Source organism: Urocitellus parryii, chromosome 3 (assembly GCF_045843805.1).
Source record: "Urocitellus parryii isolate mUroPar1 chromosome 3, mUroPar1.hap1, whole genome shotgun sequence".
NCBI classification, from domain to species: Eukaryota; Metazoa; Chordata; class Mammalia; order Rodentia; family Sciuridae; genus Urocitellus; species Urocitellus parryii.
This window is the reverse complement of record NC_135533.1, coordinates 207,748,340-207,820,428: the sequence shown is the minus strand read 5'-3', so window position 1 is coordinate 207,820,428 and position 72,089 is coordinate 207,748,340. Positions and strand designations below refer to the sequence as shown.

Sequence of the window (72,089 nt, the reverse complement as noted above, 5' to 3'; positions counted from 1 at the left end):
TAATATCCAAGACCATGAAAACAAACTGGAACAAAAAACCCCAAACTGTATGACATTGAAGACAAGAGAGTAGTGTGAAGATGGCAAAAACAAAACACAAAGCAGTAGTTGGCCATTATGGGGTTGGATGCATGGAGATAAGAATAGGTGGAATAGAGAAGATTTTTAGGAGAGTCACACGATTTTGTAAGAGACTGTGGATGAGTGTCATTATACATTTGTCAGAAGTCATAGAATGTACAACTGAGAGAGTGGACTCTAATGCAAAGAATGCTCTTGAAATAATAATTATAATAGCAACAAGGAATCCAGGGTGGTGATGGGGATGAGCAGGAGGGTGACAGAGAAGATGAAGATGGTGACAGAGAAGGCTGAAGAACCAGGCTGCCCCGTTGTGTGGTAAGGACCTGAGGAGTCCCTCAGGCCAGGTGTTGTTGCATGTACCTTCCACTAAATTGGACACAAAGATGCCCTGTGGAATGAAATGTGGACCTCTATAACTCCATTTATCTTGAATTCTGTTTTGTGTAGTGTTAAGTCACCTTTTGGAGTATAATTTAGCCCAACCGTACAACCCACATACAACATAGCTTCCTGGGGCCATGTTAGTACCATGATATTCTCTTTTTGGTACTTTCTAATGTTAGAAAAAAATGGATACAAGGAAAGCTGTCAATATCAGACTGTCTTTCCTTTAGTAAGTGTATGAATTTTTTTTTAAAAAAGAATGTATTTATGGAACCCAGAATTTCTAGTTCACCAATCTCTTATTCATGTGTAAGCTTGGGGCTCCATTTGCTGTGGCCATTTTCTTTCCTGATTGCTAGAGAAAACATTTAAAAATTGTCAACAATAAACAGTGAGAGTGGAATTAATTGGATCTGATTGAAATAGGAAGGTCTAATAAGCTCAGTGATTCCCCAAGAGACTATAAGAGCAAAAGCTCCCTTGTTTCTGGAAGCATTCCAACTACAGCACAGCCCCTGGGTGGCCAGCCAAAGTCATAAAATAATGAAAACAAATCCATGCAAAAGATGGATTTGAAATAATGACATGTTTTTTAATAATGTCAGGACATTTGCAGATAGAAAATTACAGGATAAAGTAATAAACAAAGGAAATAAGTAAGAAATTAGGAACGATTTAATAATAAAAACAACACAAATTGGTCATTTGGTATATAAGAAAATATAAGATTGATATTTCTTTTGCTTATTATGTATTTATTTGAATGACTGGCTTTTATACACTCCAATAACAGACAAGCATGTCTCTGTCTCACTTTTTTTTGAGTTTCACATAATTTTCATGTCATCATATTATCTTTTTTATTCATGCATGTAATTATACAGGATGATGGGCTTTGTAGTATATTTGTATATACATTAAAATATAATTTATCTTTGCTGTTTGTGGCAATTTTTTCCTCTTTTTTTTGCAGGGGATGGGGGAGTTGGGGTTGATCTCCTTTTTGAGAAATCTAATGGGTATGCTTAATTTCTGTCTCTTGTCTTTTCCCAACATGCAGATACCTCTCCAGACCATATTCTGTAAGGTTCTTTGCCGACCATGATGATTGTATCCTTTCACATTGGATGGCATTTTTCATAAGATTTATCCCTGAAGACAGCAGCCCTAACACATTTATCTGGTCGTTTTCTCTATTCACCAGAATGATATCCACATGTCATCCACACTGACATCCTAAGGAGCAGGGATTTCACCTGCTTTGTTGGTCCTCACAATCTCATGGTAGTCTGTAAATGTATGTGCACTATGTAGATAAAATATAGGAAAAAAACTTAGCAATTAAAAGGATGTCAAGGAAATAAAACCAATTTAATATAGTGCTTTTGAAGTTCATTGGTAGATAAATAAATACAATGTAGTATATATTATACAATGGAATACCACGCAGCTGTCATTCTTTCACTTATAACAATATGAATGATATTAGAGCATGCCATGCTAAGAGAAGTATGACAGGCACATTCTGTAGATGCCTATGAGGTAAGAAAAACATTATCTTAAATCATTTGCCTTGGGGATAGATTGTTATGCAGCAATGGCTTACTGATACAGTGATCAATGCAAACAGAACTGAGATTATTGGTAATAATCAGTTGTTTCTTCAAATTATGGCATTTGTTCTGATATTTGAAGGCAGTGTTCCTAATGACTAGGATTTTCATGTTCATTTCAGATAATGGTATTAAAAAACAGAATACTATTGATTTTCCCTTTTAAGCATTTGGGAGTGATTAAAACAATATTTTAAAAAATTCATTTATTATTATTAGTACATTATAATTGTACATAAAGAGAGGTTTTTGTGTCATTCCCCAAAATGTTCCCTTCCCTACCAGAGCAGGTTTTTATTTTTCCCATAAGTACCCTGTAGGCAAAAGCAGAAGTCTCCATCCCCAGAGCCATAACTGGGCCTCTTATTAATGTCTTGCATGAGTCCTCCTTTGACCATGAGGATTTAAGAGAATTTAGAACATTAAAGATAAAGTGATGATAGCGATGCTCCTGTCACTCACTTGCACACTAATGTGGGTGGCAAAGTGTGTAAAGAGGGAGATATTTTATTAATGGCAATGGAGGGAGTCATATTAGTTGGCAGCACCAAAGAGTTTTAAGCAGAAACATGAGATGAAATAATATATAAAATTGTTTGAGGACTTTCTGTAGAGTGGAACCCCATGATGTGGACACCAAGTGTGTATACTTTGTGACTAGATGTGTGCATGGACCCAGCGTGACACAGCTGCAGCCATCTGGAATCTTAGCCTCCACAATTGTCCCAGAGTAACCCACGGTGGTGTTTCCTGCAGAGTTTCCAGAAAACTCTAGCAGACCAAGCCATCAGCCTGGTGTGTGCAGCTGCACAGCTGGACTGGCTCCAGGGACATCCCTGACTTGATATAAGCTTAAGGTAAGCCAGGTACATTCTGGCTCAGATAAAGTCAATTGTCCTAACCCATATATATATATATGCTCTTCCTTCTGACCCAAACTGCAGGGATCCACTTGGTCTCGCTGTGGTCCAGGACCAGGCTTCTGTCAGTCAGTGCCCAGTAAACAGTACTCTGCAATCAGGGTCCATCTGCCTCGCTTTCTTAAGCCCCCCCAGCAGGTTGGGGCTGGTTATCATACACCAGGCTCAGTTGCTCCAGAACCATGTACATCACCAAAAAGAAATCTTCCAGAATAAATCAAGTATGGTTGAACATTTTACTTCACATTCTTTTAGGTCATATCTGACTTTAAGTTAACCAAGACACTGAAATGTGTCTCTCTGTGTGTGTTACACTTCCAATATGTGTTGGATTCATGATTTTGGCCTATGCAGGGTAAACAGGATGCACTGAGGACCATACTGGAGAGAAACAAGACCATCATGGGGAGAACAAACACCTGTGACAGCTGGGAAACATACTAGTATGTTAAGGTCTGTGTTACCAGAGAGAGCAGTTAAGGGGAGACGAGCAAGGAATCAGGAATGCAGGTGTCAAAAACTATACTTTCAGATTGTCTCCTGCTATAAAGTTATACAAACCACCTCAGCTGCCTAATGTAGTTCATACCACATTAGTGCAAATAATAATCACATTGGACAGTGGGAAACTCAAAATATTTTCAAAAATTGGTAAACATTTTGATAAGGTAGAAAAATGACAAAAAGAGGGAAACATTGAATATCAGAAAGAGCAGAAGTATTGATAAGGGCTTATTTAAATTATATAAAGTTACTGAAGTTAAACAAGATGAAACTCAAAGAAAAATCAAATTGTACTTCCATGACCTGACCATGGAACTGCAATCCCTAGCTCTGAGGAGGACAGCCCTGCAGTCAGGGAGAGTTCTGGAAAACCACCACTACAGTTTCCCCCGAGGGTACCTTCTCAGAGCACTCTTGATGTCCTTATTCCTCAGACTGTAGATGTAGGGGTTCAGCATGGGGGTGACCACGCTGTACATCACTGAGGCTGTTGCACTTGAGTGTGAATTATGGGTTGCAGCAGCACTGAAGTACACTCCTAGGATTGTAAAATAGAACAAGGAGACCACGGAGAGGTGAGATGCACAGGTGGAAAAGGCTTTGTACTTCCCCTGAGCTGATGAGATTGCCCGGATGGAGGACACGATCTTGGAATAAGAGTAAAGGATGCCAGCGAGGGGGCCACCTCCCAGCAGCACAGATGTAAAGTACATCACCATGTCATTAGGAGAAGTGTCAGAACAGGCAAGTTGGACCACCTGATTCAGTTCACAGAAAAAGTGGGGGATTTCCAAGTCTGTGCAGAAGGACAGTCGCAGTACCATTAAGCTTTGTAACAGGGCATGCAGGACACTCAGGATCCAGCACACCACAACCATCAACATGCAGAGCCGGGGGTTCATGATGACTGTGTAGTGCAGGGGGTGACAGATGGCCACAAAGCGATCATAGGCCATCACGGCCAGAAGGAAGTTTTCCAGACTGGCAAAGACTATGAAAAAGTGCATCTGCATGATGCATCCTTCAAAGCTTATGGCCTTGCTCTGTGTCTGCATGTTCACCAGCATCTTTGGGACAGTGGTGGAGGTGATACAGATGTCAGAAGAAGACAGGTTGCTGAGGAACAAGTACATGGGTGTGTGCAGGTGGGAGTCCAAGGTGATGGCCAGGAGGATGAGCAGGTTTCCATACACAGTGATCAGGTACATGGAGAGGAAAAGCCCAAAGAGGAAGGGTTGCCATCCAGGTTGCTCTGAAAATCCCAGAAGATGGAATTCTGAAATGTGTGTACCATTCCCTTGTTCTATGTGGTCCATCTGATGAGAGAGAGAGAGAGAGAGAGAGAGAGAGAGAGAGAGAGAGAGAGAGAGAGAGAAACACATAGACAGGGAGAGAGAAACACATAGACAGGGAGAGACAACAACAACAACAATAATCAGACATGCATGACTAACCTTTCAGAAATGGTATCATTTATGTTACAGCCAAGAAATGATTTTTATGTTTCATATATGAATCTGGTCCTCTTTTAGGAATCACCCCAGCATTTACAATTAAGAATTCCTTTGCCATTCTCATTCTATCCCAAGAGATTATGTAATCTACTAAACTCAGTTTTTTTTTTTGCACTTAAAAAAATAAAAGTTAATATAAACCTTGAACCTGGGGTTTCTAGACAATGTGTCAACAATGCAGAAGAAAACAAGCATCCCTAAAATCTTATGATGTACAAAGAATTTAAGAAAAAACTTAAATTGCATAACACTTCAGATGATAACTGATGCTTAAAAGAAAAGAGTGGATGAAGGTGATTTCTTTTAAAAAACCAAAAGTCAATTCCAAAAAAAAGATGGTGACATCTGAAAAAAGATCTCACAGAATTTAGAAAGGATAATCATATAAGATGATGGAAATGATAGCTACTGTGATTTGGACAACATAAAATATACATGTTTCAAAATACCATACAGTATATCTCACACATATAGAAAATTATTATGTGCTGGTTAAAAAATTTTAAAGGTACAGAAGTTTCTCATTGTAATCACACCTGTACCATAATTGTTTCTTTTGTAGTTTATAAGATGTAACTATGTATTTAAGAAAGAGCCAGTAAGTGTAGCCCTTATGATTATAGGGCTGAGAGTAACCCTCTGGGCCCCCCAAATTCCAACATACTAATCAGTTTTGTGTTTCTATACACAGTAATAAATAAATGTTCTGAGTCTCAATTTTTTAAGTTGTAAAATGTGGTGATCATATTAACCAGTTTGTAAAGCTCTTGTAAGATTTAAATGAGATGATATATGACAAAATTTTAATTTGCTTGGTAGGAGGAGGGAGACTGTTAAGAGTCGGTTTTCCAAAGTGTTGAAGGTTGCTAGGTACATACTCACAGGAAGCAAAACGGAAGAGTGAATAGATCTCTGCATCCCACGTTTATTGTGGAACTGTTCATAATCCTTAAGATACAGAATCAGGCTAGGTGCCCATTCATGGATGAATGAAGAGAATGTGTACATAAGTACACAAGGGATATTATTCAGCCTTAAAAAGAATGAAACCTTGTCACTTCCAGGATCATGGAAAACTGGCGGACATTAAGTGAGTGAAATGCCAGGCCCAGAAAGACACACACTGCCTGTCCCCACCCATGTGTGGAAGCTAAAGATGAGGGATCTCATGGAAGACAAGGGTGGACTAATGGCCGATGGAGCTGGGAAGAGTAGGGCACAGGAGAGAGAAAGATTAGATTACAGTACCTAAACACAGTTAGAAAAGACAAAAGTGTTCTGCTCTTTTGTAACATAGTAGGGTAATTATACACTAACCAACCTGTCTTTCAAAAAAGCTGAAAAAGAAGGCTCCAAAGTTTCCCAAATAAACAGGAAAGACAAATACTCACAGAGGTGGAAGTGACAGTCCCCCTCAGTTCATCCCTACACATTGGACACATGTCAAGTTATCCTACTGAGTCCTGAAATATGTGCCAATGTTATGTTTCCACTGAAAGAATATGAAAAGTATAGAAGAAGGGGTCTCCTGCTGCCACCGAACCATCAGGACCAAAGGACTGCCTTGGCCCATTTTTTTGCATTTGCATTTCTTTAAGTTGTCTGAACAACTTTCCTTGAATTGAAGTGGATTCTCTTTTTACTCCGATCTATTGTCTTGAGTTCTGGGCTCTGGATGATGAATCCCCATTAGGAATACAAAATATCTTCCCTAATTTATTATTTTTATAACTTATATTATGGCCTAATTAACCTAGAACAAGTGGAAAATACTGAAAACTGAAAAAGCCCTGACTGCCTGTAACCTACTGGGCATCCCAGCTGGGCAACACAGTACCTGTAGCCTCAGTGCAGTTCTGAGACCTTGCAAGCCCTTGCAATGTTGAACTGACAGGGCACATGCTGTCTGTTCTCAGCCTCATGAGGGTATCACACAGCCTAACACCAGCCTGGAAAAGAACCTAAGTTTGAAATTCAATGTACAGTTTCTTCAGAATGCACATTGCTTTACACCATTGTAAAGTCAAGGAATAACAGGTAGAACCATCAAACCTTGGAGAGAGTCTGTCTACTATGCCCAGGTACCCCTCCTCTGAAACCTGCTCTCCTCCCTAAAGGTACACACAGCCACCCAACACACACAGCCCTGTACACACAGCACGAGTGATAACACAAGGCTCTTCTCACTCCCAGCCACACCATAAGAAAGAAATGGATTCGAGTTACTGATATCCGATTAACTTGCCTGAATGAATGTAGAATTGCTCCTCAGAAATGCTAGGCTGTCAGTTTTCAATCACAGGTTACATAGGAGTTCCCTTTTGCGATAGCCATTATCTGACCTGTGTTAAAATAAACAATCAAACAATATTCTCAATAAACAGAGGGGGTTGGCAAGTGGACCTGGAGGAAGAAGTTCTAATAAGCACAAGGAGGTCCCCAGGAGACGTTAAGGAAGGAACATTTTCCATTTGTCTCGTGGCATTCCAAGTCCCATTCTATCTCCTTGATGTCCTTGAGGTCAAAACCACATTAGCCAAGAGAAGAGAGTAAGGATAACATCAGAGTGTTGAAAAGCACATACATCAAACATCTAAATAGAAGAAACTGTTACCTAGAGAGTAAATCAACAACTCACCAAAGGAAATACACCAAGAACCACAAATTCTCTTTGTCCTGTTTTGTGAGACAGAATGGCCTTTCATGTGCTCACCCCCATTGATTTCCCACTGGTCTTCACAGGACTGGATGGCAGGTGAGGAGGGCCTCAATCTCATTTTCCTCAGGCAGCTCTTTTCCTGGGTCTTAGTCTTTGTTTTTAATTGTTCTAATGTTTACCACTGATGGATCATGATTGTTGATATTTGGGGTACAATGTGACATGTCAATACACATCCACACTGTGTAACCATCAGGTCAGGGTCGTGTGTGTATCCAGCACCTTGAACTTCCATGATTTCTTTATGTGGGAACAGTCACAAAGCCTCTCCACCAGCTGCTTTGAAACCCACAAGTATTGTCCACCACAGTTACCACGACATGGGAAGTTACTGCTCCAGGCTGTACCCATGGACCCTCCTCTCTCTCCACTATGTTCTCCCAGCCTCTGGCAACCACTGTTCAGCTCTCTGACGCACCAGATGGGCTCACCCTGGTCCTGTTCTGGACTTAATCCAACATTTGAGGGCCCCCTCCCCATACTCTACAAAATTGTGCTCCTGTGATGAGTACAACCTTTCACACACATGACACTCTCCATATGGTATATCTCTGAGGACACGATGCCACACACATTTATTTGGCTATACTCTGTGGCATTTTAATGCAAGAGACAAATGAGCAGGGACTTTCATCTTCTATTTTCACCTTTATGTTTTCACAATGATATGTGGACACATGTGCATTATTTAGAAAGTTTACAGCATGGGAGAAGTTTCTTAATGTTTTTGTTAGTATATTATAGTTATACATCATAATAGGGTTCATTTTGAAGAAGTTTTGAAATAAAAATATATTGCAAGGCAATAAAACCAGGTTAAATATCTTGGTTTCAAAATAACCATAATAAACAACATTTTAAAAATAATTAAACATAAAGTAATAAAGAAATTTTAGCGATTTAATTATATCAACATGGGTTCATAATAAAATTGGTACATAATTTGATATGTGTGTATACACACACACATATACACACATACATATATAGTTTTCCTATAATTATTTGTTGAATTAGGAATTATGTCTCAGCATATATGGAAATTTATTAAATGGCAAAATTACATTTGGTAAAGCTTAAAATGTTAAATAAAAGCTGGTGTAAGTGGCTGTGTGCTTTAGTCAGCTTTTTCACTGCTGAGATCAAAGGACCCAACAAGAATAATTTTAAGGAGGTAATGTTGATTTGGTGACTCACAGCTTCAGAGGTCTCAGTTCATTAGATGGCTGACTCCACTCCTTGGAGCTCAGGGTGAGGGAGAACACTGTGGTGGAGGAAAGCAGGTCAGGGCATGACAATCAGGAAGCACGGAGCTCCACTCAATATAATATAAATACAATATAAACCCAAATGGCCTGCCCCCAGGGACCTACCTCCTGCAGCCACACCCCACCTGCCTAGAGTCACCACTCAGTTAATCCCTATCAGGGGATTAATTCACGGACTGGCTTGAGGATCTCATAACCCTAATCATTTCGCTTCTAAACTTTCTTGCATTTTCTCACAAATGAGCTTTTGGAAAACAAATATCTAAGCCATAACACTGTGTATCTGGAGTAAAATAAAGATGGCCCCCTAGCTCACATATCATATGATACCAAAAGGTCAGAGGAGTTAAAGAATTTGGTGTAAACGTAATTAATACTTTTCAGATAAACATCCAGGAAGACTATATACAAAATCTATGAGTGGGAAATTTATCTTAAGACAAGAAAATCAGAAGTAAGAAGAGAGACACATATTTAACTAAATAAAATATTAAAGTTTTTACTGACAAAATATAGGAAAACCAGTTAAGAAACAATAATCTGAAATGCTCATTTGAAATGTTAACTGTAGATAATGAACTATAATAAAAATAGATTGAAATGGTGATTGGACATATAAATATTTGCTGAAAATTTTACACGGGAAAAACATGGATAGCTATTAAATCAATGGGGTTGGACGTTTTAAACAGGTGGGAAAAGGGATGCTCTGATTTTTCTGGAAATGGGAAGAGTCATGAGCCTGGGAGAAATATCTAAATGCAGCTGTCAATACTAAAAGTGCAGGTGATCCTAACTCGGCTTTCTCAGCCAAGGGACATTGACTTCCCAGGCTTCCTTGCTGTGCTGTCCTCTGCCTGGTGCGATGTTAGCAGGTCACCCCTCCTGGTGTCTCAGTCAAGGCCATCTCTAGCCATTTCCCAGTGTCCCTAAGGGGTCCTAAATAAACCTTGTCTACAACCATGGTTTTAAATAACCAATGCCCAAATACTTCTGTAGACATTATGGTTGATAGATTGTATTATATCGGTTTAATGAAGAACAATATCATAGACAGTCGGAAGTGTAAATGTTAAGCCATACCATAAAATATTTTTTGGTCAGTTAAATAATTAGTGTTTGCACTACTTGATAGGAGAGACTTTCTAAGATGCTGTTGAATAAGAGGTAATAAAAGAAACAGGATGTAACCAGATGATGCATTGGGTGAAACTAAATTAGTCGATTTTCACACTTTCCACCAAATACATTTAGAATAATAAATGAACAAGACAGCAAACATTAAAATTGGTTTTTAAAAAGTCCAATTCTTAATTTTGAAAGCATGTGTACCTCTGGACAGGGTGAAGCATTGGTGCACAGCCTGAAGGTACAGAAAACATATCAATTTCATGTTTAGGCTTGTGCCCATTCCCAAGGTCACTCATTATGCATGTGCAGATAATCCAAAATCAGAAAAAAATCCCAAACCTGCAACACTTTTGGTTTCACATATTTAGGATAAGGGTTACTCAGCTTCTACCATTTCCCCAACTAAATTAAAACACAACATCATCAACTATTAAATTTCTAGACGTATGGAGACTTCTGATTCATTCAACAAATAATGAGTATCTGGCAAGTTTCCAACATTCTAGAAAAATCCTGTATTTTTTTTTTAATCAGTCACTGTCAATTTATTTACTAACTTGTAAATTATTGATGTTTTGTATCTTGTTTCAGTTAATTTTAATGTTCTGTCAAATTTTGTTTACTATCAATTTTTTAAAAAATTAAAATTAATTTTTAATTGAAAAAATTATGTGTGTTTAGGGGTTACAGCATGACATCTTGATCTATGTATACATTTTACAAAGACTCAATCTAGTTAATAATTCTATTACCTCATCAGTGTATCATTTTATGTGGTGAGAACATGAAATGTCTATTTTATTTTATTAAGTATTATTACAAACATGTATTGATTGTATAATTTAATGGGATTCACTGTGATATTTCCACCCATGCACACATTGTACATTGATCATGTCCATCCATTCTTCCACCCCCTCCCACCCTCCCCCAGCCCTCTTCCCATGTGCCTGGAAATTCCTCTTCTACTTATAGGTCATCTTCATTTTTCTAGTTTCCACACATGAAAGGGCAGATGCATTACCTTTCTGTTTCTGACAATTCTCCAATTCTATTCATTCTGCTGCAAATGGCAGGATTTCCTTCATGTCTCAAAAATACTCCCTAGTGTAGATATACCATATTCTCTTTATCCACTCATCTGTTGATGGGCACTGAGACTGACCTCATGTTACAAGTTTATTTCAGGAATTTTAAAATATGAAACAAATTGTTATAAACTGTGGTCACCCTGCAGGGCAGTAGGTCACTAAAACTTATTCCTCCAGTCTGATTGAAACTGTGTGCTTTTCCATCTCTCTCCCAATACCTTCCTACCCTCTGGTAAGCAAGAGTTCATCATGACTCTGTTCCTGTTATGGTTTGATTTTGAAATGTTCCCCAAAAGTTCCAGTATTAATTTTCAGAGGTGAAATGATTAGAGTGGGATCTGTAACCTATTCAATGGATTGATCCATTTTTGTGGATTAATAATTTTAAAGAATCGCTCTCTGGGTGGCAACTGCAGGCAGTTGTGGCAGGGCTGGAGGAAGTGTGTGCCCTGGGGTGTGCCCTTGGGGATTAGGCATTGTGCCCCTGGATCCTCCCACCTTCTCTCTACTTCCTGGCTACCATGAGGTGAGCAGCTTCCTCCACAAATACTTCCTGCTATGATGTTCTATGTCACCTTGGGGCTAGAATAATGGAGTTGAATGACTGTGGACTGAACCTCAGAAACCATGGTGCTAAATGAACTTTCTTTTTCTCTAAGGTGTTCTTGTCTCTTATTTTGGTCACAGCAGAGAAAAGCTGATTAATATAGAAACTGGTACCAAGAAGTTCAGTCATTACTGTGACTAATCTTACCACATGGTTCAGAAGACATTGGAAATTATTTGCAGGAGAAATTTGAACAAGTTTGGAAACACAAATAGAGAAGTCTTAGAATGTTATAAGTGGGGCTTAAAGGATGATCTGGTGGGAGCTCAGAGACCAGAATGCAGATAAGAATACAGATAGTAAGAACAGTGCTCCAGAGTTTTCAAAGGGGAATGAGGACTCTATTGGCAATTGGACTAGAAGCCACTTATGTTACGTTCTGGAAAAGGATTTGTCAACATTTTCCCCATGTTCAGAGACTTTGTGGGAGGCTAAATTTAAAAGTTATGGACTAATTAATCTGGCAGAGAAAATTTTAAGGCAGCACAGCATTCAGGTAATGGCAGGGTATTGTTGGTCGCCTTTAGCCACATTTACTGTGAGATTCAGAAGTAAAAATCAGAGAGGCAAGATCTGGAAAATTGAAGTTTAGCCAGAAATGTGTGTGTGATGTTGGGGACAAGGAAGATGTGGTTGTTGAAGAGGTTACTGTCACTAAAGTGAAGCTATGTATTTTGCACAGAGACAATAGGAAATATACCTTGAAAGCATCTCAGAAATCAACAAGACCACATCCACTTCAGGATCAAGGGTATAAAATGAAAATTCTAGTGAAAAATCAAAACTATACCAACATTGCATCTCATTCCAGTGAGAATGGCAATTATCAAGAATTCAAGCAACAATAAATGTTGGTGAGGATGTGGAGGAAAAGATACATGCATATCTGGTGTAAAAAAGACACTATGAAATGTGTAGCTCAAAAATCACTGCTGCAAGTTTGCCAGCATTCCTTGTCTGGATCATTCTCATTAACAAGAAAACTAACCCATAGAGCAATGGCACAATATGGCCATAAGTGGGTTTGAGACATAAGACGTTGTGATACAACATTGTGGCTGGGCCTCAGAATCACAATGCAGAGACTCTCAGCTGATTAGGCCCAGGAGGCCAGGAGGGCTCAGGATGCCTTTCCATCTCCTCACAGTGGCATTGGAGGTAATTCTCTGGTTTCAGAATGGATGGATGTGCAGCAGTAGCCCCTGGGAGGATATATAGCATAGAACATATGTCAGTTATAATATTCTGCTGCTTCTTATTTTTAGCATTTCTTCGAATGTTTAAAAACAGTATTCATAATTGCTCTAATTTCCAAATTCACTTTGGGGAATTGTAAAAAGCGGCTAGACTGAAGTTCCTTTCATGGCAACCAGAGGAGGTTGAAAGGATGTGGAGATGGTGGAGGAGGACCTAGGACCCTGAATCACAGGACCAGGCAGGAATTGGACACAACTGCAAGTCATTCTGTGATTGGGAAGATGGAAATCCAAGCACAAGAAAGACCTGTGATAGCTGATATTGATACTGCCCATTCACTGCTCCTTTAATAGTTGTGATAAAATTTGGAAAAGAAGAGTATTTAATTTAGCACAATGGGAGGAGTGATATTTGTAGGCAACACTGGAAATTTCCAAGCAGAAACACTATGCTTGAAATAATTCAATAATTAAACATGAAAGATGTCACCGGTCCTTAACTCCAACGAATAACTGCCTTCCTCATGAACACCAAACATGCATACATTAAATGAGTTAATATACAGCATGAAAACAAAATATTTTACACGATAATACCATGCATGATTTGAAGTTCACTTTATCATATTTCAGGTTTTCTCCAACTGGAAATACACAGGCAGCTTTCGGATTTTGAACTGGTGAATATTCTAGATGTGTAGAAAAGCATGACACTGGGATCTCAGTCACACCACGTGGGATGCTGTGTGTGTAGGTGCAGGACCCAGAAGCCGCCAACCTGCTTGTGATTGGATGACTTTGTTCTCTGCTTTTCAGTTTTGCTGTTTCTTGTAATGCACACACTAATGCTTAAAAAATAAAGACTATTTTAAAGACCTGAAAAGAAATTCTCTTTCCACATAGACTCCAGGTGCAGACATATCTTTGATAATCACTTTTTATGAGTGATGATAGCACTGTGGAAAATAAGCTGAAAAAGGAACACAGGCCTCATGAGAATAAAACCTGAGACATTTACAAAGTGTGCTTGGATACTAAAGTCTATGTATCTGATAGAGTGGAAAACTAGAGAAATTCAAAGAAAGTTCAACACATTTACTACAGGATTGCCTAGACATCCTAAGTTACCCAAAGCAGTATTCTCCATAGGAGTAATACAACTCATAACTAAAATGACAATAACCACCAAAGAATTACTTGGTATGATATATATGTCATTGGTGAAAATATTATTTTTAGAAATATGGGTTGATCTGTTTTAGTTTTAGCAATAAAACTCATATCTAAAATTACAACAACAACCAAAGAATTACTTGGTATGATATATATATATATATATATATATATATATATATATATATATATATCATTGGTGAAAATATTATTTTTAGAAATATGGGTTGATCTGTTTTAGTCAGTGACCAAAAGACCTCACAAGAAAAATTTTAGAGGAGGAAAAGCTTATTTGGTGCTCACTGTTTCAGAAAGTTCATCCTACAGACAGCTGACTCCATTTCTCAAGTCTCCTCATGGCAGAAGGGTGTGTCAGAGGAAAGCAGCTCAGGACATTGGCACCAGGAAGGAGAGAGAGAGAGAGAGAGAGAGAGAGAGAGAGAGAGAGAGAGAGACTGCAGACATGGGAAAAATATACATATACACCAAAGAGACACCCCGTGGACCCGCCTACTCCAGCCACACCCTACTTGCCTACAGCTATCATCCATTAACCCATTCAGGCGAGTTAATGCACTGACTAGGTAAAGAATCTTATAGCCCAATTATTTGACTTCTAAACTTCCTTGCATGGTCTCACACCTGAGAGTTTGGGGGACACCTACTACCTAAACCATAACAACCTTTGCATAAAATGAAATTTCCAAATACATATGATTCCAAGTATGAAAACTTGAGAAGAAGAAAAATGATGAGAAAAATATATATCGGATTATCAGTGAGAGCCCAAAGCTTGGTGAAGAATATTTCTTAAATTGCATACAGAAGTTGCAGTCAAAGAAAAGGAGCAAGTTCAACTCCCACAATCTGATCAAAGTAGTCACAGTTCCTGGGTCTGAGTATTTGAGTTCTGAAATCATGAGAATTGATTCAATGACCCTTTTATAGTTTCCCTCCAAAAGACGATTTTTAGAGCGCTCTTGATGCCCTTATTCCTCAGACTGTAGATGTAGGGGTTCAGCATGGGGGTGACCACACTGTACATCACTGAAGCTATAGTACTTGAGTGTGAGTTTTGTGTCACAGAAGAACTGAGGTACACACCTATACTTGTGCAGTAAAATAAGGAGACCACAGAGAGGTGAGATGCACAGGTGGAGAAGGCTTTGTACTTGCCCTGAGCTGATGAGATTGCACGGATGGAGGGGACTGAGACGATCTTGGAGTAGGAGTAAAGGATACCAGTAAGGGGACCAACAGCCAGCAGCACAGCTGAAAAATACATCACCATGTCATTAAGAAAAGTGTCAGAACAGGCATGGTGGAGCACCTGGTTAAGTTCACAGAGAAAGTGGGGGATGTCCAGGTGTGTGCAGAAGGTTAGCCACAGCATCATCAAGCTGTGTAACAAGGAATGCAGGCCACTGATGATCCAGGATACCAGAACCATCAGCATGCAGAACCTGGGGTTCATGATGACTGTATAGTGCAGGGGGTGACAGATGGCCACATAACTGGTCATAGGCCATTATGGTCAGCAGAATGATGTCCAACCCTGCAAAGAGTAGGAAAAAATACATTTGGGTGATGGAGCCTGCATAGGTAATGGCCTTGCTCTGTGTCTGGATGTTCACCAGCATCTTGGGGATGGTGGTGGAGGTGAAGCAGATGTCCACAAAGGACAGGTTGGAGAGGAAGAAGTACATGGGCGTGTGCAGGTGGGAGTCTGAGATGGTGGCCAGGATGATGAGCAGGTTCCCCAGCACAGTGACCATGTACATGGACAGGAAAAGCCCAAAGAGGAGGGGCAACAGATCTGGGTCCTCTGAAAATCCCAGAAGAAGGAATTCTGAAATTTGTGTGTCATTCCTCAGTTCCATGTGGTTGATGTGACTATCACAGGAACATGAGAAAGAGAGAGAGAGAGAGAGAGAGAGAGAGAGAGAGAGAGAGAGAGAGGCATTACTAATCTTTTTAGAATTTCTATTTCACTGTTCAGAAATTACCTTTATATTTCATTTATGAATCTGATCACCTTTAATGCATCACCTTGCATCTCTGATTAGAAATTCCTTTCCAATTCTCCACCTTTCTTCAAGGAGTCATGTATTCTAAAATTGTATGAAGAAATTCTTTAAATAATGATGAAATCATGCCATTTGTTATCCAATGGGTGCATCTGGAGAGCATGATGCTAAGTGAAATAGGCAGGCTCAGATGTCCAGGGCCTGAAGTTGTCTCTCATATGAAAGCTAGAGAGAGAGAGGAATGTTTTAAAAGGGGTCGAACCCAGGAAAATAGAGGGTAGAGCAGTGGCGAAAAGGAAGGGCATCAGAGCAAGGAGAGGAAGGATCCATAAAGGGAGGAACTGCTGAAAATTTTTGACCCAAATATGCTATGTGTATGTGTGAATATGTCACAATGATTTCCACTTTCATACATCACTATAATACGCCAATTAAAAAAATAATAAAAGAAAACCAACAGAGGGTGAGGGGAAGGAAGGATGAAAGGGAGGAGGTAGTACCAGGGATTATGATGGAGCAATTTATGATATAGGCATCCATAACTATGTCCATATGAACCCGACAAGTAAGTAAAGGCCTCTACAAAATTCTGCACACCCCAAGACAGTCATGTCCTTTCACATTGAATAATACTCTGCATAACACGTTCCTAGGGACACTGTGTCATGACCAAATTTATTTGATTATGATCTGTTTGCCATTATATTGCAGGTTACAAATGAGCAGTAGATTTCACGTTATTTATTCAGCATTGTATTCTCAGAGAAGTATATGAACCAGTATGCATTGTGTAAAAATGCATTTAAAGGAAAGGAAAGTATTAAAACAAAAAGAATGGCAAGGAACAGAACCAGGTTAAATAGAACGGTTTAAAAAAAAACTCTATTAAACAAAAATTGAATGAAGCATTGACCATGAACTGAAACAGATATAACATAGGAATTCTTTAATGATATCAATGTGGACTCCTAATTAAAATGGTAAGTATTTAGAAATAAAATAAAATAATGTTACTAGAATGTTCTAGAACATACAAATGTTATTATTTGTTAGTGAGTCAGAAATTAAGTCTCAGTATACTTGAAAAGATTGTATTTCACTTGAGCTGGAAAAGGTTTAGTAGTCCCATAAAAGCTGACATAAATGACTGCCTACACAGAGGAGAATGAGGTTGGTCCCAATGTCACGCCTTCTTTTTAAAAAATCAGAGAAAGACTGAGTAAGAAAATAAAGAGTGTGTTTTCTTGGAACATCAAGAAACCATCATGAAAAGCTCATAGATGGGCAAAATCAATTTGAATAGGCAAGAAACTCAGACATGAAAAAACGTATTGAAATGCAATTTAAAACTTTTTATGGACAAAAAGTATTCTTCAAAAATGAATTGAATAAAATAACCTATAAAAATACCTGAAAATGCTGATGAATGTTGAAAAGCAGGCACAGATTGATAACAGAAAAATTGAAATGGTGATTGGGATTAAGAATATTTGCTCAAACTTACTAGTAATTGAAGGAAGTGGTAGTAGTAAACCTTTTTCAAACCTATCTATGTGGGGAAATTTTAACCTGTCACATTATGAGGTCCAAGGTTTAAACAGGAGCAGAAATAGAAGTGTTATATTAATTTGGGACAATATCTACAGGCGACGATAAGTATGAAAAATTCAGATAATTTTCAACTCAAATTTTCTAAGTTAAGGGAATATGGACATTCTGGGTGAGATGATCAACGGTGGTCATGTCTGTCCTGTACCCTGTAGGATGTTTAACAGAACATTCTGGTCCACTCACCCTTTTCAGTGTCAGTCAAAATCATCTCCAGCTAGTTCTCAATGTCCCCTGGGGGGGGAAGTATATCTTATTGAGAGCCACAGTTTTAAATAAACAATCTCCAAATATCTTTGTATAAATCATGATAGATCATATCAATTTAATGAGGAAAAATACCAAAGGTCATCGAAAGAATAAATGTTGCTGTATACCATGACATTGTACATAGTCTATTAAATAAATTGCATTGCACTTGATGGGAGAAACTTCCTTAAGGTACCACTGAACAAGGCAGCAAGGCAGATGCACAGTAGAGAAGCAGGCTGCCCTAAACACAAGCAGGGTGCATGATGTGTGTAGAGGGCTGATTATTCATTGGTAGGAAAAGTGCAGGAGTTGAGCGAGTGTGTGACAACAAAGAATCTGTAAACTTTCACACATTCCCTCCAAGTACAATTTTACTACATTGTGGAACAAAGTGGCAAACCCTAAGTTGGTGAAAACTCCTATCCTTAAGTTTGAATAAGTGCAATTAAAAAAAAAAAACAGGAATGAAACCTTTTTGTACCTTCCACACCAAACAAAGTGTTCCCACAGAAATTTTCAAATACAGAAAAAAAAAAACTAACAAACTCAAGATATATTTAACATAATGCTTTGGGAAATACTTGCAATCAAAACTAGTAAGTGTGGTCCCTTTCTCCTACAAAATAACTTTTTAAATGTGAACATGAAAGAAGATACTGCAATATGATTGACACATGACTGTTGTTGCCAGGTAAGATTCGCAAGTCATCCATTGGTCTAATCTTATCAGTATACTCATATATGAAGGTATACTCATATATGCTCCATCTTAGAAATAAAATCGAAATGCCCTCATTTAAATGTTTCCATCTGTAGCAAAGGCCCTATTTCTCTATTCCCCTTAATTGCAAAGATCCTCGGGGGGAAAAATTATCTACTTTTACTGAAATGACAGTACCCCTCCCATACCCTCTTCAAATTGTGCTTTGATTACCTTCATTGCCAGTGATGACCCTGCAATACTGAGTTCATCTGACACTTCCCTCTTAGCATCATAAATATGTAGATTAATTAACTCAATAAATCAAGTGGGCAAACAGCCCTGATGACTGCCCTGTCTCAGTTCAGGGTGAGTCAGGTTTGGCTCAGAGGACCTCAGATGAGCACCCTTGGCATCCATTCTATGAACCTCTCCTGCCAGACTGGCTACATCTTGTACTGACCCGGATGAACACTCTGAGCAGAAGGGCTCTGTGTGGAAATCCGGATTCCTCTCTGAACACTTGCAGATGAAGATTGGAGACCCAGAAAAGACAGGAGGAATGAGTCAAGCATTGGTCTCAGAGCCAGACTTTAGACCTCAGAAAGAACAATCACATCCTGCCCTGCCCAAGGTCAAGTATTCTGAGAGAGCACAGCAGAGGAGATATACACAGCTCCTGAGACTTCTCATTAGACCTTTCTATTGCAACTCCAACCCAGGGGCACCTCATTCCTCTGTGGGACTTGATTCTACGCAAAAAAGATTTCTCTCCCCTGCAGATTCTCTGTTCCCAAGAGACCAGGTGAAAATCCAGGGGAATCCATTATTTTTACTTCTTCTCCATTAGCTTTTCTGCCTTCCAGAGCTCTAACCTCCTAACATCTAATCCCAGCCCTTATTTAAAGTTTTCTTCCAAGCCTGACGCTGAGGTACCTGCTTTAATGAGGCCTCTTGGATCCCCAGAGCCCTGTATGTGTTGGGGACACAGATGCATACTTACAATACATACTTACAATGTAAAGAACAATTATTTACTCCTTGATTTAGAAAATATTTAGCAATTTTAAGTAATACACTCGAATCTTTTTATGCATGTTGCCCTGAGATTAGTATCTTACATATATTCTCATTTGTTTTTCACATTTTGTGAAAACCTCCAGACACATGCACCTGTTGTCTACATGCACCTCACATCTGACCTCCAGTGGTCAAATGTTGGGTTGGTACCTCAGTATCTGCAAATAGTAGCTTACAAGTACCTGAAGATCCCACCTGCTGTATGAAGCTGATATGAGGAGCAAGTTATGTTTTAGAGTTCACAGAGAGTCACATGGTACAATAAGATCATCTCCATATCAAATCCATATCAGTTCCACATCAGCTATTGAGAATATATTCCACATTTACTAAGCTCCTTATGATACCAGGTAAGTCTCTTGGGGAGTTAAGTGGGTCCAGAAATGCCCTGCTCCTGGGAGTCAGCAAATTGTGATCATACAAGTTGACACACTTGGGGTGCAGCACTGTGGGCCCCTACCTGCAGGAGACTTTTACTACAGATTCCACATTTCACTCATTAGTGGTCTGTTCAGAGATTCTATTAATGATGGTTCAATATCTGAAGGTGGCATATATCCAGGTTGTACATGTCCAGGTATTTATCCATTTCTTCCTGATTTTCCAATTTGTGAGGGTTTAGTTATTTTTATAGCCTCTGATGATCCTTTGGGTTTTTGTGGACACAATTGGCAGGGTCCACATGGCTGGAAATAGCAGGTGCTCAATAGACATTCAGGTTCCACGCATAAAGAAACAATACATGTTTAAGGAGACTGGAATACCAATAACCCTGATTTGATTATTGATAAATTCCTTTCAAATTATTACGGTATCCCATAAAGATATGCAATTATTCGTCCAACAAAAAAATGAACTTTAAAACACTATGTCATCTGCTGATGGGTTATTTGACTTCTTGCTTTCTAACTTAGATACTATTTCTCTTGTCTAAATTGCTCTTGATAGAACTTCCTGCACCCAAACAAAACACACATTGGGTTTCCTATCTCAATGACTTGAAGGTAATAAAATATTGTTCTTTTTAGTTGTTAATAAGTGGAAAGAATCAAACACACACAGCAGCCCTTATAATTAAACTGTTTGACAGAATGTATTGACAGCTCTAAAAATATCCACATTCTGGTATTGAGGAAAAAGCCAAGATTAGACAGAAACTGGAAAGGCAATTTAGCTGTGTTTTCATCGAGAAAAACTGGGCAAGACTATTTTATGTTACAGGAAGTAAAAGGGAAATTTTGACTTGCTTTTTATTATGTACCAAAAAACATTGTTTTCAAAACATGGTAAAATTAGCCTAAATCTAAATTAACATCTCAGCAAAGCCGAATTATTACAAAATCTTCAATCAAATTAAAAAGTATTATATAATGAACATCAAAAATCCATGGGGAAGAGAAGGATTTTGAAATGAGTGGTGCTTGGATGATTTGTTGAAATAAAGTTTGATTTGTTAACATAAATAACCATAATCAATTGAATTTGGAGTACAGAGTCCAAGAGGATACACATTTTGAAGAAATGGAGGAAATATAGGAGTAGAACTGAGAACATGTTCAATGGTCTCAATTGCCCTGAAGTCATGCACATTCCCAGGATATTATTTTTCATGAAGTACGGTTCATGCAGACAGACAAATTCTGCATCTTGTTTCTCATATGCAGTTTTTTTAAAGGTAATTGAAATGTGTACTAGTGATTGGGAATATGTACAGAGGTTGGGAAATGGTTCAGTGGGAGTTTAGAGAGCCAGCACCCAGAGATGTCGACACAATGAAATAAGTTGTATTTTTCAACAGCCTGAAAGGGTGATTATCCTAGAAAGTAACCCATTGTAGTTGTGAACAATGAGAAAAGAGGATCTCAAAATCTCCAAACAGAATGATGGAAATAGGATCATTTGATTCACACTTATTTACATGTATTGGAAACAATACACTGTTTCCCATAACTATGTAGAATTATTAAATTAATCAAATAAAATTTTAAACTTTTAAAAATAAATATGTGTTGGGGTTTGAGTGTGCAGAGTTTAGCTCCCTCAGGCCTGACATTTTGCAAGAGTTGTGGCTGTGATTTAGGTCAGCTGAGGCAAACCTCAGTTAGGAGGAGGAAAAGTTCTCTTCCCCTTATCGCAAGTCACGAGTTCTGCATGGTTTGGCCAAGAGGAAGAAGCTTCCTGCATACTTGTCCTGGGAACAGTACATTCCAAAGAAACAAATGCATCCTCAGGGGATTAGATAATGTCTACAAAGAACTTTGGGGGGTGCTTATCAAATGAACAGGAACGATCTGAGTTTAGCTCTGTGTACCCACTGAGGCGTGGTGTTTGGGCAATGCGGGTAAAGTGTTATTGAAGAATTGCTTGCTTTGTTAGAAGAAGAATATAAAAGGAACTTGCAAATAAACCTCAGCATGCAGTCGCAACTGCTGCCTTTGCTCTGCATCCCCTGTGTCCTGGTTATTTCGCACGACCCTTACCCAGGGACCCGAATGCTCTAGACGTTCACAAATATGAATGATAATTATCCTGGTTTGATCATTATACAGTATATATATATATACATTATATATACAGTATATATATATATATATATATATATATATATACACGTATATATAATCAAATTATAGCCCCATATTTTTGTATAATTAAGATATTTTCAAAAATATTTTTAAAAATGTTCATGTTGAAAATATTGTTAAGATACAAAGCCTTAGAGTACAATATGTAATATATTGTATATTAAGGAAAAGTGACTTGCTTTGGTAACATTTTGCTATCTATGTAAATCCCATAATACCATGTTATAAACCTCAAATATACACGAGAATATTTAATTCAAATATAAACAATATTAAGTTAAATTCAAAATAGCAAACAGGCATATGCAAATTATTTCAAACCAATTAGAATTTTAAAAACACAGAATGGTCTAATAAGTTTGTGACCCAGTGATTTAGAAGAATAAATTCAAGTGGCTCATAAATGTGAAAAGTGCTCAATTTCATGAATGTACAAAGAAAATCACCTTAAGCTATCAAAAGTATAAAAGCAAACTTTGGTGTTTGCTTTACACCTAAGACTGCAACATCCTGAGATGGAGCACTTCTTTCTTGGGGAGAAATCCAGAAGCAGGAGTTTGTAATACGTAATTGAGTTATATGGAGAAACTGAAATCAAAGAAAGTAAAACTACAGCAGTAAAGTAGAAAGAGCAAGTTCTCCTTCCACCTTCTGGTAGGACCCCAGTTTCTGGCTCTGAGGCTCTGAGCCCTGCAATCATGGGCACTTCTTCAGACTCAGCACAACTGATGCTTTCAGTTTCTCTTTCTCACAGAGTCTTCTCAGAGCACTCTTGATGTAGTTATTCCTCAGACTGTAGATGAAGGGGTTCAGCATGGGGGTGACCACGCTGTACATCACTGAGGCTGTTGCAATAGAGTGTGAATTTTGTGTAACAGCAGAACTGAGGTACACACCCAGGCCTGTGCCATAAAATAAGGAGACCACAGAGAGGTGAGATGCACAGGTGGAGAAGGCTTTGTACTTGCCCTGAGCTGATGAGATTGCACGGATGGAGGAGACTATCTTGGAGTAGGAGTACAGAATACCAGCAACAGGACAACCAGCCAGTAGCACAGTTGCAAAGTATATCACGACATCATTTAGAAAAGTGTCAGAGCAGGCACGGTGGACCACCTGGTTAAGTTCACAGAAAAAATGGGGGATATCCAAATCTGTGCAGAAAGACAGTCGCAACATCATTAAGCTTTGCAACAATGCATGTGACATACTCACAACCCAGGACACCAGAACCAGCCACACACAGAACCAGGGCTTCATAATGACTGTGTAGTGCAGGGGGTGACAGATGGCCACAAAGCGGTCATAAGCCATTATGGTCAGCAGAAAGATGTCTACCACTGAAAAGAGCAAGAAGAAATGCATTTGGGTGATGCAGCTTTTATACCCGATGACTTTGCTCTGTGTCTGGATGTTCACCAGCATCTTGGGGATAGTGGTAGAAGTGAAGCACATGTCCACAAAGGACAGGTTGGAGAGGAAGAAGTACATGGGCGTGTGCAGGTGGGAGTCTGAGATGGTGGCCACGATGATGAGCAGGTTCCCTAGCACAGTGACCAGGTACATGGGGAGGAAAAGTCCAAATATTAGGGGCTGCTGTTCTGGGTCCTCTGAAAACCCCAGCAGAAGGAATTCTGAAATTCTTGTGTCATTTTCTGTCCCCATGTATTTAATGTAACTGGGGAGAGAGAGAGAAAGAAAAGAGACATGAAGCAACTATGCAATGCTAACCTGATGGGAATGCAGTCATTTCTATTATGCAGTTAGGACACCAATGTCTCAGTTCTGGTGTGACTCTCCTTTTCTTCAGGGATCCCTCTGTCATCTCTGATCTGGAATACCTGTCTTACTCTTAGCCTTTCCCCCAAGTATTGGGGATTTGACCTTTTCCCATGTATTTGAGGCATATCATTTAGTGACCATCATGTTCCAGGCATGGTCTAGGCAGTGATTGGTCAATGCTAAAAGACAAATGTTCCTTTATCTAATGATGGAGGAAGAGTACACACAAATGTCAAGAAATGATCCTGTGGCATGCCAGAAGTTAACAGGTTCTCTGAAGAACAAAGGGCAGATGTGAAGGAGATTGCGGAGAGAAAGTCTTCTTCTCTGCTGAGTGTTCAGGAAAGACAGGCAGAGGCTGGCACTGGAAAAGAGACCCAGGAAGAGTCAGGAGGATCCATGGAGTCATCTGTAAAAGAGTGTGTCTGGAAAGGAGAAAGCTAGTGCAAAGGTCCCAAGGGAGGTGCCTGTTTCAGATGTCCAGGGTCAGCAAGGACTGTGTGACCAGTGGAATAAGAAAGGGGGAGAGGGATGTGAGCTGGTGTTAGAGGATAATGAAGCTCACAGTGACCTCATTGCTGCTGAGTGCTCAGCCCCAAGGAGACTGTGGGCACATATTGCATTTGCATTTTAAGTTGGTTGCCAGGATGCCTTCTGAATAAAAATTCATCCCTTCGTTATTTCCATCTGTTGTTTTATCTTCTGGTATTTGGGTTATGGGTTATGTTTTGCAATATATTGAGCCTAGAAACTAAAGACACACACACACACACACACACACACACACACACACACATGATATGGTCTTCTAGGGCAATGTTAAGAGTGGCTTCCTGTCATGCCCAGGGCACTCTTAGGAAGGAGTAAACACCAGGAAATCTGTTGATATTAACTTATCTTTATCAGGTTGGACAAATAGTACCCATAAATTCCTGTTATTAAATATTCCATACACATGTCATCCTGGAGTTCTTTTTGGCTTTGGCCATTTTCTGCCCTGAGTACAAGGAAACATCAGACAGGTTGGGCATGTAGCTCTGTGATAGCCCACCTGGCTGTCATGTGCAAAGCCCTGGGTTCCAGCCCCAGCACAGGAAAAATAAAGAAAAAGAAAGAGGAAGGGAAGGAGGATTGACCCTGGGTTTCATCCCCAGCACAGCATTACAAGAAAAGCAAAACCCAGGAAATATAAAAACTCTTCAAAATAAGCAGAGAGCCAATGAAATGGCTTAAATGGGGGAAAAGCTCTAATAAGCTTGGGTGGACTTGGAGAGAAAGTAAGAAAGAAATAAAATTCCTCATCTATGGCTGCATCCCAAGTCATTGTATCTGTTAAGGATCTGGGGTAGGGAGGGGGAGCATGGAGGAATAGATGAATTCTAGATAGGGAAGAGGGGTGGGAGGGAAAGAGAGTGGGCAGGGGGTTAGCAAGGATGGTGGATGTGATGGACATCATTATCCAAAGTACATGTATGAAGACACAAACTGGTGTCAACATACTTTATATACAACCAGATATATGAAAAAGTGTACTGTAAATGTGTAATAAGAATTGTGATACATTCTGCTGTCATTTATTTTTTAAATCAATTTAAAAAACACAAAATTCTCAAAAACAAACGTAATAATAATATTTTTTGTGCCAATATAGTTGAAGATTGATATACCTGGGGAAAAAGCAAATAATAACTTATCTTTATCAGAGGAAAGAAAAAAGAAAAATTCAAAACAGGAAAACAAAATTTGTACATTTTATATAAAATATAAAGAGATGTTTTCCTGTGCCATTTAAAACTGATTTGTCTAATTGGGATTTATGTTTAATTTCATTTTAATTGACACACATAATGGTACATATTTAAGAGTATAATGTGGATTTCAGGACATGTATACATTGTGCAATGATCAAATCAGGGTAATTAACATATCCATTACCCCAAATATTAATCATTGCATTGTGCTGAGGATATTCAAAACTCCTGCTCCTGGTGATTTTGAAATATATGATTCCTATTTGTTAACCACAGACACACTACTGTGAAAATGATTACCAAAGTTGACGCAGCTGCCTAACTGGGAATTTGTGCTCATTTATCAACTCTTCTCCACTTCTGTTCCCCTTCCTCTCCACACTCTCTGGTAGCCACTGTTCTCTCCACTTCTGTGAGATTAACGTTCTTTGGATTCCACAGTGAAAACCAATTGGTATTTGCCATTGTATGAAGTAAGCCAGATGCTAAAAGACAAATACCAACTGGTGACTATGGACAGTAGTGGTTAAGATGGACCCCTCTCCACGGACTCGCATGGTGTCTTTCTGTGTTATTCCTGGGCTTTCTGTTTGGAACTCCGGGGACAAACCCAGTGGGCACCCTCTAGTTCACAGGTTGTAGTGCTCAGTCAACAGGAAAAGGACTCCTAACAGCATATTCTATAAACTCCTGCACACATCATGACAGGACCGTCTTTCACAATGAATAAAATCCTGCATGTGGCCTATCCCCGAGGCCATCACAGCACACACTTAACACAAGGTACAACTGTCTTTGGCCTCATGAGGCAAGATCCAAAGAGCTGACTTCACCTGTGTGGTTCGCCTTCCTGTTTTCACAATGGCATGTGCACACATTATCTAGAGTCAAATTAAAGTAAAGGAAGGTTGTCTAACCAAAAGAATGGCAGGGAAATAAAACTGGGCTAAACTGAAAGGTTTTAAAAAACTGTTAAATAAAATGGAATGGAGCATCAAGCAGTATGTGAATGAAGATATATAATAAAAAATAGTTTGATGTGATCAAATGGATTTGTAATTAAATCAGCAGAGACTTAGACATAAAAGATTATAATCAAAGATTTTCCTCAGATTGTGCGGCTGGTTAGTTACTATTTGTTAGATGAATCAGGAATTCAGCCTCGGGATATACAGACACTGAAAATAAGACAGGGTTGTATTTCTATTTAATAGAAGGAACATTGAAAGGTTCTTAAAAGACTGACATAAATGGCTACCTGCCCAGAAATATTGAAGGAGGCCCCCTTGCTCACGTCTCACAACAAATCTGAAGAACTTAAAGACTCAGTATGAAAATAAACAATACATTCTAGAGGAACATTGGGGAAATGACATATAAAACTTATGAGTGGGCAAAATCATCTAAAATAAGGCAAGAAACTCAAAAGTAATAAGATACACATATTTTACTAAATAGAATCTAAAATTTTTGGTGGTCAAAATAATCATTCCCAACGTTAATAAAGAAAAATAAACTGGCAAATTCCACCCATCATAATACTGATAAATGTCGAAAATGGGCACCTGATAATAACAAGAAAATTGAATGTGGAAGCAAGACAAAAATAAGGAAAAAGGGGGCATTGTGTGAAAATAGAAGAGCAATCAGGGAGCAGAAGAAGGGATTGAGGGGGAGGGAGGAGGGATGGGGAAATGGAGAAACTGTGGTTGAATCTGACCTCAATTTCCTGTGTACCTATGTGAATGTACCAGGGAGTTTACCATCATGGAGATCCACAAAACTCTAATTAAAAATAAATAGAAGAGGAAAGGGAACAGGTGGAGGAATGAAGGAGGGAAAAGGGAATTCCTGGGCACTGAATTGGAGCTAATTGTAATTCATGCTTGTATAATTACATCCAAATTAATGCTAATGCTATGTAGAACTAAAACAACCTAATAAAAAAATGAGCAGATAAAAATGCTGCTCCATCTCGGAAATTAAAAAATGCCTCCTTTCATTTGGGTCCCTCTACAAATAATGCACATTTCTCTTTTCCATACAATTGTTTGACACATGCTCTGCTTACACTGAAACCACTCCCTCTTCTGATGGGGCTGCTTTTTCCCTCACCCCATGGTCATCAAGGACCTGCCTGGCATTGCTGAGCTCACTGTTCACTCCTGTTTTTAGCATAGTAAATACATGCATCACAGTATAATCAAATAATTGAGCAAACAACCATAGCAATCTATGGCTCTGGGCGAGGCTGGATTGGCTCCCAAGTGACCTTAGGGCCATGTTCTTGGCTTCCAGCCTGCTCTCTGATGCCTTCCTGCAGCACCTGCTGGGCTCTCAGACTCACCTGGGCAGGTTCTGAATGAAGGGTCTCATGGAACCAAATTCTTCCCTGGATGTGCGATGATGGAGACTGAAGCAATGTTCTCCAACTAGCCAGCAGGAAGGGGTCACACATCAGTCCCTGAGCCAGATGCCAGGCTCCTAAGTAAAAAAAGCTGTGTCTCATGCAATTCAAGTTTTAGGCAGCAACGGAAAAGGGCAGGGAGCTACCTCCAGCTCTGTGAGTCTGCTCATTAGGCATCATGTTCCTCTGGGACTTTGCTTTGCACTGGAAGCATTTTTTTTTTCTTGCTGATTTCTGCTCCCAAGACACCAAATTAAATTCCAAGGGAATCACTCTTTGTTTCTTCTTCTCCGTGTAATCTTCTGGCCTCCAGAGAGCTGAATTCCTAACACCTGACCCAACCCTGACTGAAAGTCTTCTCCAACACCTTGGATGGATGAACCTGTCTTGGCCAGGTCCTCAGGATCCACAAAACCTTAGCTTGTGTTGGGGACATAGCACCTGATATTTTGAGAAAATGGATTATTTTCTATGATCCTTGCATATGTAACACTTTTCAATACTTAAAAAATACCATGTTTGTAACCCATGTGGAGAGCGGTCATTGAGTCCTGTTTCTATAAATATTTTGATCATTCAAAGAGGTAGTTGGCTATTTTTATGGATGTAATCCTGAGGTTAGCAACTTATACGAACTCTTTGTTAGTTTTTACAAGAAGTTCATTCTTTGTGTTCTGTACCACCATGACCTCACTCTACATTCATACAAATCACGCTCAGGGTGGTTATGGGACCTACACAGTTGTGCCCAGTAGGAGTTAGACTCTCAACATGGAACAGAATGGAAACACCCTGAGGACAGGGTCTGCCTACTCTTTGCCACAGTGCTCAATAGACATTTGGGCTCCACACACAAAGAAAGAAATAATAAATGTTTAAGGAGATGAACATGCTAATAACCCTCATTTGATCATTGCATAGGGTATGCACAATTCAAATAATTCCTGTGCCCCATAATTATCTATAATTATGTGTCAATGGGAAATATGTAAAAAATCATGTCTTTTGCAAATGAGTAATTTGATTTCCTCTTTCCCAAATTTAGGTGGCCTCTTTCTTTCTCTTACCTACTTGCTCTGGCTGGAACTTCCAGTACTATGATGAGTACTACTGATGGTGGGCATGCTGCTCTTGTACCGGTCCTAGAGAAAAAGCTGAAAGCTTTTCAGTATGATGTAAGCTGTGGGTGTGTCACTGGTAGCCTTTATTGTGCTTAGGACCATTCCTTCTACACCTAATTTGTTGAGAGCTTTTCTGTAAAGTGATATTGAATTTTACCAAGTAGCTCTTTCTATACCTATTGAGATGATCAGATAGTTTTTGTTCTTCATTCTGTTGCTGTAATGTACCAAGAATGACTTATGTCCTTTTGTGCTTCAGATAGATGTTACTTGATAAGGGTGTCGTCATTTTAATGTGCTGTTGGATTTGGTTTGTCAGTATTTTATTGAGGGTTTATGCATTGATCTTCATCAGGGACACTTCCCTATAATCTTCTGTGTCCTTGTCTGGAGTTGGTATTAGGGTAGTGATCTCCTTATAGAAGGAGCTGGGAAGAGTTCCCATCTCTTTAATTTTGGAGGGAGGTTTAAGAAGCCTGCTGTTAGGTCTTCACCTGTTAGGTAGAACTCAGCAGCGATGCCATCAGGTCCTGGGTCTGGTTCATTCTCTCCACTCCTATCAGGCTGTTCAGATTTTTCATTTGTTCCTGATTCAGTCATGGTACATTTTCTGTGTCCAGAGATTGTTTTTTTTTCTCTTGGTGTTCCCATATACTGGCATATTTTCATGGTACTTTTTTGATTCTTTGTATTGCTATGGTGACAGCTGTCATTTCTCCACTTTCATTTGGTTTCACTTAATTCAGTGTTTTATATTTTTTAGTTGAAAGTGATTTTGTTCAGAAAAAAATCAAGTTAGTTTTTTGTTGATCTTTTTATTGTTTTGCTAGTCTCTATTTCATTGATTTCTCTTCAACTATACATATATATATGTATATGTATATGTATATTTTTTCTTTCTTCCTTCTGTTAACATTCATCTTTGGATACCAAATTAGGTTCTGTGTCTGGGTTTTCCAGACAGTGGGGGCTACAAAGGGAATTTGATTGCACTAAGAAGCCCAATTTGGCCATCACTAGAGAAGGAACCACAAAGCTAATGCCTCCTCTCCTTGGAACACCGAGTCCAAGCCCCAGGCAGCCAGGCTCTGGAGATGGCTGCAGACTCCTCACTTCCCCGACTGCTGCCTCTCCCCTGGAGACATTTGCTTTACATGGAACCAGAAAAAAACACTCTGGGACTTCAATATTTCTCCTCCAGGGACTTTCTGAGAAACCAGAGATTCAGTCGGTTCTCTCTGGGCAGTTCCTGTCCTTGTACCTGGTGACTATCTTTGGCAACCTGCTCATCATCCTGGCTGTCATATCAGACCCCCACCTGCACATGTCCATGTACTTCTTCCTCTCCAACCTGTCCTTTGTGGACATCTGCTTCAACTCCAGCACCATCCCCAAGATGCTGGTGAACATCCAGACACAGAGCAAGGCTGCATCACCCAGATGTACTTCTTCACTGTTTGGACTGCTGGACAACAGACTTCTTACTGTGATGGCCTAGGACCACTTCATGGCCATCTGCCGGCCCCTGCACTACACAGTCCTCATGAGCCCCAAGCTCTATGCTCAGTTCTCCTGAGCTGGCTCATCAGTGTGCTGGGAGCCCTTCCTGAGAGTGTGAGTGTACCGAGGCTCTCCTTCTGCACAGACGTGGAAATCCCACACTGTTTCTGTGAATTCCCTGAGGTCCTTAAGCTCACCTGCTCATACCTTCATCAGTAGCGACATATTGTACATAGTGACAGGCATTATGATTTATTTTTCCACCTCTTGCTGGGATTTTTTTTTTCTTATTCTAAAAATGTGGCTTCTGTCCTGTGGCTCTCCACAGCAGAGGGAAATACAAGGTCTTTTCTGCCTTCGGTTCTCACCTCTCAGTTGTCTCCCTGTTCTGCAGAACCTACCTGGGGGTCTACCTCAGCTCCACATAGACACACAACTCCTGTAAAGGGTGTTTGCCTCTACCCTGCACACTCTGGTCACCCCCATGGTGAACCCCTTCATCTACAGCCTGAGGGACAGGGACATGAAAAGGGCCCTGAGAACACGTCTGTGCAGACTGCTGACCTCATGATGACAGTGATACTGACCCTGTGCCTGGACAATTATCACCAAGGATGATGGAACAGGTGCTTCATAGTTTGAGTACCAAGTCACCTTGACTCTACTAAAATATAGATGCTTTGCTTATTGTGTTTATTGACAATTTATAAATATTCTGTTACAAAGGGTGTCTTTAATCCATTGCCATTTTGTATTTATTACTTTTCAATTTGTAGGAGAAATTAAATTCTTTGTTGGATGTACATGTGTGTTTCTAAACAATGCCTTCCTTTTACACTTTATTCATTGGGTCCTTTAATAAGCAATCTTATACATTTTACATTTTTTTTTTTGGTACCAGGAATTAAACCCAGGGGTGCTTAACCCCTGAGCCACATCCATAGCCCCTTTTATTTTATTTTTTGTTTTGTAACAAGATTCTGCCCATGTCCTGTGTGGGGAAGGAGTAGGTAACGGACACAAGTGTGGGCCAGCTGGAAATAAAAGCTAGAAAAGTAATATTAAAAAATAAAGACAAGAATTATATATTCAAAAGCGGGAACATTTACAGGGTTAGACAGACTTGTTGGGTCTGATCCTAACAAAGAGAAAATGCTTTATTCATAGCAGTATACACCAAAAGGACTCAGTAAGGAGCTTCTTTAGGAAAACAGGATAAGAGTGGGGGAAGCAGGTAGTTTCGTGCTTGGCAGGTTATGCCCATCTGTCCGGAGCTGTGTTTGAACCTGGGGCTGTGAGCTAAGGCAGGGTGCCATCATGATCTGGCATTTCTCAAACTGGGGAATTTCATCCAGGACTTCCCAGAAAAGGCCTTCCTGCCTGATGATGGCTCAAACAGACCCATAATTCACACACAGCTTCTGAAGGCTAAGTTGCTAGGGCCTCACTAAGTTGCAGGGGCTCTCTTTTAACTTGAGATCACCCTGCCTCAGCCTCCTGTGCCAGCAGGATTACTGGCTCCAGCCACGGTGCCAGCAATCTTATACAATCTTAATGAAGTTCAATTTTGTTCTTTTCAAAAATTCCCCTTCCTTTCTGTAGATCACAATTTGGATCATAAAAACTATTAGAGCTCAAAAGTAAACCATCCCAATTGTCTCCAACTTACCAGTTTTGGACTTTAAGATGATGTGAAGGTAATAGACGTTCAGTAGAAATCCTACTTTGCATTCTTTTATATCTTTTCCCAGGCTAGTGATATGTGACATAAAGCTGAACAGGAAAGAGCAACCCACAGCTCCCAGTCATCCACACCATCAGATGAAAACGTAATGAATAACTTGATGAACTAAGAAACATCATCTTCATAGATACTCTCAAGAGCTGACCATACTAAAACAGATTAAGAGTCCAAAATCCTGACTGTGGCTGCTTAAAGCCACCATGAGTGGATCAGAGATAGCATCCATGAGTCCAACACAGCACAGGGAGGTGGACTCAGGCCCTGAGCTGCCTGCCTGGGTCCTAGAAGGACGTCCACTCCACCACCCTCCCTGCCTCCCAAGAACAGCTGGACTCACTTCCTGTGCCAGGAAACCCTTGTGATGTCACAGTGACCTGAGCCAATGAGGAGCAAGGTGGTGGTCACCATGGCAGCTATCTGTGGAGCATCTGCTCTGAGCAGGTCATTTCCTGTGAGGTTTAACCTACAACTTAGTTCACAGAGAAACTGAAGAAGGAGGAATCTACCAAGTATATAAGGAGCCAAAGTCTATAAGTTTGATTTCCTGTCATAAAGGATGTATACAAGGGCAAGTGTCAACTTGTCTAGGCAGAAGATGAGCTACTGAGTCCACATCTGACCACCTAAGATCAGAACTGAGGTGGGTGGAGGCCTTCATGATGGAGAAGGCTTCAGAATGCCTGCACTTCACTCTGATGCTGGACCACAGCATCAATAATGGAATCACCGAAACTACATCTATATATACCCTTTATAATTATCAAGTGTTTCATTAATTGTTTCATTAATTCACATTTCTTGTTTTTTAAATTTGTTTTCTTAGTTGTAGTTGGACACAATATCTTTATTTTATTTATTTATTTTATGTGGCACTGTGGATTGAACCTAGCACCTTGCACACACTAGGTGAGTGCTCTACCGCTGAGCCACAACCCCAGCCCAGATGTTTCTTAACTTGTGTTCCAAGCATGACCATCCTTACATGTTCTGTAAAAAGCCTCATGAAGCAAAAGGGTAACTTCCCATGGTATTATTAATAAATGAATGCAGTCCTCTTCTTTGATGAAGGGGGAATAGCCATTTTCTGAAGATAATAATAGATGTGTTCCCTCTACAGCCAGTGCTTTGGGTTCCCAAAGACTAAGAGTCGGGTACCTCAGACTTAATACATCAAAAGTTATAGGGAGGTTAGAGGGCAGGAGACTTCATGGAGAAGGAGCATCAGAGACTGGATCCACCCGATTTCTAACCAGATGTCTTGGGACTATAAAAAGAGCAGGAAAAAGTTCCTTTCTGCTCTGACCAGTGTCCCATAGGGATATCAAGTGATCAGGGACTGAAGTAACTAGAGGAAATGTACCTAATGAGCAGACACAGGGAGGTATAATAGACACTCTGATGTCAATCAGAGGATACAGCCTTGGATCGAACAAGACATGGTCATTTCTTTTGAATCCTGAGTCAGGCTAGGCTCCAATGCTTCACTCCTTCATATCATCTCATATGGGCACAGGATTTCACTCTCCATCATCAACCAGCCAGGGAGGAATCCAGACTTTTACTGGGAGGCTGCTTTTCAGAGACAACATCCAGGTGAGTCTGAGAGCCCAGCAGGTACTGTAAAAAGGTTCAGCAAGAAGAGAAGGAGGCTGAGGCCACCTGAGAACTGAGCCAGCCCAGTCCAGAGCTGAAAGTCACTGTGTGCTTTCATCTCTAACTCATCTGCAATTTATTGGAAGTGTTTTAAAGGGTGTATTTCTGAGACTTGGAAGTGTGTAGATCATTGCTGACAGAAATGGAACTGCAGTTGGATGGGTCTGAATGAGGAAGTGGTGCATGGTATTATTGGGAAATATCCATGGAGGTTCACCATTAAGGAGTAATAAAATTGTGTACTAGGCATGGTGGGATATTCATGAAGCTAGGGTCTTTTCCTCTGTAGTTTTATCATGAAGTTTATTTAAGCCTGTTTTTCTCTTCATTACGAAGACCAGACTAATACTCTGCATGAAAAAAAAAAAAAAACTTCTTTGTAGTAAAAGTTCATGAGACACTTCAGAATACCTTCTCTCATGCAGGGTGTCACATTAAAAACAAATAAATTTTGTTTGGTAGGTAAAGAGACAACTAAGGGCTACAAAGTGAAATTCTTTCTCTACTGTTGATGCTGAATATATTTTGAAATTTGTTAGTTTTTTTCCTTCTCTTCGTGATTCCAAATTGTTTATGTAAGCTCTATGTTTTCATGGGGTCTGTTTTATCTTTTAAATCTCAAAGGAAGTACTGGAAGTTTTTTCCCACTGAATTTTCTGCTTGCCATCTGGTTCTCTTGTACACGTACAAGACGTGTTTTGGAAAAAGGGTATGTGAGACTTCATGAATCTTGTGTGACCAAATCTGCCAGTCACCTTGAGTCCTCGTCATCGAGTCACCTTTAAATTCAGAGAGTTCTTTTGCATCCTGATATCTGTAAAGTACCGTGTATACCTGTTGCCTTCTGATTTCATATCAGCTTTTCCTTAATATGAAAGTTTTGCCTTTTATGACTGCTTGTCTTTTATAAATAACCACCATCTCCTAACGTCTTGTGGAACATATTATTTTACACTTAACTAAGGATTGCCTACATCTTTTTAAAATAAGCATGCCTTTATACATACAAATATCAGTATATTTGGGGGATTCCCTTTTTCTAAAAAAAACATAAAAATTGGTTTCTTGAGGTTCTTGTGAGAAATAAGGAAGATCATGCATGTAATGAGTCCAGCTCACCCAGAGGGTAAGAACTCATGAAGGGAGCAATGGTGATATTTCAATCACTGTTATTAATTTCTTTCCTGTTGCCACTGTGTTCTGTGTCACAAGCACATTTCACTTCATTTATATGTAAGATGAAATTATAACCTTAGATATTGTTTCTTCCTTGCTCCTAAAAGATCTATTTTTATTATCTTATTTCTACATCTTTATCAATTAGATCTTGACTTGGAGATCCAGGTTGATGTGGTCAAATGATGGCTATTTTAATCGTTTTGATGAGAATTTATTTTAGGTTATTGCTGAATTTTATTTCATGCAGTTGTTTTAAGTGCATTTTACTAGCCTGATCCTTCTGTTTATTGTACAAACTTTTAAATTCTTACGTATTTTTCTATATAAATGCCCACCTTCATGAAAACACAAAAATGTGAACAAAGCAGGTAAGATATCTGCTCAATTGGATTTTACATTTTACTACCAAATGCTGCAGACAACAATGAAATAAATGCACCTATGTTATAACACCCTTGGGGATAAATCCTATGTGGAAGAGGATAGGTTGTTGTGACAGATGCAGGATTCTATAGATTGCTACAGAGTAAGCAGTCCTCAGAGCAGCTGCACTTGAACTCTTATGTTCAAAAGTAGGAATAATATTTCTATTTATTTTTTTATTTCTTATTGATTCATTTCTGTTACATACAACAGTGGGATACATTTTGACATAAGCACAAAAGCAAGGAATTTAATTTGCTCTAATTCAGTTCCGAGCACTTCCCTCCTCCCTCTCCCAAACTTTCCTATGTACATACATGAATATACCAGTGAATTCAACATAAGACACATTAAAAAAAGTATAAATACATCTCACAAAGTTTAGTAAAGGAAGGAAGCAGGGGGAGAGAATCATGCTTCTAACTGCTATTGAATTTGGTATTACTATGAATTTGAGGAGCATTTTGGCAACTATGTTTATCAGGAATATTGACCTGGAAGGATCTTTCCTTACAGAGCCCTTCTCTGTCCAAATTGTGACTCTCACAGTACAGACAACTGATCCTAACCCACAGAGAGAACTCAGGAGGGATTCAATTGGATTAACCAGATGCTTTTGAAATCAAAATAATGGGGGCTGAGGTTATGGCTCAGTTGGTAGAGTGCTTACCTCACATGCACAAGGCCCTGGGTTCAATCCCCAGCACCAACAAAAGAACAGTTGGCTTTAAATAAACTTTAAAAGAAAATCAAAATAATGCAAAATTGCACTTAAATGACTAAAATAGTCAAACTTTTGGATGCCGGAATATGATGGTGGTGATGGGGTAGTGGAGGACGGACACATGAGTTATTTTAATGGTTATAAAGTTAGACTTATATATGATGATGGGTTTCTAGATGCTTGCTCTGTGACTTACTGTCAAACACTAACTGTATGATATTGTGCATGTATGAAATTATTGTTAGGGTAAGTCTTATGTTAAATGCTCTTAGCCCAGGAAAAATGAAATAAAAACCAGAAGTGACACAAGGACACTCTGGGAATCAGTAGTTGTGTCTAAAACATGGGATGTGTGATGAGGTCACTAGGGTTTGCATATATCTAAATACATCCAACCATGCACACTGCACACGTGCAGTTCTTCATATATCAACTGCACCTCAACAAAGCTGCTTAAAACAAAGCAAAAGAGACAACGAGTGGTCCAAAGACCCTCTGCTTATTGAGAAACTTAATACCTCTGCAGAAGCAGCCAGGAGGCCAGCTCCTTCCTCGACATTCAGACACAATCTCTCCACCTCCCTCTTACTATCCTGGGTGCCTCTATGGCTCCCTTTGGAACTGGGGTGTATGCAGCGAGCCCCATCCTCAGGGCTGCGGCTCTGTTCACACCTCCAGGTGGGATCCTGCAGGCAAGCACAGGTTTCTGCAGACAAACACATGGGTCCCCTCCTCCTTGAAGACCCTTCAAGTGCCAACTTCTTTACCTGTATTTCCTGCACCCCTATAAAAAGTCACCCTTCCACCTACTCTCCCTATCACCTGTCATGTTTGATCCAGGGAAGTTGCACTGTGTATGTTGAACGATCACTGCTGCTTTTGTTTTTAACTCATACATGTTTATGAGATGCCATGAGCTGTTTCCATGTATGGATACATTCTATAATGTTTAAAAGTCTCTTTCTCTAAACATGTACCCTTTCATTATGGTGTAAACATTATAAAAATCTCATTCTAGCTCTGTTATTTGAACTAATTAACCTATTAATATTTCTTCTTCAGGATTGCATTGTAAGTGATTTTATATTGAAGGTATCACTGCCTAGACAGTTCCAGGAACATCATTTTAAAGCAGTTTACATTCCTCAGAAGCATGAAAGAATTGCTCCTGAAAACTCTAGAATATGCAATATATTGAGGACAAGGCAGAGAGGAACAGAAACTCCTAATCAGAGATGGCACAGAAGATGTTCTAAAAAGATCTGATACCAAAAAATAGTTGTATTTTTCTCTTTCTAGTGTTCACCTATAGCACATGGAACCACAAAACGACACACAGATTTTGGAATTCCTTCTTCTGGGATTTTCAGAGGACCCAGAACTGCAGCCCCTCATCTTTGGCCTTTTCCTGTCCATGTACCTGGTCACTGTGCTGGGAAACCTGCTCATCATCCTGGCCACCATCTCAGACTCCCACCTGCACACGCCCATGTACTTCTTCCTCTCCAACCTGTCCTTTGTGGACATCTGCTTCACCTCCACCACCATCCCCAAGATGCTGGTGAACATCCAGGCACAGAAAAAGGCCATAATGTATGAAGGCTGCATCATACAAATTTATTTTTTCACATTACTTGTAGGGTTGGACAACTTCCTTTTGACCGTGATGGCCTATGACAGGTATGTGGCCATCTGTCACCCCCTGCACTACATGATCATCATGAAGCCCCAGTTCTGTGTGTTGCTGGTTCTGGCATCCTGGGTCACAAGTGCCCTGAATTCTTTACTACAGAGCTTAATGGTGTTGCGACTGTCCTTCTGCACAGACATGGAAATCCCCCACTTTTTCTGTGAACCTAATCAGTTGGTTCACCTTGCCTGTTCTGACACTTTCTTAAATAATATGATGCTCTATTTTGTAGCTGGGCTGCTGGGTGGTGGATCTCTTGCTGGTATCCTTTACTCTTACGCTAAGATAGTGTCCTCCATCCGTGCAATCTCATCAGCTCAAGGCAGGTTCAAAGCCTTCTCCACCTGTGCATCTCACCTCTCCGTGGTCTCCTTATTTTATTGCACACTCCTAGGAGTGTACCTCAGTTCTGCTGTGACCCAGAATGCACACTCTAGTGCAACAGCCTCAGTGATGTACAGTGTGGTCACCCCCATGCTGAACCCCTTCATCTACAGTCTGAGGAATAAAGACATCAAGAGCGCTCTGAAAACACTCTTTGAGAGAGAAACTATAAAAACTCTTGCATCTTAAAAATTCCTGTTGATTGCAGGACTTGAAAGCTCAAAGCCAGAAATTAAATGATTTTGATCCAACTTTGTAGAAGTGCCACTTGGTCCTTCTATTTATTTTCTAGAGGTTTTGTTTCCTTGATTTCAACTTCTCTACAAGTTATTTAATTCTCCTTGCTAAGCTTTGTGCTGTCTCTGGCATCTAAACCTCTCTGACATCTCCTCTATCATTTCTGTATTTCCTCAAAGTTATCTTCAAAACTGGATTGGAAATATGGTAATTCCCATTTATCTCAGGTGTTAACATGGATTTCTGGAGAATAATTTCTGCTCAAGTGACATGAATCACAAGTTATTTATTTCTTGTTGACATTAGAAGCCATAATGTATCATTGTACTCCTTCCACAAAGAAATCACACTTGACCACCAAGGCCTCTTGTGTAATTTTTTAAAAAATATTATGTAGTTGTCAATGAACCTTTATTTTTGTTATTTATATGTGGTGCTGAGAATCAAACCAGTGCCTCATGCATGCTGGGCAAGCGCCCTACCCATGGGCTATGACCCCAGCCCTCTAGAGGAAATCCTGGGACCACCGTTTTGCCCTTGTGGATCGCCTGCCTGCAGACATCACCATCTCAACTGCCCTTCCTGATGATGTGGACTTTAACACAGCAGTGAGCTTTGTGACTGAGCCTTGGCTTTTCTTGTCATTGTCAGGATTCTGTTTTCTTACCCAGCTTGGTGTCCACAGTGTCTACCACCATCACTGGCAAAAGAGAGAGAGAGGGAGAGAGAGAGAGAGAGAGAGAGAGAGAGAGAGAGAGAGAGAGAGAGAGATTAGCTAATAAATATCTCCAAGTGAAGTCCACATGGAAAGTTTCTAACAGACTAACTCCACATAGGGACATTACCCTGGATTATCTGATGAAGCCAAAGCAAACAAATGCCTTAAATATGGAAGAAACTGTAGAAAAGTCATTGTGAAGATAATGCACTGAAAGCAAGACCCCACCTGCCCTAGCAGGCCTGCTTTGGTCATTATGAGCCCTACACAAGCATCAGCTTGTCACACCACACCTCACGAATATTGTTAAACAAAAAACAAATGAAAATCTAGGGGAAATGTATAATATATTGCATATTACAGAAACCAACATTTTAGTAACCATTTTTATAATTAAGTTAAATCCAAAATAGCAAATTAGACATAAATAAATTATTTGAAACAAACTAGAATTTATAGAAAAAAACTTTAAAAAATGGTTTGAATATATGAACCTGTGATTTAGAATGATAAATATAGTTAACTTATAAATGTAAAAAGGTGCTCATTTTCATGACTATACCAAGAAATTTACATTAAAACATTAAGGGACTCTTAAGAATTCTTACTTTGGAGTTTATTTCTGTGATTACAACCTCTGGTTACAGAGCTTTTCTTTTTTGGGGAGAATAACTGAAGTAGGAGTTTATATAGGAAGTTTTCTATTTTATTTGAGCTTCAGCTACTTCTATTATAACACTTCTCTAGAAACCACTTAACATTAGGCCTCAGTGTCCTGATTTACACAGCCTCTTAAAGAACTGTGCTAGACATTGCAGTTGCAAACACAGGTAAGTTATAGACTGGATTTCAAGGAAACCCTATTAGGCTTGAGAAGAAAAATTCAGTAACTTGGGTAGGACTGAAAGGAGAGAGAATCAAATAAAATGGAAGGAAATCTTTGACTCTGAATTCATTTATATTTCCTCAGAACAAATATTTGTAAATAAACTTTCAAGGTAACATTTCCAAAGAAGCACAAATAACATTACTTCCAAAGATATAAATTTAAATAGGTAAGATTCAATTTGATTAAAAAATTAAAAAGAAATAATGACGGTAGATAACTGAAAAATTGGGTGGCTGCCCTAATGAAAAGTTAAAATTACTCTATTGTTTAATTTAGTTGGTGCTTGGTACAAATACATAAGTGTGGGAAATTCGCTGTGGTATGTTCACATGTGTACATAGCATAATTTGGTCAATTTATTCAAACCTGTAAAAGAAGGGAAAGATGGACAGGGAGACCTGCCACCCTGACCCTCCCTGATCATAATCTGCATTCACACAAATCCCCAAGTGATTCATATTCATATTGACCCTGGAAAAATTCTGGTGTTTCTCCAATTCCCCACGTTGTCCATGAAGGGAAATTCATGGACAAGGAGTAATAAAGACCAGATTCACCTGATTTCTAACTGGTCACTTGGGAATAGAGAATGAGCAGGAAATGTTTTCTTTCTGCTCAGACCAATATCCCACAGGGACATCAGGTACTACTCAGGGGTTGGAATTAACAAGAGGAACTGCACTTCCTCAGAAGAGAAGGGGAGCTATAAATAGAGCCTGGGGTGCTGTCCCTCAGAGAGGTGCTGAATAGAACAATGCGGCTTCTTTTGTTGTTTGAGGTCTGTTTAGGGGACCAGGGCATCAGTCTCTCTGCTGTCTTGTCTGGGGACAGAGCTTCAGTCTCCATCATCACCAACCAGGGAGGAATCCAGACTTCCACACAGAGTCCTGCGAACCAGACACCCCGTCCAGGTGATCCTGAGACACAGGTACTGCAGGAAAGGGTCAGCAAGGATGGAACCTGACACTATGGACCAGAGGTCACCTGAGAACCAAGCCAGCTCAGCCCAGAGCTCAGAGACCTCTATGTTTCTTTACTGGACTAGTTTCAATTCATTCACTGTGTTAACAAGAGAAGTGTCTTTTAGACTCTGCGGTGCATAAAGCCTGTGGACAACAACGTGGGGGGCATGGAAGACCAGTGGGGTGAGACTCATGAATGACAGGCAGAAAGCATTCCCATAAAATCAGATTACATTCAAGGAGATTTTCTATTAGGGAGCATGAAAAGGGAGTTAGCATTAGGGTTAGGGGATGTAGAGTGAAGAGAGGGTGTTCTTTCTTTATTTTTTTTTAACATGGAGTGTATTTGTGCCTATTTTCTTACCCTTTACAAATATCTGACTAGTGTTTTTCTTACAAATATTACTTTACAACAGCAGCTGGAGACTTGCATTTCCTGGATCTTCTCTTCATACTTAACATTCACATAAAAAGCTTTACTTGATAGGTCAAAAGAACAGAAGGAACTTTACCTTGTATCTTTTTTTATTATTATTTTATTGCTTAAATTGAATATATGTTTGAGTTTGTTGGCCTTTCCTTCCTCTGCAATTCTGAATTGTTCATGCAAAATGTTTGTTTGTAAGGAAATTAATTTCATCTGTTTTCTTAAAATGATTCTTTCAATGAAAGAACTGGAGATTTTTCTCTAAGTTTGCTGCTTGCCATTTCTTTTACATAAGAATACAAATATTTGGGGGAAAGGGTATGAACGTATATCAACTTTGGGGAAATCTATCAGCTAAGCATATTGCAGACTCATTCCCTCTTTAGCTTTCTAAATACAGAAAGTTCCTCTGCATGATTAGTAGTTATTAATTACTTCTTGTGCCTTTAGCAATTTTCTTGCCTATGTTTTTCCTGATCACTGTCTTTCTGGTTGGTGTGATTGGTTCTATTTGGACGAGCAGCAATTATCTTCTGCCACCAGGTGGAACATATATTATGCATTCAACAAAAGCTTACTCACATCTTTCTCATAGCTTACATTTCACACATAAAAGCTTCATTATATTTATAGTTTCCATTTATGTATCGTGGGCATAAATATTATTATAGGTGAGGAATAAATGAGATAATACATGTAATGGATGTACCTCACAATAATGGCAAGACTCCTAAAAGAAGATCTGAGAGTATTTTGATCACAGAGATGACATAATTTCTTTAGTTCTGCAATTGTGTCTAGTGTCATAAGCGTATCTGAATAAATTTGTGTTTATACAGGATGAGATTATAACTTTAGATTCTATTTCTTCCAATGGTCCTAAAGAAGTATCTATTATTATTATTTTATTTCCAGGTGTTTGCCAATGTAATGTTGACTCATGCTGATGGAATTACATTATTGCTACATTAGGTCTCTTCCTTGAGAATTTATTTTAAACTTTAATTTCATTTTACTTAATGCAGTTAGTTTTGCATTAAATAAATGTTTTGCAGTCATTTATTCACCTGGCGTTCTTTTTATTGTACAAACCATTAATTTTATTTTTTATGCATTCTAATTTTTTTCCTTTGTGAAAATGCATAAGTGAGGAAAGCAGGTAAGATCTATGCTCGAGTGCATCTTATAATGGCAAAGGAAGAGTGCAGGGGAATAAGTGCATCTATGGTAGAACGTCCACAAGAGTATACCACAGGAAGAGGAGGACGGAGGGCCATGGCAGGTGCGGACTTTTATAGAGATTCATATACAGTGAGCAGACCTCAGAGCCAGGGCCCTTGAGCTCATCTATTCCAAACTGGGAATAATCTTCCTACATGCTGATGAGTTCATTTTGCTCGTATTTTGTTGGGTATTTTTACATCTGTGTTCATTAAGGATGTAAGCCTCTAATTTTCTTTTCTTGTACAGTTGTTGTCTGGCCAAACTGTGACTGTTATAACACAGACATCTGATTCTTAAATAACTGAGAGATTTCAGGAGGGATCCACAGGATGCCTTTTAAATCAAAATACCACATGATTCCAAGTACATGATCTATAAAGCTATTGATCTCATGGATGCATGGGCAGTGTGGTGTTGGGAAGACCAGGAAAAATGTGTGGGCTGATCTTAGAGGGTATCTGGTCAGGCTTATATAAGATCATTCATTTTCACCTGCTGTGCAACACAGGGCCAGACAGTAACAAATGACTCTGTACATTTGAAGTCCTGCTATGAGGATAGATCTCAGGCTAATTGTTCTTACCACAGAAAAGAAGAAAGTGAAACTCAAAAGGACACTCTGGGCAGGTGATGGATGTGTCTGTGGCGTAGATTGCATGAGGGGCACCAAGGTTTCATGTGTCTGAACTCATCAGATTGTGCTTACTGCATACATGCATTTATTCAGATATAACTACCCTTCAGTACAGCTGCTTCAAACAGAAGATAAGGAACAACATGTGCACAAAGGACCCCCTGCACCTTGAGAATCACAACCTTCAGCAATGTCAGGAGGCCACCTCCTTCCTCCCAGTTCTCAAACTTGGTCCCTCCTCCATCTCCTCCTGTTTGTTCTGGTTGCCACCATGGCTCGATTTTGAAATAACAGCACCCTCAGGGCCTTTGCACTGCTCACTTCTCCAAGCAGGCACACATCTCTGAGGACAGTCTCATAGATCTCACTCTCTGCCCTGAGAAATCTACTCAAATGACTTACCTGTGCCCCCATAAAAAATAGCACCTCCATTCACCCTTCTTTTTACCTGAACATGTTTTCTTTATAGCAATTATTACTTATTACAGAAGTAATAATTACAGAAGCATTTATATTTTTAAGGCTTTTTATTTTTAATGTTTGTGTTAGTGCCTTACAGCCATACATAACAGTGGGGTTCATTTTGACATAATCACATACTCATGGAATATAATTTGTTCCTCTTCAGTTTGTAATCCCCCTCCCCCCGTTTCACCGTACTTTACTCCACTGGCCTTACCCCCATGTATTTATTGGTTTTTTTTGGGGGGTGTACCAGGTATTGAATTCAGGTACACTCAGCCACTGAGCCACACCCCAGTCCTATTTTTGTATTTTATTTAGAGAAGGGGTCTCACTGAGTTGCTTAGCACCTTGCTTTTGTTGGCTTTGAACTCGTGATCCTCCTGTCTCAGCCTCCAGAGCCACTTGGATTACAGGCATGTGTCACTGCACTCACCTTTTATTTTTATAAATTGGTACTTTATATGTATAAATAGGTGTGGAATTCATCATGTCTTTTTAATATTTTAACTGATACATTACAACTGTCTGTATTTATGGGATGCAATGTGATGTTTAAATAATTTTATACATTGTATAAAATTAAAATCTGCTCAAATATGTATCATTCTTTTATAGTGAAAACTCTCAAAACACCCTTTAGCTCCTGGTTTTGATTCATTTCCTCACACATGATTTTTTCTGCATGAATGGATTGTAGGTACTTTTATTTTAAAGGCTCACTGCCTAGACAGTGCCAGGATCATGGATGGACCTAACTTATATCTCATAGGTTCATAAAAGAATAGTTCATTAAAACAGTAGAGTATATGATACATTGATAAAAAGGTGGAGAGGGACAGGAATTCCTAATCTGAGATGTGCAGGGAGGGGGTGGCCCTTTAAAGAAAATCAGATAGAAAAAATTAATGATGTTATTTTTCTCTTTCCTTGTGTCAATCAAAGCACATGGGACCACAAAATGACACACGAATTTCCGAATTTTTTCTTCTGGGATTTTCAGAGGAATCAGAACTGCAGCTCCTCATCTTTGGACTTTTCCTGTCCATGTACCTGGTCACTGTGCTGGGGAATCTGCTAATCATCCTGGCCACCATCTCAGCCTCCCACCTGCACACACCCATGTACTTCTTCCTCTCCAACCTGTCCTTTGTGGACATCAGCTTCACTTCTACTACTGTCCCAAAGATGTTGGTGAATATTCAGATGCAAAGTAAAGTCATTACCTATTTTGGCTGCATCATACAGATTTATTTTTTTGCGTTGTTTGCAGGGCTGGACAACTTCCTCCTGGCTGTGATGGCCTATGACAGGTATGTGGCCATCTGTCACCCCCTGCACTACACACTCATCATGAACCCCAGGCTCTGTGGATTGCTGGTACTGGCGTCCTGGGTCACAAGTGCCCTCAATTCTTTATTGCACAGCTTAATGGTGTTGCGACTGTCTTTCTGCACAGACTTGGAAATCCAACACTTTTTCTGTGAACCTAATCAGGTGGTCCACCTTGCCTGTTCTGACACTTCCCTTAATGACCTGGTGGTGTATATTACAGCTGTGTTGCTGGCTGGTTGCCCCCTCAGTGGTATCCTTTACTCTTACTCCAGAATAGTGTCCTCCATCCGTGCAATCTCATCAGCTCAGGGCAAGTACAAAGCCTTCTCCACCTGTGCATCTCACCTCTCTGTGGTCTCCTTATTCTATTGCACACTCCTGGGGGTGTATCTTAGTTCTGCTGTGACCCAAAACTCACCCTCAAGTGCCACAGCCTCTGTGATGTACACTGTGGTCACCCCCATGCTGAACCCCTTCATCTACAGTCTGAGGAATAAGGACATCAAGAGTGCTCTGAAAACACTCTTTGAGAAACTATAAAAGCTCCCATTATCCTGGACCTTCAAAACTACTGATGATTGCAAGGCTTGAAGTCTCAGAGCAAGAAATTACAATATTTTATTGAGATTGTGGAACTAGAACTGCCTCCTATTTGCTTTATGGAGTTTCCATTTCTTTGATTTTTAACTTCTACAAGAGAAATACGTAAGTCACCTCATGAGCTTTCTGCTCTGACGTCCACAGAGCATTCCCCTTTATCTGTGACACACTTCCTCAAAATTGTTTTCAATTCATGGATTGGAAAGGGTGGAAATTCCCATTTATTTTATGGGACAAGATGAATTTCTGAAGAATAATGTCTTCTCAGGATACAGATTACACAAAATTATTTGTGATTTAGTTTGTACTAAAAAAACATTGCCATGTGTTGTGTGTGCTCTTCTGATAGAAAAATGTCACACTTGACAATGAAGGTCATTTGCGTAGTTTTATCCAGGAGGAGAGGCCGGGATCACAGTTTTCTCTTGCAGTTCATCATTCCTTTGTACCTACTGTCCGTGTTTTCTCTATTTAAGAATGTGAGTTTTGAATTCATTGTTTTGTGACTGAGCAGAAGCTTTTCTTCTCTTCATCAGTGTTCAGTTATAGAGCAGTATCTTCCACTGTCACAGGGGAAGCAAATTATTTAATCTCCATCCGCAAGAGAAGGCTGCAACAGATAATAAACAAGAAATAATAGGTTGATTTATTTGGTCTCAGAATCAGAGAGAGCTGTAAACACGACGAGATAGACTTGTACATTGCACATTGCATAGTGTATCGCTACGCAAAATATGGCTTTTCATATTGCAAATGGAATCACTGAAGTATGGAAGACTGCTCTCCCTGTGTAAGGGGGTTTGCTCACTGAAGATTGGTGGACAGTTCTTGTGGTTTATTACTGACTTATCTTTCCATTTCCACTTGAAAATTTCTAGTGCTGCCTAGAAAAATGAATCTTTCTGTTGTTCCAAGTGAACTATCCACCCTTTTCTGAATTTTGCCATAACCATGAGAGGTCGTGAATGAGCAATATCATTATCATCAATTTATATATGTCATTTTTGCTCAAGTATTGCTTCTACAACTATCATGAGCTCAGTGTAACTTGCAAAAATGCCTGGATTCTTACCCAATTTTGTGATAGTAGGCCATAAGTTCTCCTGCAAAAACATGCATATTCCTTCATGAAACCAAGCTCAAAATAACTCTTCCCACGTGGTCCCATTTGTATAATGGCACTACATTAAACCACTGGCATTTAGGAATGCTTGTTATGCAGCAATGCCTAACTATTACAATAAAGAAAGAAAACAAGACAGAGTAGAAGTATAATAATCTGCTACTTCATTTTTTTTGGCATTGGTATAATATTTAAAGACAATATTCACAACTGTATGATAAAGGTCAGGTAACATAGTCACAGGTTGCAGGGATGAGAACTTGGATACCTGTGGGGGACCATCCTTCTCTCTTTCATATCCTGTATTCACCAAGAAGCACTTACTGAAGAAAGTTCACTCACATATACCGGCATTCACAAATAAGGTTCTCACCTTGCCTACTTGCTTGAATGGAGTGACCAGCAAACTTCTGTGAAGGGGCAGATAGTAAATGTCTGGGGATCTAGAGGCCAGATGGTCTGTCTCTTGACAGTGACTCAGCTCTGCCATGAGGGTGGCAGCAGCCAGAGACAACACACCCACACACACACACACACAGATTGTGTGGCCATCTCCCAGTAAAACTTCACTTACGGAGACCAAAATTTGAACTTGATGCAAATCAAAACCACACCTCCTCAAAGAACACAGAAATGCTAATCAGCATGATTCACTTATAGTTGGAATCTAAGAAAAGCTGATCTCATAGAAGATGAAAGTAGAACCAAGGTCTGACCGGAAATTCAAGAGGAGCAATGAGAAGAAGTTGGTCAATGGATATAATGAGAGCTGTGGCATAATTTCAGCCATCTTACTTCCCCCCACTCTCACTTTATGAATATTGTTCTTATTCTCAAAAAATAGAAACTAGCCTGAGATAAAACCTACCTGTCTGGCGATGGACTGTTCTCTCCCTGTTCTCTCATTGAGAGATAGGAGACAACTTACCGGCACCTGAGATGGGATGTACTGGTTTCCCTGTTCTCTCCTTGAGAACACTTTCCCTGTTCCCTCTCTGAGAGATAGGAGAACTGCCTGTCTCTGGTCCCAAGAAACAAACCAGGCTCCCCCAGGATCATATGTCAGTTCTGACTAAACCCGCCCCTAACCCGCGACCATGATTCTAGCCTATAAAAAATTCACATTCAAGGGGGAGTTGCTGCTGTTCTCTGTGCAGAACAGTCTGTCAGACTTCTGAAAAATAAATCCACTTCTCATCCCAGGTATGTGTGTTATTAGTCCTGCACCACTTTTCTTTCAATAGTCAGATAGGAGGAATAATTCTGTTGTTCTACTGTTTACTAGGGAGGACAAAAATTAATAATATATAACATGTATTTTTTAATACTCTCAAAAAATTTTATGTGGTGCTGCTGAGGATCAAATCCAGTGCCTCAAACATACTACATAAGCACTTTGCCACTGAGCTACAAACCAAGCCCCTATAACATGTATTTTTAAAAAGCTAGAAAAAAGTATTTTGATCTTATATCATGAGGAAATGATATGTGTTTAAGAACATGGAAATGCTAATCAACTGAATCAATCATTGCACAATATACACCTTTATAAAAGTATCACATTGTACACCTTACATATATGTGTGATTATGGTTCAATAAAAATTAAAAAGTAACAAAATTGCTAAAAGGAAAATAGCAATGTTAATGAAGATAAGAATTTGGAATCCTCATCCATTACTTCTGGGAATGTAAATGTTGCACCTGCTGCAGAAAACTGTTTGGCAGTTCTGCAGAGAGTTGGACATAGAACCTTCCTATCACTTAGCAATTCCAACTTGTGTGTATATATAAAAAAGAAGGGAAAACAGGGTCTCAAAAGATGCTTGGACACCAAGGTCCATAGCAACATTATTCACAGTAGCAAAATGGTGAGAAAAAAGGTGTCCATTAACAGACAACTGCATAAACACAACGCTGTGTACTCAGGACAGAAGGTCAGTCATCCAGGAGCAGAAAGGACCTTCTGATACATGCTACAGCTGGGGTGGATTTGGAGGCACCTAAGATCACCTGGGAGTGTGTTGTTGTCACCTGTAGAAAACAAACCACCCTCCAAGTCAAAGTGTTTTTCCTGGGTCCCTTCATTGCAGACCTCAAGGCGTGTGGCTCTGACCCGGCTGTGTTTGCCCCAGGTGTGTCATCATTCTGGGAGGGTGGCTGAGGAAAAGGCCCCCACGTGAGAGGAGCCCACCCTTCCAACACAGAGGAAGAGGAGGACGTGGCGGAATCCCCCAGGCCTCTTACAGCTTCTTCCCATGGAGCAGGTCATGTCTGCCCACATCCTATCACCTGATGCAGGTCACTTTGGCATTAGGCTTCTCCAGAGGATGTGGACAGGTGACAGATGGAAACACAGGTTCAGATATGCCATGGACTCCCGTGATCACAGAGGCTGAGTGTTTCCACAATGGTGTCTGCAGCTGGAGAGCCAGAGAAGCCAGTCGTGTGACTCAGTCCAAGAAGCCAGAGGCCTCAGAGCCAGGGAGGTCAATGGTGCAGTAGCCAGACCAGGAGGAGAGATGCCAGGACCCAGAGGGCTGCTGGGGCCTGTGCCAGAGTCCAGAGGTCCAGAAACTGGAGTTGGATGTCTAGCAGCAGCAGCAGGAGAGAACACACCTGCTCCAGAGGGAAGAACCAGCAGGGAGCTTCCCCTTGTTCTGTCTTCCTGTTCAGTGCAGGGACAGACGTCTGGATGGAGTTGCTCATGAGGAGGGAGAGTCATCACTCTGTCCAGTGTCTCAATGACAAACATCTCTGGAAACACTCTCCCAGAGACACAGAGAACTAAAGATTTACCAATTCTCCTGGAGTCCTTCAATCTACTCAAGTAGACCCCCCAAATTAACCACTCACTTGTGCATGTCCAAAGTCACACAGGAGGGAAATGCATTCATATCAGGCAAGGCCAAGACCCAAAGTCCTGGGTAGTGTTGGTCAGTCATCCTGCAGAATATGTGGGAGTGATGACTAATTGTAAAATATAAAACAAGTTCTCTGTGGGGCAGAATCAGAGAAGTAAGCATTTCTATTTCTGGTGGCATCAAAAAAGTTTATGAATTATCTTCTATGGATTTACCAGGATGAGAAATAAGGGACAAATAATTTGATTTACCAAGAAATATCAGTTTTTTAGATCTTCCCAAGAGGAGAACATAGTAAAACAACTTAAAAGGGTCTGAAAATCTTTACTGTGGCTATTTGGACCAATCCTGAGTGGATCAGAGATGATGCCCATGAGTCCAACACAGCACAGGGTGGTGGACCAAGGCTCTGAGCTGCCTGCCTGGGTCCTGGGAGGATGTCCCTGCACCACCTCTCCCAGTCTCCCAGGAGACAATGCTGGACTCATTTCCTGTGCCAGGAAACGCTTGTGATGTCACAGTGACCTGAGCCAATGAGTAAGGTGATGGTCACAGTGGCTGTTATCTTTGGGATGTCTACTCTCCACAGGTCATTTCATGTGATCTTTAACCTATGAATTAGTTCACACAGACACTCCATGAAGAAGGGATTCTACCAAGGTTGTAGATAAGGAGCCAAGGACAACAAGTTTCATTTCCTATCACAAGGGAGGCCTTCAAGAGGCAAATGTCTAGTTATTTAGGCAGAAGCCGAGCTACAGAGTCCAGCACCTGACCACCTAAATTAGAACTGAGGTGATGAAGGCCTTCATGGTGGAGAAGGCCTTGGAATGCCTGCACTTGACTCTGGACAACAGCCTCAGTGGTCAATAATGGGAAAACCAAATGGTGTAGCAATCACATCACTGGAAGTTAGCCTCAGAGACTTCTGCACTTCCATATTCACTTAGACTTATTCAGATAAGCAGATATGGAATCCACCTATGTCTGGATACATGGATGGATGAATTAAACACCTTATGTATACTCAGGAGAGTATGGTTCAACCAAAAAAATGGATGAAATTCTGTCAGCTGTGACAACACAGATGGAAATGGAAGTCCCCAGAGAAGTGAAAGTGAGACAGAATGACAAATGCTGCATGATCTCACTCACCTGTGGAATCTAAAAACATTAATTTCGTAGATATATCAAAAAGTGAAATGGTGGTCATTAGAGACTGCTGTGGTTTGTGGGATTGTGCGGAGAGATGTTGGTCAAAGGATCTGAGGTTCAGCTAGACAGGAGGAAGAGTTCAGGAGACCTACAACCTGGTGACCATAGTTAGCAACAGAATCTTTAACAGTGGTGAGTGGATATCGAGTGTCTCACCACAGAAATAATAACCACAGGAAGTGATGCGCACGATGATTAGCTGGATGCAATCATTCCACAGTGCATTGTTCTTGAAAACATTCTGTTATAGGCCATTATCATGATTTTTCTGAGCCTAAAAAAAAAAAGAAGAAGAATGGTCCACCTACCAGGATCAGGAGCTTGTAGCCTGACTGTCAACTCTTGCAAAAGCACAATCTCTGACCACACTAACCCATCAAATCACAACCTGTATTTCAACCAGATCCCCAAGTGATTCATATTTGTTTCCAACACTGAAGTTGGAAACATTCTGGACAGAAAGTGTTTCTCAAACTCCCCACTGTTGACATTTGTGTGAAATAACACTTTGATGTGTGGTGTCCTGTGTTTTCTTGGCCACAGAGCAGGATCCCAGGTTTCCACCTCCTAGGTTCTGTACATATCCCAACTGATAAAAATCCAAAATTTCCTCAACAATTGATTGCCACCCATTTCCAGGAGGCCTGGTGGAAGACTGGTGCCCTGGATCAGGAGAGCAGGGAACACAAGGAAAAAAGCTCATTCTAACTCAGTTCATAATTGGAGGCAGATCTAATTGCCTCTCTGGTCCCCATTTTTACAAATATAAAATGAGTCATGACACTATTGACCTCATACAATATACATCTATAAAAACTAAATGAAACAATCCTTGTAAGATTCTAACTTCAGTCCATGCTTCAGGCATGTGCACACACACGCATGCACACTCACACACATAAAGACCTAAGTATATCACTAATAATTGCCTAATGTTTTATAAATAAAGGCATGAATGACATTTTTTTCCCAAGGCAAACTGTGACACTATATTCTGTTTTTTCAAATGACAGTTTTTGACTTTAGTTCCAAGCATGAAATAACTAAGTGCTTTGTAAAAAGCATCACGATTTCAAGAGTTGTGGTAAATTTCCAAGACTTTATAACAAACACAGTTCTATTCCCTGATGAAGAGACAATAGCAATTCTCTGAAGGGATTGGGGGCTGTGTCCCTCCAAGCCAGTGCTTGGTCAGTCCATGAATCTAGCAAAGTCAAGTAGCTTGGAGGAAATCGTAGCTAAGGATTGGGAAAAAATGCTAAGGAGTGTAGATTTCTGGAAGGTGGAGGATTTTTATGGAGAAAGAAAAACAAAGACCAGATTCACCTAATTGCCCTGATCTCGTAGGAATATAGAAGCAGGAATATTTTACTTTCTGCTCTGACCAATATCCCCCGGGAAAGTCAGGAGCTCAGGGGATGGAGTGACGAGAGGACTGTATCTAATGAGCAGAGAGGGAGCTACAAGTAGCTGCTCTGATCTTGTCCCTCAGAGTGTGAAATCACAGGCTGAGCAGGACATGGTGGCTTGTTCTGGAGTCCTAAGTCTGGCTCAGGGGCCAGGGATTCACTCCTCCTGCTGTCTTGTCTGGGGACAGAGCTTCAGTCTCCACTATCAACTTCCACAAGGACTTCCACAAGGAGACCTTCTCAGAGACCCCATCCATGTGAGTCTGAGACCTGGTAGGTCCTGCAGGAAATGTTCAGCAAGAATAGAAGCTGACAACATGGACCCACCCAGCCCAGAGCTGAGAGAGCTGAGTGCTGACTCACTCATCTGCCACTGGTTAACATGTTAAAAAGAGAAGCGACTCTCAGATCTGCAGTGCTTAGATCATTGCTGACAACTATATAATGGGAACAAAGTCCAATTAGACAAGACTTGGAAAGTGTATCAAGTATTTTCCATAAAATGAGAACATATCCAGGGAGCTCCCAGGTACCAGGTTGGGCAAAATGGGTCTCAGGGGTGGCGGGTTGTGCAGTGAGGTGAGGGCATTTCTTCTTTAATTTCAGCCTGGAGTGTATTCAAGCCATTTCCATATTCGTTACAAAGAGGAGACTAGGGCTGCTTACAAATACTGCCTTCAGGGGGCATACATCTCACAGCATCCTCTCTCGTGCTAGGTGGTCACATGAAATAAGTCTTACTTAATATATTAGTGTACAAAATTAAAAAGATTTATTTTGCAATTTTTATTGCAAAGGCTGAGTCTATTTTAGCTTGTTAGCCTTTTCTTTCTCTTTGTAGTTGCAAATACTTTGATTTTATGGGAACTGGGTATTTTTTTTTAACTCTGAGAAGAAATGGAAGTTGTTTTCACTAAGATTGCTGTTTGCATTTAGTTCCTTTATATATGTATTGCTCTTTTGAGTGAGAACACGTGAGTTAATAAATTTCATGTGGCCAAACCTATGAGTTGGTCACATTGCTGACCCACCCCTCCATTGTTTTTTATACTAAAGTTCTTCTTCATTATCGGCAGTAATTAAGTCCCTTTTATACCATTTTGCATCTCATTTCTTATCTGTTCTTCCTTATTACTCCTTTTCTGCTTTTGAGTTGGTTCTATTTTTATGAGTAGCAATCACCCCCTGCCTTCTTGTGGAAGATATTTCATTGCAATCAAATGAAGATCACCTGCATCTTTCTCATATGCATGTTTCATACACAGGAGTTTTGTTACATCTACAGAGATGCTCTCTCTGCAGAGTTGGAATAGGCACCTGACCCCATGGGCTTCCTGCTGGGATTAGGTGGGAAGATGCAGGTAGCACTCCTGGCCCACGTGCATGGTGGGAACTCATGAAGGGAGCGGTGATATCACTCTAACCTTGGTTGTTACTCACTCCATCACTCCTGGCGTTATGTCCAGTGTCCTAAGCACATTTGTACACACTTATGTTTTTACAGGATGAAATTGTACCTTTGGATACCACTTCTTTCACTGCTCCTAAAAAAGTATCTTTTTATTATTTATTTCCAGGTCTTTGTCAATCTTGAATTAGAGACTCATTGTGATAGTTATTTTAGTTCTTTTGATGAAAATTTTATGTTAGATTTTCATTCATTTCATTTAATGAATTTGATTTGCAACCATTTATTCACCTGATTATTCTTTTCTTATAGAAACTCTAAATTTATTAATTTTTTTCAATTAAACTGTCCACATTTGTGAAAACACAAAATGAAGAGAAAAGGTAGAATATCTTCTCACTTGGACCTTAGATTATAACGGCAAGTGTAGACTACACAGAAACAAATGCATGTATATTATAATTTCCTCAGGGATAAATACTCTGAGGAAATATGGCAGAATATCGGGAGAGGGGCAGGATTTTATGGAGAGTATTATAGATCAGGGGAAATTCAGTTCCTGAATTCCAAGTTGTAATAATACTCTTACCATGCCATTGAAAGTATTTGCTTTAATTTCATTGAAGTTTGTGCCTCTACGTTCATCTAGAACAATGGCCTGTTATTTTTAGTACTTATCTGGCTACTGAGCTTATTATAATACAGACTCCTGACGCTAACCAAGAGAGAGAAATGAGGAGGGACACACTTTGGTCCACAGGATACCTTTTAAAGTAGAATAATGCATGATTCTACAGGCATGATATTTCTAAAATTGTCACACTCATACACAGAATAGAACATTGGTATCAGGGAGGGGATCAGGGAAAATGTGGGCCATGTGTTCACGGATGGAAAGTTAGAGTTATATATGGTGATTAATTTCCAGACACCGGCTACACCATGAAGTACCAGGACTAATGATATAATATTGTGCCTATGAAAATGTTCTGGTAGGGTAGACCTTAGGATAAATGGTCTTTCCAAAGAAAAAAAATCAAGAAAACAAGAAACAATAGGGACCCAGGGACACTCTTGGAGGTGATGCTTACATCTATGTGTTGAAGGGACAGCCAGAGTTCACAGGTGTCTAAACTCATCCTCTCGTCCACATAAAGTATGTGCACCTCCTCAGGGGTCAGCCACCTCAGGAAAGCCACCTCTAGCAACTGTCAGGAGAGAGCAGGGGAACAAAGGCCCCTCCTGAGAATCTCCACATCTCCACAGAAACCAGGAGGCAGCTCCTTCCCTGTGGCTTCCTTTGAAATGAGAATGTGCACAGTAGGCACTGTCCTCAGGATTCTGCACCGCTCACCTCTCCTGCCAGGCCCAGGTCTCTGCAGACCACCTCAGGGTGCCCTCCTCTCTTGGAGGCCTCTGCTCAAGTGTCACCTTTGACCCATTTACCTGGACCCCCTGAAGAACAAGCCTCTCTATCTCCTTCTCTTCTTATCTGTCCTAGTTGGATTCATATTGACTATACCATGTGACATTATGAGGACGTATTATGAAGATGTTTCTTGTTAATTTTTACTATTACATATCACTTACACATATGTGTGTTGTGCCTTGTGATGTGTTTATCTAGGTACACTCTGATGTTTAAATCTAGCTCCTCAAAAGGTATCATCATTTTATGGAGAAAGCATTAGAAATCCTATTATAGAGCTGCTTTAAAAAAATTATAGTTGTAGTTGGAAACAATACCTTTATTTATTTATTTTTATGTGGTCCTGAGGATCAAAACCAGGGCCTTATATGTGCTAGGTGAGTGGTCTACCACCGAGCCACAACCCCAGCCCCAAGAGCTGCTGTTTTTAATAATTGCCCACATACATTTGTTCTCCATAATGAAAACTTAGGGTCTTCTATTTTTCAGCAGCCTGTGCCCATTGCAGAGCCAGGGCCAGGAACAGGATAGGAACTCAAGGCCCCTTCCTCGAGGACATAGAAGGATTGTTCATTGGTAGAATACAAACCATGCTGAGGAAAATGTAGAGAAGGACTGAAATTTCTAATTAGGAATAAATCAGCTTATTAGGGAACAAATCTGCTAACTAGGAATGGCACTGAGGTCACCCTAAAAGGGATTAGTTTAAAAAACTACTCATGTTCAATTTTTTCTCTTCACAGCACATGGATTCAAAGAATTTCAGACAAATTTCTGAAGTTCTTCTTCTGGGACTTTCAAAGGACCCAGAAATTCAACACCTTATCTTTGGCCTTTTTCTGTCCATGTACCTGGCCAACGTGCTGGGGAACCTGCTCATCATCCTGGCCACCATCTCAGACTTCCACCTGCACACGCCCATGTACTTCTTCCTCTCCAACCTGTCCTTTGTGGACATCTGCTTCACCTCCACCACTGTGCCAAAGATGCTGGTGAACATCCAGATACAGAGCAAGGCCACAACATATGCAGGCTGCATCGTGCAGATTTACTTTTTTACATTGTTTGTAGGGTTGGAGAACTTTCTCCTGGCTGTGATGGCCTATGACCGGTATGTAGCCATCTGTCACCCGCTGCACTACATGGTCATCATGAACCCCAGGCTCTGTGGACTGCTGGTTTTGGTTTCCTGGATCACAAGTGCTCTCAATTCCTTGTTACAAAGTTTAATGACGTTGCGACTGTCCTTCTGCACAGATGTGGAAATACCACACTTTTTTTGTGAACCTAATCAGTTGGTTTATCTTGCCTGTTCTGACACTTTCTTGAATAATACGGTGCTCTATCTTGTGGCAGGGCTGCTGGGAGTTGGCCCTCTCACTGGCATCCTGTACTCCTACTCCAAGATCATTTCTTCCATCCGTGCAATCTCATCAGCTCAGGGCAAATGCAAAGCCTTCTCCACCTGTGCATCTCACTTTTCCGTGGTCTCCTTATTCTATTGCACACTCCTAGGAGTGTACCTCAGTTCTGCTGCAGCCCAGAGCTCACCCTCCAGTGCAACCGCCTCTGGGATGTACAGTGTGGTCACCCCCATGCTGAACCCCTTCATCTACAGCCTGAGGAATAAAGACATCAAGAGCGCTCTGAGAAGACTCTTTTGTGAAGAAATTATCAAAGAGCCCATGTTGGTGGGTCTTTAAAAATTGCTTTTGATCACAGGGCTCAAAGCCTCATAGTGAAAAATTAGAAATGTTTTTTGTTAGAATTTTGAAATATGACTTGTTCCTTCTATCCATTTCCTGAAGTTTCTCTTTCTTCGATTTCAACTTCTCTATGAGAGTCATAAAACACAGCTGCTAAGCTTTCTGCTCCCTCTGAGATCTGAGCAGTTTTCTTCCTCTTTATCATCTACATACATTCTCCAAGTGATTTTCAATCCTGAATTAGAGACATTGGAAATTCACACTTATCTCAAGGGACAACATACATTTCTGAAAAACATTTTTTTTCTCAAATGATGGGTCATACCAAGTGACTTTTCTTTTGTTGATATTAAAACACACTAATCTGCTGTCCTCCGTGTATAAAAATGCATTTGACAGTTAAGATGGCCTGTGTAATAATCCTATACTGGAGGGAATCCCACAGCATGGCTTTGCCCTGTGGGTCCCTCATGTCTCCGCGCGTCCCCATCTCACCTGCTATTCCTGATGAGGCAGATTCCAACAGACCAGTGAGCTTCATGGCTGAGCACTGGCTTTTCTTCTCACCATTGGGATTCTTTTCTCTTGCCCAGCTTGGTGTCCACAGTCTCTACCATAATCACTGGCAAAGCTTATTTTCAAATACATGTCTCCACTTGAAGTCTAAATGGATAGAAAAAATTGAAATGAAAATATGATTACTTTGGCCTCAAAATCAGAGAGGACTTTAAATATGAGATAAACTTCTACATTACACATTGCATTACTTTGCACATATGTCTTTTCATACTGCAATTATAATCACTGAGGTGGGGAAGGTTGGTGTTCATGTGTCAGGGGTTTGTTTACTGGGGACTGGTCAGCATTTTTTTAGGTTGTGTTATTGAGTCATTGACGTGTTTCTGCTTAGAAATTTCCAGTGCTGCCTAGAAATATCAAACCTTCCATTGTTCTAAGTGAAATATTCCTCCCCTTTCTGAATTTTGCCACAGCACTATAAAGGTAGTAAATGAGCAATACCCATATCCTTCATTATGTGTGTCCTTCAGGCTCAGGATGACTTCAGTCCTCAAGATCAAAGGGTGGTTCACAAGGGAGATGAATTCCTGCCCCTCATGTGATTCCAGGTCATGGGCTCTCCCGAAAACATACATGTGCTTTTCCTGAGCCAGAATTAGAAAACCAGATTGTCCCATTTGTTGAAAAAAAATCCTTATTAGACCATTTGCATTGAGGACTGCTTGTTCTGAAGCAATAGCTAGCTATTACAAAAACTAAAGGAAATAGAACGGAGGGCAATTGTAATAATATCCCAGTATGTATTTTTTTTTATTTGTTCTGATTTTAAAGGCAATATTCACAGTTGAATACAAAATGTGGGGTTAAATAGTCAGAAGTTTCAGGGATGAGGGCTTATACACCTTTGGTGTCTGTCCTTCTGTCCGTCACATCCTCTACCCACCAAGGAGCTCTGACCTAGGGAAGTGTCCCCCCCTCCACACACACACACACACACACACACACACACACACACACACACACACACATTCACTAACATGGTTCTCACTCTGTCTACTTGCTTGAATGGAGAGGCCACCAAATTTCTGTGAAGGGAAAAATAGTAAATGTCTTCGGCTTCACAGACCTGATGGTCCCTCACAGTGACACTGCTCTGCAACAGGAGTGGCAGCCATCACAGGTAACACACAAATGAGCAGGTGTGACTGTCTCCCAATAAAACTTGACTTATGGAGACCAAAATTTGAATTTGATGCAAAATCACAATGAGATACTATTAACATCCCTTAAAATGAACCTAAAATAGCTGATCTCTTGGAAGTGGAGAGTAGAGTAAGGGTTACCAGTGAATGGACAGCGGAATAGAAAAGGGTAATGGAGATAGGTTGGTCAACAGGCACAAAGGTACAGGCAGACAGGAGGAATGCACTCTCTTGTTCCATTTCATATGAAGGTGACTAAACGACAAAATCATGCTCTATATGTGTAATAAGGATTGTAATGCATTCCACTGTTGTTGTGTATTTAAATAAATAATAAAATCAACAAAAAAATAAATAGATAAAAGATCGCTGGAAGAGAGGATTTTGGATGATCTCAGCACAAAAATATGATACCTGTTTAAGGTGATGGATAGACCAATATCCTTGAATTAATCACTACATAAATGTATACATATATCAAAATATCATTTTATAACTCGTAATTACATAAAATTATCATCAATCAAAAATAGACTAATAATTAAAAAGTAACATAAACTTTCAGGAAGAAAATAATAATGTTGATGAGAAGGGGGAGAACCAGGAATCCTCACACATTACCACCAGGAACGGAGAATGGCTCCACTACTGGGGAAAACACTTGGGCAGTTCCTCAAAACAGAATTATCTTACCCCCAACAACTCCACCCCATCAAAGAATGGAAAACAGGGACTCAAATAGACACTTGTACATCAGTGTCCACAGCAGCAATGTTTGTAGTAACCAAAAATGGGGGAAAACAGTGTCCACCAGCAGACACCAGCATGAACATGGTGAGTGTTCATCACAGATCATTCAGCCAGGGAAAGAATCTACGGGCTGACACTTGCTGCAAGGGTGAACTCTGCAAGCATTAAACTAAATAATAAACTAAAACAGAAGGACACATCTAGTGGGATTCCACTCATATGAAATAGCTAAAATATGCGAATTTGTAGAGATAGGGATTAGATGGGAACTGAGCAGGGGCTGGGGGAGGGAAGTGAAGAGTTCTTTCTCAATAGTTACAGAGTCTCTTTGGAGTGACAATAACTTTTGGAAACTGAGTAATTGTGAAATGTATTTCATTCCACTACAATTACCATGGCAAATTTTATGTTACATGTTTATGTTATATGTCTTAATCACAGTAAAAACAAATAATTATTCAGTATGAGTTTCATACACTTTTCAATTGTCACAATTACTGCTCTTGCTTTGATTTTTTTCAGCCACTTGAAAACACTTGGGTCTAGGGGATGCCTTTGAAATTAAATACCATGTGATTCCACCTACATGAGAATTCTAAACTGACCAAGCTCATCAAGCACAGAGCAGAAGGGTGTTGAGGGTGTGTGGGAGGGAACATTTGCTTTTTCATTGGGTATAAAGTTAATTATATAAGACATTTAATTTCTAGACACCTGATTACAACATAGTGCCTGGCACTAGCAAATGATATTGAAAACATTCCATGAGGTCAGAACTGGTGTTAATTGCCCTTACTACAGACAAAAAAAAAAAAAAAAAAAAAGCAAAAACCAAAACAAAACAAAACTTGGGAAGGGATGGATGTGTCTAGGGCATTGATTGCATGGGGGCACCAGGCTCTGTACATGACTGAACTCATCAGATTGTGCACATGACATATGTGCAGTCTTTCAACTATAACTAGGTCTCAGGGAAGCTGCTTAAAACTAAAGTATAAGGGACGACTTGTTTCCTCCATCTGTGTGATCTCATCAGCTCAGGGGAGGTATAAATCATCCACCTGTGTATCTCACCTCTCTGTGGTCCCCTTATTTTATTGTACTGTTCAAATTGTGCACCTTAGTTCTGCTGTCACCCCAAAATGACACTCAAGTGCAAGAGCCTTGGTGACATACACTGTGGTCACCCCCATGCTGAACCCCTTAATTTACAGTCTGAGGAATAAGGACATCAAGAGGGCTCTGAAAGTATTCTCAGATAAACTATATAAGCATCCTCTGTCCTGAGACTAAAAAATTGCTGTTGACTGCAGAGTTTGAAGCCTCAGAGCAAGAAATGGCCAGTTTGTTCAGATGGTGGAAGTAGAACTTGTTCCTTCTGTTTATTTTCTTGAGTTTCCTTTTCTTTGGTTTCAACTCCTCTACAACAGTTTCATAACTCACTTTGTGAAGCTTTCTGCCCTTTGCCATCCTAACTGTGTTCACCTTTGTCCCTTTCATACTTTCTCAAAGTTATTTTCAATTGTGGATTGGAAATATTGGAAATTCCCGTTTATCTCATGGGACAACTTGCATTTTTAAAAGAATAATCAGTTCTCAAAGAACAGGGAACACACGAGTAAGTTCTCTTTCATTTTCACTCAAAAGCCCATACATGTGTTGGACTCCTCCTGTGCAGAAGATGCCAGCTTCTGAATATAGATTGAGAATCCATTGGCCTCCACATAGAAATGCTCACGTGCAGTGTTTGCTTCTGGCTGGCAGCTTCCATGTAACCCAAGGACCTGTCCCCTTCATTGTGTTTTAAATGACAGGATTCCATTCTTCTTGAAGGCTGAAGAGCACCCAGTTATGGATATACCTCATTTCCCTTTTCCATGCATTTACAGATGGGAAGCTCGGCTACTTCCATACCCTGACCACTGTGAAGACTGCCCCAGGAAAAGTGGGGAGTGCAGGTACTTCAATGGGTGTTGAGTTCACTCCCTCTCTTGCTTTATTATCAAGATCTACCTCCATGAGTCTGGATTATTTTTCTTCCTCAAAGCCTCTTAGTTCACCTGCCCCTGTGTAGTTTTTGTGGCTCAGACTCTCTCTTCTTTCTCTTCAACCATCTCCTAATTTTTGTTCTATTCAACTAAAATTTACAGAGGACAAACTCCTTACCCAGAACTGTGCTGGACATCACGGTTTTCAGGCACAGATGAGATAGGGTTCATAATTTTGAGGAATTCATACTGTGCATGAGTAGACAAATTCAGTAAGCTGAGGATGACAGGAAGCAAAGAGAATCACACAAAATGGTGGGAAATCTTTGAGTTGGTCTTATTTGCCTCACCTCAGAACACATTTCTGCAAGTTAGTTTTCAGAGCAAAAGCACACACAGAGCATCACTTCTGAGAATGTTTATTAAAGATTTGGTTTCTTAAAAATTAAAAAAGAAATCATTATTGTAGATAGCTGGGAAAATGTCATGTTATATTCATACAACTTAGATTTTCTGGATGACAAGTAAAATGGATGATCAACATAGAACTTTATGAACAGTGCCAAGATCAGAAAAGATCCCAAAGAAAGATCCAAGGGATGAGTTTCTTTAAACAGGTAGCAGCAGAAGTAGTCAGAGGGCTAGATGACAAAGGCCAGGCTCTCAGGACCTCGATGTCATGCATGCTGCTGCTCAGGAGAGTCCTACAATGGCCTTTACTAGGGAGAATGATCCCTCTGGCCCCTTCCCATTCCTGTTTCTCAGACTGTGGATAAAGGTGTTCAGCATGTGGGTGACCTTCTCCAAAGTTACATCAAGATCATCCTAGACAAGAGAGTTCCTGCAGTGCTGAGGTAGACCTCAAGAGCTGCATTTTTAATCTGAGGTGTCCTCCAAAGACCCTGTGTTAAACCTCAGGCCCCCACTTGGTGCTATTGGAAGGTGGTAGAAATGCTAAAATGAAGGTCTAGTGGGAGGTCTTAGTTCACTGGGAGATTTCCATTGAATGGGAAATTGGTATCCAGGTCTCTTCCTCTATCTTTTTTCATTTCCTGACCGTGAGGTGAGCAGCTTTACTCCACAACGTGTTTGCCACGCCTCATCAAGGGCTCATTGCCACAGGGCCAAGCCATGGGGCCAATCCATCACAGATTGGAACCTTGAAAACTTTGAGCCAAAATAAACCTTCTCCCCTTATAAATAAATTATTTGAAGTGCTGTGTTATAGTAACAGAGTGCTGACTAGCACAGCCAGGGCATCAAGCAAGACATTAGACCCACAGGTGAAAAAGGCTTTGGACTCGCCCCCAGGTAACAAAATTCTCATCTGCAGGGAAAAATCTGAGAAGAAGAGAAGAGGATTTCAGTAAGAGAGAAAAAACCTAGAATGAAAGAAACTAAATATACTGTTACTTTATTGATAAGGTTGCCTGAACAGAGGAACTCAGGGCTCTGGCAAGATCTCAGAAGAGTGTGGGGTTCCCATGTGTGTGCAGAAGGGAGGCAGTAGGAGAGGTTCTTAAGTAGTAAAAGCCACAGTGAAAATCACAAGTCCATCTGTACCATCTCCCTAGTCTCTACACAGCAGAGAGTGAGAGCAATGAAACGTCAGATGCCAACATTTCTTATTGTCCCAAATCTGTTTATTTCAATATCCAACACTTTTACCCCAATCAGAAAGCAAACTTCACCACAGTCTTCTGTACGTTTTATGTTTGGGTTGACAGAAAGCCACAGCCCATTTCAGGGTTCTCTCTCACCAGGTCTCATTAGAACAAAGCACACGAGGGCAATTTCAGCATGGGATGCACCGTGACAGCAATGACAGCTCGCAATTACATGGGAGAAAGTGAAAAGCAATCATGACTTCAACAGGAAAGGGAAACATATAAAAATTTGAACTGTTAACAGATTACATTCAATTTAATAATTTTAATTGAAATTTTAATTGGATAAAATTATAAATTAACTTTTAAATTGGAGAAAATTATAAATGACCATGAGAGATCATGAGAGATCCAAGGACCCTTTTGTGAGCTTCCACCATGGAAACACCGAGCAAAATATCACAGCCAGCTATTTACACTGATAACAAAGAAATGAAATCACAGAGCAAAGAGAAGCATCCATGCCCAGGTTTATTGAATCGTTCAAAATAATAAGATATGGAGTCAACTTATGTGCCCATCAACAGATGAGTGGAGATACAAAATGTGGTATACACACAACATGAAACATCATTCAACCATATATAAGGATGAAATCCTGTCATTTGGGGCCACATGGATGGAGCTGGAGGACATTGTGCAAAGTGAATAATGCAGATAAAGACAAGTTCTTCATGGTCTCTCTTCTATGAGGAAGTTAATAAAATGCCAACTAGAATGTAGAATAGAGATTACTAGATATTGGAAAGGTGTTGAAGAGGGGTGGATAAATAGAGGCTGGGTTTGAGGAGTATAGTCATTGCATTATAGTTAAAGAATGAGTATATATATATATATATATATATATATATATATATACATATTGCTCTAGTTTCAGTAGAATTGACATTGACATGCGTGGAAATATCAGGCTGAACCTCATTAATGTTTATAATTAATATCTGTTCATCAACCAGAGGATGGTTCCCATCAGTCAAGGATCCCAAGTTTTGTCCTGTTACAGCCCCATTCAACCCCCTACCTCTGCCCAGTGCCTAGACCCTTAGAACCATTAAGCTATTCACCATTTACCTATTGCTATGTTTTCAAAAATGTTGTCTAATGTGTAAAAATATGTGCCTGGAAAAAATGGTGGAGTGGATACATGTTTTGTCCATGCCTAATGTAGTCTCTGTGAACATCATGTTGGAACAGAAATAGGATCCAAAAGATGCAAATAAAACCTAATGAACAGCTAACACCATGGTAGGTGAAAGGCTACCTTATCAAAAATGGAAGTAATATAGGAAAAAATCATGAATACACAGTTGAAAAACTATTCTCAGGCAGATATGGTGGTGCTTGCTTGTAATCCCATCCACTCATTAGGCTGAGGCAGGTGGATCACAAGTTCAAGGCCTGTCTCAGCAATTTAGTGAGGCCCTAAGCAATTTAGCAAGACACTGTCTCAAACAAAAACCAGAAATGTCTGTAGATGTAGCTCCGTGGTTAAGCACCAGTGGGTTCAATAAATGCTACCAAAAGAAATTTCTTTTTCAAATTTTCTCCCACAAGAAAATTATAAAAATTGTTGTCAAATAGTTTTTTTCACATAAGAATACAAATTGTGACTATTTTGGCAAAATAAACTATTACTTACTATGATGTATGTCAATTGAGATTCAATTATTTCTAAAAAAGATGTATTTTATGGGATAAGTGAGAATTCTCAAATATTTCTTATCCAATATCAAATATTTCTTATCCAAAGATGGGAATAATTTTGAGATGAAAAATGACAAATGGATGGGATTTGAATTCATAGAGATCAGAATGTGAAATAAAGTGACTGATTCAGTGGAATTGTATGATGTAGATGAAATCAAAGAAATGATAACTCAGGAATAAATTAGAAGGAGCAAGTTCTGATAAAGAATCCCAGATTTCAGACCAAAGGCTCTGAGCTCTGAGAATCATGGGTACTGCTCCAGTTTCAGTAGAATTGACACTTTTATCTTTCTCTCTCATAGAGTCTTCTCAGAGCACTCTTAATGTCCTTGTTCCTCAGACTGTAGATGAAGGGGTTCAGCATGGGGGTGACCACAGTGTACATCACAGAAGCAGTTGCAATGGAGTGTGAGTTTTGAGCCACAGCAGAACTGAGGTACACACCTAGGCTTGTGCCATAAAATAAGGAGACCACGGAGAGGTGAGATGCACAGGTGGAGAAGGCTTTGTACCTGCCCTGAGCTGAAGATATTGCACGGATGGGGGACACTATCTTGCAGTAAGAGTAAAGGATGCCAGTGAGAGGGACACCTCCCAGGAAGACATCCATGATATATATCACCAGGTCATTGAGAAAGGTGTCAGAGCAGGCACGGTGAACCACCTGGTTAAGTTCACAGAAAAAGTGTGGGATTTCCAAGTCTGTGCAGAAGGACAGCCGCAGCATCATTAAGCTTTGTAACAATGCATGTAAAAAACTCACAAACCAGGACACCAGAACTAGCAATCCACAGAGTCTGTGGTTCATGATGACCATGTAGTGCAGGGGAAGACAGATGGCCACATACCTGTCATAGGCCATCACAGCTAAAAGGAAGTCATCCAACCCAACAAAGAGTACAAAAAAGTGAATCTGGGTGATGCAGCCTGCATAGGTAATGGCCTTGCTCTGTGTCTGGATGTTCACCAGCATCTTGGGGTTGGTGGTGGAGGTGAAGCAGATGTCCACAAAGGACAGGTTGGAGAGGAAGAAGTACATGGGCGTGTGCAGGTGGGAGTCTGAGATGACAGCCAGGATGATGAGCAGGTTCCCCAGCACAGTGACCAGGTACATGGAGAGGAAAAGACCAAAGAGGAGGGGCTGCAGTTCTGGGTCCTCTGCAAGTCCCAGAAGAAGAGATTCTAAACGTTGAGTATCATTCCCTGGTTCCATATGCATGTGACTACCAGAAATGAGAAAAAGAGCATAACGAATTTTCCCTAGACAGGTATTACTCACATCATTGAAGTGAAATGATACATATTTTTCTGAAAAGAATTAATTTAGGGAGTAGCTCAGTGGTGGAGTGATTGCCTAACATGTGCAAGACCTGGGTTCCAAACTTAGCCCACAGAAAAAGAAAAAGAAAAAACAAGGGAAAGGAGAGAAATTAACTTCCATAGAAGATCTGTGTATCTTATCCCCTAAAGGATCCTGTGCCAACTCTATAATGAATTTCCGCTTCACTGTATGGTTCACTAGGAAGTCATATATTCAGAATTGTAAAGATTTTCATGCATTTCAGAAATACAAATCAAACACCCCTGGTGAACACTTTGTGTCTTGGCGACTGTGAATTATGCATAGTAAACTAGGAAGGTCAGATATCTCCCCAAAATACCCATTTCCTTTCTTTGGCTACATAGCCGGCCATGGATATCTGGTTCGCATGGTGACTCTGTTTTAGTTTTGTGGAACCTCCCTATCTTTTTCCACAATGACTTCATTAATTTGCATTTCTACCAACTCTGAATAAGGATTCCCCTTTTCCCCACATTCTCACTGGCCCTCTCACTGATATCTTTGGTCATTTTGATAACAGCCCACCTAACTGGTGTGAGGTGACATTCTACTGCAGTCTTAATAAGCATTTCCCTGATAATTCGCAATTTTAAGCATTTTTCATATGGCTATTGGTTGTTTGTATGTGGTAGAGATACACAGTGGAATAATATTCATTATTAATGAAAGATTGAATCCTGTCACGGGGGACAACATAATGCTGTATTACTCAGTATATAATTATAGTTAAAACTAATATATTACATATTTTAAAATAGCTAAAGGAGAGGATTTTGAGTATTCCACCATAGAGAAATGATAAATGTTTGAGGTAATTAAACTGATTACCCTTATGCAATTATTACACTATTTACACAAGTATGGAAACATATAGTTATACCTATAAAGTTGTACAATTACGTTAATTAATAATAAACAATAACTATTAATTAAGTATCAACTCTATTGCATCAGTAATATGTATAAGGACAAAGATCTCCATTACCCAGTGAGAGCGAGAGAACATAAGAAAAATATTTTAAGATCACTTAATATGTCCCATGGTGATGGGTACTATGAAGAAAAAAAAAGAGTAGAGGTAGTTGTACTTTTACAGCAAGGCAGGGAAAACCAGCAGGAAGAGGGGCATCCAAAGAGAGACCACAAGGAAGGCAGGGCAGGAGCCACAAATGATCCTCAGCAGTGTGGTCTTCACTGGGGGAATAGCAAGTGCAAAGATCCTCAGAAATGTGATTGTTTCAGGAAACCGAGTCTTAAAAGAAAGGCCTTGGAGAGGAGAAGGAATAAGAGCGGAGAGATGAGAGATGGTGTCAGAGAAGGTTGAGGAATGAGCTGGCCTCACTGCTCTCTGAGGCTACAAGGTACAGGGAGACCTTCTTCCACACCCTGAATCTCTTTCCCTTCAATTTGCTGCAAAGACATTCTGTGAATTGCAAAGGATTCCCTCCTTGCTACCACCTGAGGGTTAAGTTCTGTTCTGACCTCTACCTGGTAAGAGTCACCCTGGAATATATAAGCTCAGGTACCTCTTCTCTGAGCCCTCCATGAGGCACATAAACACACACACACACACACACACAGGAACACACAACACACCCTGGGCTTATGGTCTTATTTCAGCATGGCCTCTCAGCCCCAATCACCCTGAGAAGGCTGTGAGTGTCAACACAACTGAGATTATCAGTTCCCTACAGAATGTGGACAGGGCACTGGAGAGTCCACTCGACACACTTTCCATGAACAAATGAGCAGACCCACTTAAGAATGCTGCTCTTCTTCCCTGTTTTTACAAAGAAGCATGAAAATCTGTGTAGTCAACAGAGGGAGGAAGAGAAATAGAGAAGGATGGGGAGTGAGAGAAAAGGAGAGAGAAGGCAAAGGGGTGGATGGAATATGAAGAAGTGAGAGCAGAGACAGGGCGAGCTGACGTGGACCCAGGGGAACAGGACCTTGCAAGCCCAGGTGTCCCTTCTCCAGGAGGGAAAGGCTGCATTGGTTTTGGCAGCATTCCAAACCCAGTGACCCTTACTGGGTGCCCAGCAAAAACCATAAGCAGCAAAAGTAAATTTGCCAAAAGCCCAAAGTGGTAACATTTTTTAACCTACTGTTTAATGTTTTTAGTAGTGCACTGCAGTAAAACCTAATGTTGGGGTCCTATTGACACAATCACACATGCATGGAATATAATTGGGTCTACCTTGGTCCCCAGTACATTCTCATTTCCTCCTCTCCTCCCACCCACTAACCCTAACCCTTCCTGATGTCAAGGCACCTGAGAGATTATACACTTCAAATAATAAAATGACCTAAGTAAAAAATCAACAATACACAACAGCAGATGCCAAAGTATGTACGGAAAGTTGAGAACTTTTAATATGAAATGGCACATCTGTCTTCCCTGCTCACCCAACCTATTGGCTTTTCCCTAGATTTATAGCAGATAAGGCAGGCCTCTTTCTGTTTTAAAATTCACACAGAATTATTGTACCTGTTTTTGAGTATACATGTGATAATTCAATATATGTATGTGTTGTGTGTTGATCAAATCAGGGTGATTAGCATTTCATTCTCCTTAGACACCATTTCTTTGATTCCATGAATTGTGGAATAAATTCATGGATATTCTTGGGCTTGAGGGTATCTTACTTTTTATAAGTGTTTTTTTGTTAGACACATAATAATGTATAGGTATTTTTATCAGGTATTTTTTAATGTTTTGATACATGAATACACTATTGTCTAATGTCAGATCAGGGTACTAGCAATAAAATGTAAGAATAAATTGCTAGAGACTTGGTAATAAAAGATTAGAAAGTATAACATAAAGTTATGATGGCATCTTATCTAAAGATAAATAAACTCTAATTTATTTGTGGAGGATGGAGGTGATCTTTAGTGAAATGATGAAGGGAATGCCTTCCAACTGCTGGCCAAGATGATGAGGCTTTTGGAAATACACCTACATCTAACCGTGTAAAATGAAGACACAGAAACACAACAGAGATGGGAATATAAATTGGAAATGTGCTGAAAAGGTGACTTATTAGCACAAAAAGTGCAGAAAAACTTTCATCAGCATTTTCATTTAAACTGAGGGTTCCCAAGTGAAATAATATCAGATTTTTGAGTCAGATCTTTCAGAATGAAGAGCCCTGGCAGGAACCCAGTAACAAACACTCATCTATTGGAAGACATTAAAATCTGCAGATTTGCAGACACTCTTCACAGACACATCTCCACATTTGTTCTGTGCTTATGTAAAAGAAACAAGTGGCAACATCAAAATCAGGGGAAAATATTCTGTCTGAAAGAATAAAATGGAAAAAGAAAGAAGGGGAAGGAATACACTCCAACCCATGGCTAAGGGTATTAACAATTTGAAATAGAGAATTCAACAGCTTTCCAATTTACTTCATCTTGACAGTTTATTTAATAATTGCAAAATAAAACTCTATGGCATGCCCATTTCACTTATTATGTAAATTTATTTTTTCATTTGGATAATACTCAGAATGAGACAAGATTCTGTGAAATATCTGTATCAAGAGTTTCTTCTACAGGGATTTATTTGCAAAAAAATCTTAAATCTGGATCTTTCTTACAAATATGAAAATGTGCTGAATATGCTCCTTTGTAATTTTTTTTTTAAAAACGAGCTCCCTCCAGTGCATATCTCTTCATACTTAATTCTGGATTTACCCATTCCCCTTCATTGCAAAGGTAAGCAGACTTACATTTCACTTTAATTTGAGCCACTTCATGCCTCCCATCCCTCTTCTATTTGAGCTTCTATAACCATAAGTTAATGGTCAACAATGACCCCGTGTTGCTGATTTCTGGATCACTTCTCTTTTTAGTATTTTATAAATCCATTAATAAATTAAATAAGCTAGAAACAGACACCACTATCTCTGGGCTGCAGGCCAGGGTAGTTGGGCTCTCAGGGAACCTCAGGTGAAAGCCCCTGCCTTCATTCTCTTCAGTCCTCTCCTGCAGTGTCTGCTGGGTCCTCAGGCTCACCTGGGTGGTATCTCTGATGGGAGGGTCTTCATGCACAGGCTTCAGTTCTTCCCTGGATGTTGAGGGTGCAGAGTGAGGCTCTGACCCCAGACAAAAGAACAGGAATGGGTCCAGCTTTGGTCCTCAAGTCAGATTTCAAGATCCTGAAGAATCAAGTGTGCCCCGGAGTGTGCACTCACAGAGACTGGAGCAATCGTAGTTGACAGCTTCCTCTATCTGCTCATTAGGCACATGTCCTTTTCACTCTAACCTCCAAGCACCCAATTTCCCTGCAGGACTCTGGTCTATACAGGAAAGGGAGAGTTTGCATAGATTCCCCTGAGATCAGAGTGGAATCAGGCAGATCCTCCCCTTATTACCACCAATCTATCAGTGCCACCTTCCCAAAGTCCCAACCTCCCATCACCATATCCTTCATCTGACATATAGTTTACTTCCATGTCTGAAGCTAAGAAACTTGCTTTGGTTATGAATCATATGTCTTCAAAACACTGACTCATGTTGGGCAGACAGCCTCTGGTGTCTCCAGAATTTTCCTATTTCCCTCTTATCAGAAAAGCATGCACTATTTTTGTTTGTTTGTTTGTTGGTTGGTTGGTTGGTTTTTTAATATGAAGCCATAAGACAACCCATCCTATATTCATCACACTTTCCCAATCACACGTAGAATGTCATGCTTCTAATAAACTCACGTTTCTAACAAGAGACCAAATTATGGCTCTTGACTTCAGATGTGAGTTGAGATTGAAGAAATGAATAAAGTTCTCTTCAGGCACCACGACCTGAGCTGTCTACCCATTTCATGCTCATTCGAAGTTGGCTCTTTTCATATCCCTTCTCTCACATTTCAAGATTAAAAAATGGACATTTGTATGTACATATGTATCCATTTGGGTTGATAATTCAACTTTTAAGCAAAATGTCTTACAAATCCAGAGTCACACATGGTCTTATTCACACCCTGTACCATGACCACTTTCTGTGGTATTTTCCACACATTTCATTTACTCCTCACAAAATTGGTCTGAATTTATGCTTATTTCCAAAGATTACCTTCAGAAAAAAAGAGCATTGGGGAGATTAATTTTCTTGATATTAGGATTTTAATGGAGCCATATGAGTGTCACATATTTTTAGGGAACCATGTGATATTTCCATACTGGTATACATTGGGTAATATCCAGATCAAGGTAAGCATATATACCTCCCCAAGACTTATCATTTCTTTGTGGTGAAAACACTCAAGAGCGGTTTAAAAAAAAGGAAAGTGAAAAAGGGAAGGGGGAAAGGAGGAAAAGGGGAAGTAATGGGGACTAAGTTGGAGCAAATTATATTCCATGCTTTATGAGTAAGTCAAAATGAATCCCAAAATTATGTCTAATTATAAATCACTAATTGCAAAGGATATTGGATTCCATCATTTTTTAAATATGCAGGTC

General features: G+C 40.0%; 6 protein-coding genes and 2 pseudogenes across 6 annotated transcripts; 4 read left to right on the top strand and 4 right to left on the bottom strand.

Moving 5' to 3' along the window:
• Nucleotides 1–3,882: 3,882 nt before the first annotated feature.
• Nucleotides 3,883–4,806, bottom strand: LOC113178512 (olfactory receptor 7A5-like). Its single transcript, XM_077796511.1, has one exon. It carries the CDS (start codon nucleotides 4,711–4,713, stop codon nucleotides 3,883–3,885), a length of 831 nt encoding a protein of 276 aa, XP_077652637.1. The 5' UTR covers nucleotides 4,714–4,806.
• Nucleotides 4,807–15,120: 10,314 nt separating this feature from the next.
• On the bottom strand, nucleotides 15,121–16,084 carry LOC144253847 (olfactory receptor 7A17-like; annotated as a pseudogene).
• Nucleotides 16,085–23,152: 7,068 nt separating this feature from the next.
• LOC144253846 (olfactory receptor 7A10-like) lies at nucleotides 23,153–24,121 on the bottom strand. Its single transcript, XM_077796510.1, has one exon. It carries the CDS (start codon nucleotides 24,119–24,121, stop codon nucleotides 23,153–23,155), a length of 969 nt encoding a protein of 322 aa, XP_077652636.1.
• A 5,375-nt stretch (nucleotides 24,122–29,496) lies between these two features.
• Nucleotides 29,497–31,588, top strand: LOC113178298 (olfactory receptor 7A17-like; annotated as a pseudogene).
• A 6,467-nt stretch (nucleotides 31,589–38,055) lies between these two features.
• Nucleotides 38,056–39,003, top strand: LOC144253845 (olfactory receptor 7A10-like). Its single transcript, XM_077796509.1, has one exon. It carries the CDS (start codon nucleotides 38,056–38,058, stop codon nucleotides 39,001–39,003), a length of 948 nt encoding a protein of 315 aa, XP_077652635.1.
• Nucleotides 39,004–45,315: 6,312 nt separating this feature from the next.
• On the top strand, nucleotides 45,316–46,242 carry LOC144253542 (olfactory receptor 7A17-like). The gene has a single exon (XM_077795731.1). The coding sequence runs from the start codon at nucleotides 45,316–45,318 to the stop codon at nucleotides 46,240–46,242; it is 927 nt and encodes a 308-aa protein (XP_077651857.1).
• Nucleotides 46,243–56,495: 10,253 nt separating this feature from the next.
• On the top strand, nucleotides 56,496–57,452 carry LOC144253844 (olfactory receptor 7A10-like). The gene has a single exon (XM_077796508.1). It carries the CDS (start codon nucleotides 56,496–56,498, stop codon nucleotides 57,450–57,452), a length of 957 nt encoding a protein of 318 aa, XP_077652634.1.
• An 8,119-nt stretch (nucleotides 57,453–65,571) lies between these two features.
• LOC144253843 (olfactory receptor 7A10-like) lies at nucleotides 65,572–66,501 on the bottom strand. The gene has a single exon (XM_077796507.1). The coding sequence runs from the start codon at nucleotides 66,499–66,501 to the stop codon at nucleotides 65,572–65,574; it is 930 nt and encodes a 309-aa protein (XP_077652633.1).
• Between the last annotated feature and the right edge of the window lie 5,588 nt (nucleotides 66,502–72,089).

Coding starts and splice junctions, on each gene's coding strand:
- LOC113178512 (XM_077796511.1), bottom strand. CDS start 4,713: ATGTACCTGATCACTGTGTATGGAAACCTGCTCATCCTCCTGGCCATC.
- LOC144253846 (XM_077796510.1), bottom strand. CDS start 24,121: ATGGGGACAGAAAATGACACAAGAATTTCAGAATTCCTTCTGCTGGGG.
- LOC144253845 (XM_077796509.1), top strand. CDS start 38,056: ATGGAACCACAAAACGACACACAGATTTTGGAATTCCTTCTTCTGGGA.
- LOC144253542 (XM_077795731.1), top strand. CDS start 45,316: ATGGGACCACAAAATGACACACGAATTTCCGAATTTTTTCTTCTGGGA.
- LOC144253844 (XM_077796508.1), top strand. CDS start 56,496: ATGGATTCAAAGAATTTCAGACAAATTTCTGAAGTTCTTCTTCTGGGA.
- LOC144253843 (XM_077796507.1), bottom strand. CDS start 66,501: ATGGAACCAGGGAATGATACTCAACGTTTAGAATCTCTTCTTCTGGGA.